The sequence below is a fragment of the Brienomyrus brachyistius genome, chromosome 16, assembly GCF_023856365.1.
Source record: "Brienomyrus brachyistius isolate T26 chromosome 16, BBRACH_0.4, whole genome shotgun sequence".
NCBI lineage: Eukaryota > Metazoa > Chordata > Actinopteri > Osteoglossiformes > Mormyridae > Brienomyrus > Brienomyrus brachyistius.
In genome coordinates this window covers 6,470,600-6,542,688 of record NC_064548.1, presented here as the reverse complement: position 1 = coordinate 6,542,688, position 72,089 = coordinate 6,470,600, and the positions used below count along the sequence as shown (strand labels likewise).

Here is a 72,089-nt window from a genome sequence, read left to right as displayed (position 1 = left end):
CAAATGTTTTATTTGAGAAAGCAGGGTCAGCCAGTTCCTGAAGCGACTGGGGGGTTAAGGGCTTTGCTCAGGGGCACAGTGATGTGACTGTCTAGTTTTTCAGGTTATTTTTTGGTAAACACTGGGGCTACCTGCAGGGTTGCTTTGAGCAAAGAAAGGGCAGAATAGAGAGCTACTAAGCTTATTCTGCCAACTCTGGGATTTGAACCATCCACCTTCTGGTCAGAGGTATAGCACTCTAATCCACTGAGCCACACACCACCCCTGGCAAAAGTCGAAACAACCCTTTGTCAACCCTTGTTAGAAGTGTGAGTAAATGGTGAAATTTAAATTTAGCATTAAAAGACTAAAAATGCTACAAATGCATGTACATGGTGTACAGTATGTGTGGTGCTGAGGTGCATCAAATAAAGAGAGTGAGGTGCAGTGTCAGATATTCCTGCAGTATCCCTCAGTGAGCACACAAGCAGCGCACTCATTCGTGATTCGTTATTAACGGACCGCTAACACGCAGCCAAAAATATTTTTTACACATAATTCATGATGCAAAAAAGACTGAAACTGATTTTAAAATGTAACCCTGAAGACATTAGGAGTTCCTGCTACTTGCTCAGTTGGCTGTTGCAGATTCACTCAACTGCATCTTGTAAGCAGTGGGTGTGAGAGTGAAATACTCTAACCTGTCACTGAAATTTCAATGCGCTCAGAAGCCGTTTATTCCACCCATTCAAGCCCTGCAGGCAGCCCTAGTATTTAATGGCCAGAAAAACTCGACAATCACATCATCATGTGGACTCCCATGCCGAGTTCTCTGAGAACTGGTGTACTATGCATCACACCTGCATAGTATATATGGGATATTTCATATGCATGGAGACCCCAAGTCATCATCAGTGAGTTCTCATTAACACACCTGCGAAGTGTGTTTTACTTGTGTGTTAATAACATGATGTAATGGACAGGATGAGGTTTAGTTTCATCGCGGTGACCTCGTATGACTTTTACAGTGTTGCATGTGGCTCATTTTCCTGCACAGATGTGCCCTCTTCTGGTGAAAGTTGGTCACAGCAGTTCTTTACTTATTCTGTACAGGGTAAATTGAAAATACTGATATACGGTGTAGGGGTGCAGTGGTTAGCACTGTTGCCTCACACCTCTGGGTCCCAGGTTCGAGTCTCTCCTTGGCTTACATGTGTGTGGAGTTTGCATGTTCTCCTCATGTCGTCGTGGGGTTTCCTCTGGGTACTCCGGTTTCCCCCCGGAGTCCAAAAACATGCTGAGGCTAATTGGAATTCTTAAATTGCCCATAAGGGTGCATGTGTGAGTGAATGGTGTGTGAGTGTGCCCTGCGATGGGCTGGCCCCCCATCCTGGGTTGTTCCCTGCCTTGTGCCCATTGCTTCCGGGATAGGCTCTGGACCCCCCGCGACCCAGTAGGATAAGTCTGGGAAATGGATGGATGGATGGATATATAATGTTAGAAAAAAAAACATCTTGACCAGCATATTTTTTTAGTTTTTGAGATCCATGCATGATGTGAAATATTTCAGTGTCCGGCAGATGTAAAACATCTTTGTAATCATTTAAACATGCACAGTGGTCCAAATGAAATTGCCTTTACATCCATCCATTTTGCAAACCGCTTATCCTACTGGGTTGTGGGGGGTCTGCAGCCGGAAGCAATGGGCACGAGGCAGGGAACAACCCAGGATGGGGGGCCAGCCCATCATTGCCTTTACATTGCTTTCTAAAATGATTGTACTGTAAATACCCACAAGTGAAACATGTAGATCAATCAATTATTAGGTCCAAGACAGTCGAGGACATGATGAGTATATAAGTCTGCTGATATGTATGTCAGTCCCACAGATAATTTAGAGCATTGGGTTTTGATTACTTTAGCTTTCATATTCAAAATTGTTAGTTTTCTAAGTTTAAATTATTCAGGATTTTTTTTCCATTCAGTTTTTAAAGGAAGCTTGCTTTCCATTTGATTTAAATCCATGTTAGTCATGTTCCACATGCATTTAATTAAATAAAAAAAATCTATAATACAGTAATATACTGCATTGCTTTAATAAGAAACTGTTTGACACATTTATTTATTTTTTACCAAATTCATCGTGCTGGACATTTCAAATAAGTCTAATTAATAAATGCATTCATTTTGAATGAGTTTTTCTTAGTGTTAATGAATTTTGAACATAAAATATCAGAAGAAAATGTTTCTTCATCCCTAAGTACTATACTGTTATTTAATTGAAAATCTAAGGTGTACTGGCTAAGTCATATGTAGCAAAATGTGGTCTGGTGAAGGTTAATCTTGTGAGTTTCTGAAACTTAATATCTCAGTCATTTTCATTTCAGGCCAGTGTGGACATGTTGTGTTTTTTTCCTGTCACTCTTTAAGTCAGTGTCTCGCCATCCAGCTGCAGAAGTTTCAGCAGAGACACCAAACACTGCGTCAGACAAAACAGAAGAAGAGGAATCAACAGAAATGACTGTAAATGCACCTAACAGTACTTTGAGCAACATTATTTCCCAATAGATAAGTAAATTAAAGGCTTTATTTCATTAGAAGCTTCTGGATTTGATTACTCTAGTTTCAGACGTCACATGTACATTTTCACAGAATCACACCAGTCCATAAAACCATAGTGTGTGATATTCTCACTCTGGGTCTGGAATATCTGCAGATTTAGGGCACCAAGCCCCCCCCCCCCTCCCACATACACCCATCAGTCATAACATTAAAACCACTGACAGGTGAAATGAGAAATACTGAATAGCTCGTTACAATGGACAGCCAGGTGTGTGAATGTTCTTTACAGGGGGAAGAGACTAGCATGCTTTATAGCAGTGGTTTTAAACTCCAGTCCTGGGGGGTCAGAGCCCTATACAGCTTAGTTCTGTATCTGTTCCACCACAAATGATTCAGCTGAAGAGCTGTGTGGTAATTAGCATAAGGAGTTGAATCAGGTGTGTTAAATGAGGGGAAACCCAAAAATGTGTAGGGCTCCGGCCCCCCAGGACTGGAGTTTGACACCCCTGCTCTACAGGAAGAAAGCAGGCTGGCAGAAGCAGTGAGATGCTCTGGGAAATATTCTGCCCAGAACATCCATTTTCTGAAACCGCTTCTCCTATTCAGGGTCATAGGTGGTCTGGAGCCTATTCCAGAGGTTATGGGTACAAGGTAGGAAGCAACCCAGGATGGGGCACCAACCCATGGCAGGGCACACTCACACCATTCACACTTACAGATAATTCAGTAACTCCAGTTAACCTCAGTATGTTTTGGACTGCAGGGTGAAACCAGAGTACCTGGAGATACCCTCACAATGACACGGGGAGAACATGCAAACTCCACACAAGGAGCCATGGCGAAGACTCAAACCCTAGTCCCAGAAGTGGGAAACAACGATGCTCACCACTGTGCCACTCCTTGAAACAGAACATGAAGATGAAAAAGATGTTCAACATGTTGACTCAATCTGATCGAGCATCTGTGGGATGTGCTGGACAAAAAAGTCTGATCCATGGAGGCCTCACCAGCACTTAAAGGATTCGCTGCTACCATCTTGGTGCCAGATACCACAGGACACCTTCAGAGGTCTTGTGGAGTCCATGCTTCAAGAAATCAGAGCTGTTTCGGTGGCATGAGGGGGATCTACACAATATTAGGCTGGTGGTTTTAATGATATTGCTAATCGGTGTATAACCTGTCTATATGTTTGGTGGTAACCAACGTTTGTATGAACAATCAGGGGTACAACTTCTTATTCTAGAAGGAAATAACTCTGAAGTGATGTCTATAGGGTGGTGGTGCAGTGGTTAACACTGTTGCCTCACACCTCTGGTACCCGGGTTCGAGTCTCCGCCTGGGTTACATGTGTGTGGAGTTTGCATGTTCTCCCCATGTCATCGTGGGGTTTCCTCCGGGTACTCTGGTTTCCCCCCACAGTCCAAAGACATGCTGAGGCTAATTGGAGTTGCTAAAATTGCCCGTAGGTGTGCATGTGTGAGTGAATGGTGTGTGAGTGTGCCCTGCGATGGGCTGGCCCCCCATCCTGGGTTGCTCCCTGCCTCGTGCCCATTGCTTCCGGGATAGGCTATGGACCCCCCGCGGCCCAGTAGGATAAGCAGTTTGGAAAACGGATGGATGGATGGATGGTGATGTCTATACAAGGGACACCATACCAATGTCTGTATGAAAACATTATCCCATTATAGTAAGTCATGTGCTTCTCTGCGATGGTTTCTCACAGTGTGGTTATTATAACACAGATCCCTCCCTTTTTCTGGAGTGCTCTTCCAGGGACTGTGTAGGTGGGACACAATCAGGTAAAAAGGGGGCACAGACATATGTACATCTAGAATAGAATAGAATAGAGTTTCAGGTTTCCGGGATGGGGGCTGTGCTGACTGTCAGAGTATTTTTACCCTTGCTGGGATGTTTTCCATGGAAACCACCACTGTTCTACCTGCTCCACAGAAGACAAGGACATAGGTACTGATGAGAAGATGTCCTTCCTGCTGGCCTGGCAGCCAGGCTGTGCAGAGCAGTGATGGAGGACCTTCTGCCACTTCAGGGTGTGCCACAAACACTAATCAGAGTAGGCGGGGGGCATGTTCCTTAAGGACAGCAGTGAAAGGGCCCTTGCAAGTGAAGAGTAATTGGCTCAGTTGTTTACCTATACTGAGGATAAATTAAAATTACGGTTAAAAGTATGACAAATATGACATATTGTTGTGATGTTTCATATTACAATACATTACAAAACATATTACAAGTATGCTATCATCGTTGTGAATCATCCTTTTTTCAGAGTAATTCCTGTCAAGGGACTGTCAGGGTGGGAGGGACATGTTCTATGCAGGGAGATGATGAAATTCTTCTACACTGATTTGTTTTTCCTGCTAACTATCAATTTCTATATATCACTGTATTTTGTCTACATTGATCCCGGTCCTGGGCCTGTAATTTCCGCTTATTAATTGCACTGTTCAGTGGAACATCCATCCCATATTTGTGAATTTCTTTTCCTGATCCTACCTAATGAACATGTAAACTCCCCAGTACACCAGTTCATCATGCATCTTTCCCACCCCATTTCCCCTCTCACACGTTCCCTTGACTCCCCCACAGGAATATATCTGTATGCCTCTGCCTTTTGTTTTAGAGCCCAGTGGCAGCATGGTGGCAGTGTTTCTCCATAACAAACAGGCTTCTCCTCGCCGCATCAAAAGGGCTGTTTGTAGCTTTCAGCTTTGGAATCACATCACAGCTGAAGTGTAAACTGGGACCATATACAGCCAATGACCCCTGCAAAATTTTTCTCTCATTTAAAAGCCATTACATGTTCTATACAATTTTGCCGCATTAACCATGAACACCTCATCTGTTTGCTGTATAAAGAATATATCTAATGCCAACCCTTAGTATTGGAGCTGCAGGCCAGTTTAACATAATTTCACTGGGCATAGTTCAACTTACAACACAGAAATTTAATTCACAGACAAACCATGGCCAGTCGCCTCCCTATCCCCCCACCCCACCAAAAAACGGGGAATTTTGTAAACCACAACGAAATGAATGGACTTCGTTTTTCATTTTGCATTGGACCTGTGGACCAGCTAGACCAGGAAGATCAGGGAGATTGACAACCTTGAGTATGATGTAAAGGGTTTATAACGATCCATCAAACTGAAAAGAGAAACGGACACAGTTAATGTCAGTCTTGTCATTAAGGATGAATTTTGTGCATCACTATGCACCAGAGCAGAGACCAACTTAAATGCCACGATCTGAAGCTAATGGTGAGACTAGTTATGTTCAGGGTAACGCCTGGAGATCATTATTATTGCCTTTTGTCACATTCCCTCTGACTGATGTGCTTCTCCATGAGGTGCTATTTTGAAAACTCACTGTTGATTGCTATCGTCTGTATTTGCAGCTATGCAGGGGGACACTGCTAGGCAGTCCCCTGCTGCATGACAATGGCTGTTTCATGCGTGTGTCACGTGTTTTCACCAGCGGAGGTGTGAATCAATTCTCCACTGACTTCACTGAATAATAATCCTCCAGGCTGATGCATGACAGTGTCCTGAAAACATAGCGCAGACTAACCTAAAAGGTTACTGGTGCCAAGGTTTTGGGATCCATCCGCGGGGGGGGGGGGGGGGGGGGAGGGGGGTCGGGGAGGTAGGGAACATATCAGAGGCTGAAATAAGCGGTTGGAGGCAGCCAAACGAACAAAAGTAACTTTCAGCTTTAACTTTAAAAGCAATAAAAGGCTAAAGGAAGTCATTTCATTATAAGAAGCGAATGCCTCCCACGGGCAAACCCAATGGCAGAACTGAGGACGTTTGTCATTTATAAAACAGAGGGTTTTGCTATATACAGAGTAGTTTTGCTTTTCTTATGTCAGCCAGCTTTTAAAACGAATATATATATATATATATATATATATATATATATATATATATATATATATATGTATATATATATATATATATATATATATATGTATATATATATATCCTGTTATAGTGGACTTGTATATAACGGAATTCCGCTTATAACGGACAGACAAGTTGGTTCCCAGGGCCGCTTTTAGCTGTAGTTTTGTTCACTATAATGGACAAGCAGGCTCCGCCTACAAGGCGTGTGACGTGCCGGTGATATCCAGCGCAGATACGTAGTCGGGATTATTAATAGTCACGCATCTGGTCAGGTCAAGTTGGATTACTTCATGTACAATAAAATAATGTATAGCACATATATATATATATATATATATATATATATATATATATATATATATATATATATATAATTTTTTTTTTTTCCCCCTCTCATACAGCCTTAAATAACCTATAAACTTCCTATCAAGCTAGTGTATTTCTCCAGTGGCAATTTCAGGAGAAATAATTTAACTAAGAGTGATACTTCAGTTAAGACTGATGTATCCAAACCCCAACCTGCTTGACAAGAGTGGCTTGCAGGCTATTAGATTTCTTATATTTCTTCTTATAGTTCAAATGAATGACTGTACTTGCACTGCATTGTCTATAACAGTTTAGTAGTTTACTGATATTAATGTTTGGTACAATCATCCATCATGTTAAATAACATTTTACAGTTTTTTAGTGCTTTATTACTTCTAACTGCCTTTACTCAAAAATGCTGGTAGGGTTCCCTGTGAAGTCATAGTTTTTGCATTGAAACCACAGTGTAAGAAACTCCTGGTCCCATCTTCCTTAGTCTCTATCCCGGTTGAAGGCTGAAATGTTGCAGAAGAATCCAGCCTTCACATGTGGTTAGATTTCGCATGTTATTATTCATTACTTACAGGTGGACACTATGCGATCTTTGCTATGGCTGCTCCTGTGTTCTCTTTTCTTATATAGAAGTCAATGATTCATCTTTTTATATCAAAGAAAATTATCTAGCAAGGTATGATCAAAGATAAAACACAACAAAGGGTCAATTCAGTCATTGTAAGGTCCTTCTGAACCTCTGATATTTCTGCTCCTATACTGAAATGGACCAACCTTTCTGAATATTAAATATTTTGTGTTGCATGTTGTCATTTTTTCTCAGTGGTGATCGTCTCCCACCTCATGGGTTATGGGAATTACAGTCTGCTACCACATATGAAACCAAATAGCTTCCATCTGAGAGTACTTAAAGGCAAAGGCAGTATTACCCTTTAAATGTAATGATACTTTAAGTGCCCCCATTTGAAGCCAACCAAGACCGTCCAATATATGTTCTATTAATGAACGGTACAGTAAAATCTTGGTTCCTTGGATATAACATAATTAAATTCCAAACTAGCGGGAAGCAGGAACCCACATGAAAGGACACTGGCTTCTAAGTAGTTATACATTCCTTCCACAAGGTGTCCTGCTGCTGTAATTTGTTTAACCCAAAGTGGTACAGTAAAACATCCAGCTGTTATAAATGATCCCAATTAGCAGAGGTTCCTTTCAGTAAAAATGTTTTCTAAGCAACTATATGGTTAGTTGGAGGATGGTGCTGGGAAAACTTGCATCTCTTTCATTAAAAAATCATTGTGTCATTTTCACAAAACCAGAGCAGAGTACTTACTGTAACCTTTCTCATATACAGTTCAGCAGGAGAAACTCCCCTGCTTTTAATTTTTTCACCTGGGGAAAACCATGCTGTTCTTTACATTTCAATGGAACTCCTCAAGCACTTGTACACATAAGAAGAGTTTGCTCTAGATTTGCTTTACTTACTGGATAAACTTCTACTCTTACAAAAATATGTTTATTTGTCTTTAGCACAGCATGAACCCAAACATTCCAGCAGCTAACAAAGACATATTCACCTTTATAACCCGCACCTACACAGATTCCCAGCACACTTAAACCACTAAAGATTTCTAGGTCACCACGTTAATGTCTCCTTATGCATACATAAGGTGATCAAAAGTGCAAATGTGAGAAGCGTGGATGAGAGTGCAAGACGCGCGGCGTGGATGAGAGTGCGAGGCGTGGATGAGAGTGCGAGACGCGCGGCGTGGATGAGAGTGCGAGGCGTGGATGAGAGTGCGAGGCGTGGATGAGAGTGCGAGGCGTGGATGAGAGTGCGAGACGCGCGGCGTGGATGAGAGTGCGAGACGCGGATGAGAGTGCGAGACGCGGATGAGAGTGCGAGACGCGGATGAGAGTGCGAGACGCGAGGCGTGGATGAGAGTGCGAGACGCGTGGCGTGGATGAGAGTGCGAGATGCGCGGCGTGGATGAGAGTGCGAGGCGCAGCATGGATGAGAGTGCGAGGCGTGGATGAGAGTGCGAGATGCGCGGCATGGATGAGAGTGCGAGATGCACGGCGTGGATGAGAGTGCGAGGCGCAGCATGGATGAGAGTGCGAGGCGTGGATGAGAGTGCAAGGCGTGGATTAGAGTGCGAGGCGCAGCATGGATGAGAGTGCGAGGCGTGGATGAGAGTGCGAGGCGTGGATGAGAGTGCGAGGCGTGGATGAGAGTACGAGATGCGTGGCGTGGATGAGTGTGCAAGGCGTGGATGAAAGTGCGAGGCGTGGATGAGAGTGCGAGATGCGTGGCGTGGATGAGAGTGCGAGGCGTGGATGAGAGTGCGAGGCGTGGATGAGAGTGCGAGGCGTGGATGAGAGTGCGAGATGCATGGCGTGGATGAGTGTGCAAGGCGTGGATGAGAGTGCGAGATGCATGGCGTGGATGAGTGTGCAAGGCGTGGATGAGAGTGCGAGGCGCAGCATGGATGAGAGTGCAAGATGCGCGGCGTGGATGAGAGTGCAAGATGCGCGGCGTGGATGAGAGTGCAAGATGCGCGGCGTGGATGAGAGTGCAAGGCGCAGCGTGGATGAGAGTGCAAGGCGCAGCGTGGATGAGAGTGCAAGGCGCAGCGTGGATGAGAGTGCAAGATGCGCGGCGTGGATGAGAGTGCAAGATGCGCGGCATGGATGAGAGTGCAAGATGCGCGGCGTGGATGAGAGTGCGAGATGCGTGGATGAGAGTGCGAGATGCGTGGCGTGGATGAGAGTGCGAGGCGTGGATGAGAGTGCGAGATGCGTGGATGAGAGTGCGAGATGCGTGGATGAGAGTGCGAGATGCGTGGCGTGGATGAGTGTGCAAGGCGTGGATGAGAGTGCGAGGTGCAGCATGGATGAGAGTGCAAGATGCGCGGCGTGGATGAGAGTGCAAGATGCGCGGCGTGGATGAGAGTGCGAGGCGCAGCGTGGATGAGAGTGCAAGATGCGCGGCGTGGATGAGAGTGCAAGATGCGCGGCGTGGATGAGAGTGCAAGATGCGCGGCGTGGATGAGAGTGCAAGATGCGCGGCGTGGATGAGAGTGCGAGGCGTGGATGAGAGTGCGAGATGCGTGGCGTGGATGAGTGTGCAAGGGGTGGATGAGAGTGCGAGGCGTGGATGAGAGTGCGAGATGCGTGGCGTGGATGAGTGTGCAAGGCGTGGATGAGAGTGCGAGGCGCAGCATGGATGAGAGTGCAAGATGCACGGCGTGGATGAGAGTGCGAGGCGTGGATGAGAGTGCGAGATGCGTGGCGTGGATGAGTGTGCAAGGCGTGGATGAGAGTGCGAGGCGTGGATGAGAGTGCGAGGCGCAGCATGGATGAGAGTGCAAGATGCGCGGCGTGGATGAGAGTGCGAGGCGCAGCATGGATGAGAGTGCGAGGCGCAGCATGGATGAGAGTGCGAGGCGCAGCATGGATTACAGTGCGAGGCGTGGATGACAGTGCGAGGCGTGGATGAGAGTGCAAGGTCACGGCGATAAAGTGCTATTTGCATTCTTCTGTTTATTGTCTTTCCTCCCGTGGTTCATGCCGCCTCGGTTGGCCCACAGATAAACCTGGAGTTTGCATTTTCATTCAGTGTGCTGTGTTCTCTTCTGCTCAGCAGTAAATAATTATTACCCAGGGGCAGGGAACAAATAACTGCTGTCATATGGCTGTGAGCAGCAACGAGCATAAACAAGGATTAAGAGCCGTAACAGTTCCTCGTCATGTCCTTGTGTCGTTTATGCGATATTGTGGAGATCAATATGAGGATAAACGACAATTTCCTGCTCAAATGTATGACTTTGCATAGGACATTGTCCAAATTACTAAAAATAAAAACATTTTTACAAGGGAGATAATGGTAACATGTTTTCTTTTTTTGGTTTGGTTTAGTTTATAGTTGTTTGAGTATGTATGCTTTGGTTTAATGGTTGATAATAATCATGACAATATGGAGGCAAAATGATCTCTGTCCTGAAAAATTGCCCCCGTTTCTAGTATTTTCATAATTAGAATCTACTGTAAAACTGTCCATCTGTTTGGGGTAATAGTAGAGAGCATGATGAATGTCTGGCTATTGCAATATGAACATTTCCACTATGCATCATCTGTGGAACACTGAGACGTTGCTTTCCATGTACCTAATTCTGGTAGCTGAAACTAGACAGAAATATGTGTACCTTCGCTCCTGATAAAGTTTACATATATTTTGGCTACAATTTACTAATTCATTCCCACAATATATTTAATCGTAGGCATATTCACTAATTAGTTCCCTCGATTTAGTTAAGTTATGGCCATATTTTACTCATTCGTTTTCTCATTTTAGCAAATGGTGGCAACGTTTTATAAATTTTATTAATTCTTTCTCACAATACATTTAAATATGGGCGTGTTTTACTACATGGCCTGCTTACGATAAAAATTATATATATCGTGGCCATGTTTTACTAATTCATTCCCACGATATATTAAATCATGGACTCATTACGTTCTTTTAGTTAAATTGTGGCCAAATTTTACTAATTTGTTGCCTTGTTTCAGTTAAATCTTGGCCAGGATTTATTCATTTGTTCCCATTATGTATGAAAACATGGCCAAGATATATATACTGTAATGTTTATTGTTATGTGGGGCTTAGTAGAAAAAAGCAAAAATCAAGAAACGAAAATAATGCTCTAATCTCTCTGTGGAGTCAGATAAACCTAGACAATTTTTTGCCGATCGCTGATATATGGACTTATCTACAGGTGAATAAATTTAAACATGGCATCTATATTTAAGTCATTTGGGCAATTATTATATTTGCATTATGTTTTTGATAGGGCAGGAATACAGACATTGCATTAGTTTCAGTAACAGGTGGCCTAGTGAGTGAGTAGTGAGGTTCTTACTCCTAGTACTTGAGAAAGGTTGGTGGAAGCCTTGTTCCTGTGTACTGAATCTGAGGTCTGTCAGATACTCTCACAATTCAGCAGTCAGATGAAGATGTATCCCAGTCCAAACTTTTCTGAGAGCTTTGCACAATTATACCAAAAAACAAATGTATCATCAATAACTGTCAAAATCCACACTATCTTCCAAAAGAAGCAATTCAGCTTCTTCTATCACACACACACACACACACACACACACACACGACAGTAAAACACTTCAAAAACAGTTGGAATAGGAGCATGTTTACCACTGTGTGGCATCACCTCTTCTGTTAATAACACTCTGTATACATTTGGGAACTGAAGAGAACATGAAATGTTGTCCCATTCTTGCCTGATATAGGATTTCAGGGTCTCCTTTGTTGTATTTTTCGTTTCATGATACATCCAATGTTTTCAGTGGGTGACAGGTCTGGACTGCAGGCAGGTCAGTCTAGCACCTGGACTCTTCTAAAATGGAGCCATGCTGCTGTAAAATAGACAGAATGCGGTTTGTCTCTAAAAAAGACATGGGGCTTTGTCAAGACGGCATCATATGTTGCTCCAAACCCTGTAGATATCATTCAGTTTTAATGGTAGTTTCCCAGAAGTGCAGGCTGCCCAAGCCATGGGTCCGAATGCACCCCCATACCATCACGGATGCTGGCTTTTCAACTGTCCACTGATAACAAGTTGGATGGTCCCTCTCCTTTTTAGCCCAGATGATACAGATTTCCAAAAACAACCAGAAATTTTGATTTGTCAGACCACAGGACACTTTCCCACTTTGCCTCTGGCTCTTGCCCAGAGAAGTCGGGGGCATTTCTGGATCATGTTTAGATATGATTTCTTGTATGCATGGTACAATTTCATCCTGCTTTTGTTGATCCAGTGACAAACTGCTTTTACAGACAATGGTTCTTGTAAGTGTTCCTGAGCCCACGCAGAAATTTCGACTATAGAATCGTGTCTGTTTTTAAAACAGTGCCGTCTGAGGCCCCAAAGATCATAGCTATCCAGTACTGGTTTTCATCCTTGTCCATGGCATACAGAGATTTCTCCATATTCTCTTATTCATTTAATGAAATTATGTACTATACATGATGAAATTCCCAAATTCTTTGCAATATTACATTGAGAAAAATTATTCTTAAATTGTTGAACTATTTGCCCACGCAATCTCTCACAAAGTGATGAACTCCCTATCCTCACTGCAGGGACTCCGCCTCTCTGGCAGGCTGTTTTTATACCCAATCCTCTTTTCTGACCTGTTGCCAATTAACCTAACTAGTTGAGAGATATTGAAACAGGTGTTTTGTTGTAGTATTATATAGCTTTTCCATTTTGAAATTCAAATTGATCATATATTTCTCATAAAACAATAACATTTTTCAGTCTCAACATTTGATATGTTGTCTTTGTTCTATTCTCAATTAAATACGAGTTTAAATGATTTGCAAATCATTGCATTCTGTTTTTATTTACTTTTTACAAAGCATGCCAACATTTTTGGAAATGGGGTTGCAGAACAGCGATTAGCTGAGCCTTCAGAATTTTACAAGTTATTTTATAATCACCATTGTTTTGGTCCTTTCGAAATACCCCAACATCCTCTTCTGGTCTCTCAAGTTTAGGACATAGATACTATCATGTATATCTAAAGATTCCTACAAAAATGATTACATGGAAAGACGCACACAGTCTGTTATGGTGACAGATCCAGTATCTAGCAACGTGGAGTAAATGGCAAGACTCTGTTCATCCCTGCACCTGTGCTTAACCAACCTCATCTGATTCTGCCATTTACTCCAGATGCATATGCTTCAGAAGTGGGGGTGAAGCCCCCTCAGCTCTTCCCCTATTATGGAATCATAGGCTAGTCATAAATCTCCGGATCTTAATTGAATGTGGGACTGAATGATAATAGCGCATGGCTACATTCTGTTGTAAAACTAGCCCATTGCTCAGTTCAGTGCATCCCTATATCTCTTACAGTCTATATTAAACTGCTGGAGCCCTTGGCTGGAGAATAGGAGGTCTGAGCTGGCCTGCTCAAGATTATTGCACTGCGACGCTCATCAGGATCAGCAGCGTGCTGTTAAATTAATTATACTAATGCCACTGGAACTAAATCAACTTAAATTATTTACTTTTTAATTGGACAAAAGCCGAATTGCATGCACAATAAAAGCTGTGTGATACGTCCCATTCAGGACCAATGAGAATTTAATGCTATCATGGGTTTTTGAAACCAGACAGAAATGCTAGAATTGTTTCTTCAGCTCTTCTTGGCTGATGAAACTGCTTTGCTCATGCTGAATTGCTGGCTTCCCAAGCTTTTACTCATTTCACTTCCCTTTCTGCTATCGTGCTTAAGGATTATGTTTCATATAGATTTTTAATTTTTATTTCAGATTTCAATTGAAATATTTTCTAAGATTGATGTTCTAAATGATCTAAATATATAACTGTATGAAATGTCATTCAAGGTATTGCCACTTTCCATTCCATTTGTTAATCCTAACTGACATGTACACAGTCATTTGCTAGACCTTGACTTTTGGGGCTGTTTTGCAATTTTCATGCTGGTTTTAATTTCATTCATTTAACTGTAGTCATAGAGCAGCATAAACTATAAAACATGTTACTAATAATAATAATACATTAATCTCTGAAATTGCTAATAAGGCAGAAAGATAGCACTGTTATCATAATCAGCAGAATAAACTGCTACAAATTTGCTAAACAAACACAAAGCCACAGGAGATGAAAATCCAAAACTCTCTTAATTATTAAGTGGGTAAAGATGCTAAAATTAAAGAAAATAACAGTGTTATATCTGGGGCCAGACAAGAGAGTTTTTAGAGAAAAAAAATCTGAAGGAAAATGCAAACTGCTACCTACAGGCTATCGTCAAGTCATCAGAGATGAGTACATTTGGGTATAATGATAGATGTTCACCAGGAAGAGCAAAGTCCTTAAGCCTGATTGCTCCAGGAACTGGCTGATCCTGCTTTACGCTGCTTTGGATGAAAGTGTCTTCGAAATAAACAACAATGCAACAAATGTTCTTCCTCCATTTCTGTTGTTGCTTTCCAATGGCTCTAAGACTATAGAAGATGCAGGTGAAGTCTGACTGCGGAGTGTGAGCCCTGCGATGGACGGACCGCTTTGTGTCAGGGGCTTCTGGATATAAACTATGTCACGCTGCATGGGATAAGTGGTTATGGAAAATAGATTGTAGGATAGATAACTGAGTCCTATGAATGTTCCGTTTAACTACATGGATTTATTTTTTTCTTTGTAATACATAAATTCTTTTTCAATACATCACACAGGCCATGCAAATTATCCATGGAATTAATGCAAATGTCATATTTCTCAATAATATTTTATCACCGTATCCAAAATTGCCCTTTGGGCTCCCTAGAACACCAATAACTTTGTGGTATTTATAAATCTTTCACAGTGAATTGAGGAGTACTTCACGGTTAAAATTTGGCAACTAAACGTAAATGCAATTTCTTCGCCAAAGAGTTCCCAGAATGATGGTTCTGTCGTTCAGAGGACAATAAGGAAGCTATAAGTACAGTAGGTGGCCTGGACTCTGACACTCCTGCTGAACATCTAGCCAGGCTTCAGAGCAGGGGCAATACAGTAAGGAATGAGGTTGACTATTTTGAATGACCCCACTCATTTTTGCCCAGTTTATGATCAGAAATACAGGTTGATTTGCATACAGTATAATTTAATGTCCAATTGCATACAGTATAACGTCTAGTGGAATTTACATTCTGAGGTTCCAGCAAAATATCCTTTTACATGCTGTAAACAGATTGACATATGGTACATGGCTACAAATTTATACATTGTGGTGCAGCGATTGAACCACTCAAGATCTGCTATTTTTCAGGTAAATTGCCATCATCTCCATAATGTTGTGTAACTGCTTGTCCTATTCAGGGTTGCAGGGGAGGCTGGAATCGCTCCCAGAGACTTTGGTTGCAAGGCAGGAAACAATCCAGGATGAGGCAGCAACCCCTCGCAAGGCACTTTGACACAAAATTCACTCACACCTGCACGCCTGTGGGGGAACTGATTATTCCAATTAACTTCAGCATGTTTTTGGACTGGGGGCGGAAACCCCATGATGATACAGGCAGAACATGCAAACTCCACACATGGAGCCATGCCAGAAACTCGAGCCCAGATCCCAGACGTGTGACGCAACAGTACTAACCATTGCACCATCATGCCACCCTCTATCTCCATAATATTAAATGTATGTTATAACTTTCTCTTTTAATCCTATAAAATTGTGTATACTCTCATAACAGTTTGGCATGGCGTAGGCAGGAAAAGGTGACGATCCACTGATGGCGGCTCACAAGACAACAGGGGTATATTAGGGAATGGAACACTGGGGGGAAAAAAAAAGTAAAGAACCACGAGGCGTCAAAAGCAAAAGGGGGGAAACCAAAAATTGAGTGAGAAACGGTAGGATAGCATCAATGGGGAGTAGAAGCAATCAAGGGAACACAACACACAGTAACTGACCACATACATTCATACACAATGACCAACTGGGGAAATTAACTAAGGAAAGAACTTAAATACACCAACCAAACTGCGCTAACGAGGATGCAGGAGAGAAGTATTAACCTAACCATTCAAAACAGAACACAATACAAGCGACAGGTGAAACTAATGAACAGGGAGAAATCACAGAATTAGGGAGGTTAAACTAGAAAACACTAATCAGACACTGGAAATACAAGACTGATAGAAAATACAAGTACAAAAAAAAAAAAAACAAATACTAACACAAAGAGTGAACCCTGGGAGAACTATGACAGAAAATTTTACACTAGGAAAACCAAAACACTGGAGGAAAAAAGTCAAACAAAATCCATGACTGTGGAGGGTGTGATGTACCAGCCTCAAACCCACAACCCCTAGGTTTACAGGCTGAACTGCAGGCTTAGCCCACTACACTGTGTGGGGAATGAAGGAAATGCATTAGGGAAGACTGGGAACAAAGGGTGGAGGAAAGGCAGCATGGTCAGCAGTGGCTGCTGGTCAAAGGGGAAAGGACACAGGAGGAAGGATCAGAGGGCAGCAACCCTGATGGTATACTACAAGTAACCATTACTGTTACGCAGAAATCATTTAGGTATATATGAAATACAATATACCAAGAGCAGCAGGTTTCATTTACTTTTCATGCATAATCACAAACAAAATTTCCACAAGAGTCATATAAGCATGGAAAGCAAATAACATCTGATCTAGTAATAGAGCATTGAATCTGAGGCCCTTGATCTGCCCGCCCTGCCTGCACACCAAGCTGAGGTCAGCAGCTCCCCGTCTCCACCATAAACAGTGTTGACTGCCCAACTCACACTGCACCCGACCCCTTTGGCCCCTCCTACAGGTGGTGAGCCCATTGGAGGGGGGACCCACGTGCCTTCTTCGAGCTGTGCCTGACCAGGCCCCATGGGTGCAGGCCTAGCTCCAGGGCAGGGCCCTGATGATCCGCATCCGGGCGAGGGAAAACGTGAATCCATGTTTTTACGCATGGTAAGGGATCTAATGAGCCGCACTTCATCTGGTTCCTCACCCAGGACCTGTTTGCCTTGGGTGACCCTACCAGGGGCATAAAGCCCCAGGCAACTTAGCTCCTGAGATCACTGAAACACGCAAACCCCTCCACCACGATAAGGTGTCAGCTCCAAGAGAGCCCACATATAGTGCTTCTCTGTTATTTAGATGGTGACTGAGACAAATACAGAAAACAACTCACAACTAAGAAGATATATCCTAATCAGTTAAGATTAATGTATCAGCTTTGTCATAAATTACGGCTGCCCAGCCCTCCTGCTGAAGATCTTCCACCCTGCAGAGCTTAGCTGCAGTGCTAATTTAACACACCTGATACAGATAATCAGGACCTTCATCTGAGTTTTAGAGGCAGCTTAGCTTCAGCATAGCTAGTTTTAAAGAGTGATTTATACTTCTGTATAAAATCTGCGCCATACAGTATGTATGGCGTAGCCATGTACCCTACGCTGTACCCTGAAACACACCACCTTAGAAAAGCATCTACAGGCATCAAGCTGCAGTTTAGGGTATGTGGCTACTGACGGTATTGATTCTATGCAGAAGTATTAATCAGCCTTTATTCTGAGATGCTACGGAAAGACCTGATTATCTGTGTCAGGTGTGTTAAATTAGGGCCGCACCTACAGCTCCTGTAAGCTCTGCCGGGGGGTAGATCTCCTGGAGCAGGGTTGGGCAGCCCTGGTATAAATGTGCTCAGTATTATAGAGATTCTTGCTTTCCCTTGCCGTTTTCTGATCTGTAATTATCTGCTCTGATCTGTAGTTACCAGAACAATTTGGGTGACCTGGGGAAGGCACATGTTATGGATATTAACCTTAATGGTTTAGCAACTGAATGATGGGACTTTAATATGTAATCACACAGTGATATGGATATAATAAATGTTAAATGTTTTGATACAAGGACAAATAAACAAAATGATGCATAGTTATGCAGTAAGACAACAAATGAAAATAACTACCAGCGTTTTTATGTTTTCTGCATTATAGCTTCATGTCTCCAGTAGAGGTTTATGTGGTCACAGTATTGTATACAGTACATACTGAAGATTAATGTAACAAATACCAAGATTATCACATATATTATGTTCAAATCTGTGTATATAGTCTTCATAGATGGGTTAATATACTCATGTCTACCTAGATACTTTGAATTAACATAACTGCAGGATCTGCAAGCTATATTTGTGAACAAATGAACAGCAGAGTTCCTGTATATTACCAGGAACACAGCATACCATCTGGATATTTGAGCCTGGGGGCAATGAAAGGCTTTCATCCACTGATTTCGAAGTCCAAGTGTAGGAACATGTGCAGGTTGAATAATAATAATACCACACATAAGACAGACAGGTTGTTTAAAACCTGATGAGTCGATGAATACTGGACAGTGGTGAAAAAATGAAATGCTTAAATATGGGAATCTCATCACTTTCTCGTGGTACACATTTCTCCAGAGCCTTACATATGGTGTCATATTCCAGTATCAATGGAATGTTTCCAATGACCATTTCTTTTACAGATATGGTCAGCTGTACTAGCAAATAATTTGAATTACTAGACCCATAGGTGCTAGTTTCCAAGGATCAAAAGGATGTTTTCAAGTCTAGCTGCCATGTGTTAACTGTTAGCCCTGACACATCGGCTAAGAAGATCTTGGGAGTTCTCATATGTCTCTGGCTAGATATGACATCGTTGACTATTCAAACTCAGTGCTATATTGAACAGGAGAATGGCTCCTTTTTGGGTCATCTCATGTACGCTGTGCTCACTCAACACCAGTGACATTATCACCAGGGAGTGTGAACACATAAACCCTGCTCATCGTTCCCTGCACTTGCTCCCTGTTAGGTTCACGACTGACGTCAAAGTTCCCCTACTATTTATAAGGAACTTGATGGTCTAGCACATACATCTAACAGAATTACTTCAAGTTTGCAAGCCGCATTGTCCACTTGGATCACAGAACACAGGTTTATTTATCATTCTTCATATTAATAAAGTGACACTTGGTGGTAAGGCATTCTGTTATAGAGCCCATATATCGTGGAATGGTTTGCCAGCCTGTGTTTGTGATGCCAAATTGGTCTCAATCTTATTCGCAATGGGCTGCTGTGTGTGCAGGTTTTCACTGCAATTCCCTAATTAGGTCACTAATTAGAGGACTGAATACTCCTCATACCTGGGTTTGAGCACCTGACCCAAAGGTTATCCCAAAAACCTGCACACACTCCGGCCCTTTGCGGATAAGATTGCTCACCCCTGCTTTAAATCGCCACTGAAGACCTATTTCTTGAGTTTTACCTGATCTGCAACTCAACACACCGTAACTTTGGCTGCTGAACATGATATATATTTTTTTATCTGTTATGCTTCTCCATTAATGTGTCTATGTATGTTCTGCCCACCCATGCTCTCTACCTTCCTTCCTGCATGTCTGGATGATGCCTAGGCTGGAGTCCTGGTTTAGTTCCATGGAAGGGTGACATCATGAATGTGATTTATGAACTGTAACACTGTGGGTACAGACTTCCATCTGCACCCTGCACCAGGTGCCGCAGAGAATCGACTCATTGATAGACATTTGCTTGACCTGATCACAGTCTACACCTTTTAGCAAAGCAAGCCCACTCTTTCTTTTTAAATAATGTCAGCATGCCTGGGAGGGTGGACAGTCAGTTGACCTTGGACCCCCCCAAGAGGTTTTGTTTCTCCCTATAAGGAACTGTTCAAGCAATTGGAGGATGGATGCATATTAATATAAAATCTTATTGGTAAGTAACTGATGTGTAAAATCAGTTCAAACATAAAGTAATTTGGTTTCTTCTGTGAAGGAACATGATTGTGTGACACTGACAGTGAAATAAGAAATATTTTTTTGTAAGGAACATGACTTAAATTTCCTTATGATGGCTCTATTCTATGGTTTATAGAGCATAATGATGACTTTGTTGATATTTCATTTGTTTTATGGATATTTTAATGGCCACTTAAACAAAAACAACTGAAACCTCTTAAAAATGGCAAGTGTTCTAATAATTTTGGCCGCCACTGTATATACACTGAGCCTTGAGGAACTCCGGGTGGATCTCATCCGCCACCGAGGAGCTTTTTAACCACCTCAGTGACGTCCACCTCAGAGATAGGGGAGTCCACTCCCAAGTCCCCAGACTCTGCTTCCTCATTGGAAGGCGTGTTAGTGGGACTGACGAGGTCTTTGCAGTATTCCTTCCACCAGCCCACAACGTCCCGACCTGAGTTCAGAAGCTCCCCATTCCCACCATAAAGTGTTGATGCTGGACTGCTTTCTTGCCCTGAGCTGCCGGATGGTGGACCAGAATCTCCTCAAAGCCGTCCAGAAGTTGTTCACCATAGCCTCGCCAAACTCCTCCCATACCTGAGTTTTTGCCTCAGCGGCCACTGAAGCTGCGTTCCGCTTGGCCCGCCGGTACTCATCAGCTGCCTCCGGAGTCCTCCTTCAGCTTGACGGCATCCCTCACCGCCGACAAGCACCGACCACCTTATGGCCACAGCTCCGGTCAGCCGCCTCCACCATGGAGGCACGGAACATGGTCCATTCAGACTCGATGTCCCCCACCTCCCCCGGGACATGGGCAAAGTTCTACCGGAGGTAAGAGTTGAAGCTCCTTCCGGCAGACGTTTCCAGCAGACCCTCACTATACGCTTGGGCTTCAGATACGTTGTTAAAGTTTTACCAGAAGGATATATGTTTTCTTTTGGTAACTTAACTCCAGTGTGAATAGTTGCAACAAGGTAAACCAAAGGGCTATCTATCGACATACAACGCAGAATGTTGACAGTAGAGCTTTGAGCATTACAGATTGATTTTCAGTTCAGCAGAAGAATTTATTTTACAAAAAACTGGCAAGTTTATTTCAGCTCATCAACTCAATTTCACACTACACAATTTCACTATTGAAATCATCTTGTGTGGTCACACTGTTACTAAACAAATGATTTTGTAACGCCGAGGTTTCTGGGTCGCAATTTAGTTCAGTTCACGCTGTCATTTATTGTTGTTTCTGTCTAATCTCAGTCTACCAAGGTAAATCACCCCAATATCTGATGATAAACAACCAAGATAACTTTACACTTCTACAAAGACTCGGGGAAATGAGCTACTGCAGAACTACTGCAACAGTGATTTAAGTACAAAACAAACAATAACTGACCTTCGCTTCATTATATTTGACCTGAATGCGTGTCTGTGTACAACAGGTCAGCAGCTGAAGAAGCAATGGACCACACAGGGAAGTCAAGGTATCTGTGCTGTTTGCAGGCCCTTCTTGTGTCCTCTCCACCTTCCCATTCGGGAGTTATATTAATAAACAGAATGGTAGTGTTGACAGGTCTGAGGAGAGACATTCACTGTGGTGTTTACACTCCCTGACATAGTGAGCTGAGACCTCCCTGCTGCTCGCTGGCCAGGGACAGGAACATCCTATGGAGGTATGTGTGTGTGCGTGAGTGTGTGTGTGTGTGTGTGCGCGTCTCCAGAGGGGAGGGTTAGGCTGCTTAGCAGGGCTGGTGATTGATTTCTCAGCTGCACTCAGGACCTACAGTCCATCTACAGGACCTTTTGTGTCCCTCATGTAGCAACCTACCAACATAGAAACAAAGAGAAGTAAACTTTGTAAATGGCAGAGCCACACATTCCAGCAAAGGTTTAGATTTGATTTGCCTTTATTTTATTTTATTAGTTGAAGTGAATTTGTCAAAGTGGACCCAGTGGAGGGTCACAGTGTGGCTTGTAAAATTTGCAGAAAAAGTTAATTTGTTTTATATACAGCATATTTACCTATATAAATGTACGCACGTCTAGCTGTAGCGTAATTCTTGACTTTGTTTTTTACCTATGTCACCTTAGTATTAAATAAATACTATGACTCAATATTAAGTTTAGAAACATCTCGCTACTGAGAAGCTGTATGTGAAGGAAACTCGCATAACCACAGGAAGAACATTCAATAAAAATTAAAATAATAAAAATTGTGTTCTGTTTTGGCTTCAGTAACCCTGACTGCTTTCGGATGCCACTACCTGTGTTGTCACTTGCAATTTTGACCCTCGCCTCCTTTATCTCTTACTGCATTTCATTTATTTTCTCAAACACTGAAACTGCTTCTCTTTACTTTGGTATTTCTATGTGTGCGGTTTTGAATCTGGTTTTGTCCATATTTATAACCCTCTACTTTAATAAACTGATTATCTGTCCATGTCGTGTTGATCTGTTCCACATCCTGACCGGGGGGTAATTACAGCAGCGACAAAATTAGTATTGACTATCATAAGTTGCTTCCAGTTTGTTATACAATTGCATAACGTAATACTGAATTTGAGAAAATCCCAGAAGTAAAGACCCCTGCAAAATAGATTATTTTTGCATTGATTCAACGCCAGTCAAATAATTTAACTTGGCAGAGTTGCCATTTTCTGTGGGAAAACAGTAAAAGTTGCCTCATCTAAGCAGCTGTGAGAAGGATTCACAAGGGTCTGGACTCCAGGGTGGGATTCTATTAAAGAGAGGTTAGGGGTCATGGGCTAAGAGTTCAGCAAGAGAGAGAATAGCTACCAGTTCGAATGAGAGGAGCCGCAAATGGAAAGAGCCTAGACTAATGCACGTCAATTCTAACCTGTGTCCCATATTTTCATTCTTGACTTTCTAGAGCTGTGATCATCCGGACTGCACTGCAGGGACATGTGATTTTTAGAAACAGCATGTGATGAACCATTTTGCCTTGTGAATAGTTTGTCTTGTGAACAGTTTGTCTTGTGATGGCTCAGACCAACTTCACCTCCTGATTTATGCTTAAATCATTACCATCATCAAGCCAATCAATCCATATTTTATAAGGATGCCATCGGTATGAAGATCCTAAATGAACCAGTTCATTTTGTGTATCTGGTCAAGCAGACTAAAATTATTCAAGACGTATCACCGTGTCTTTAGGGTACAGAAGATAAGTAACATAAAATTGTCAACGATGTGACCTACAGTATGCTAATGAATCACAGTTCATGCATGGAGGGAAAAAGATGACGAAAATACATCAGGACAGCACAACTTGTCAAGGAAATTGGATTGCCGCTTTAAAAGATTTATATCAATTTGATTTCTGGACCTGGCTTTTAATTAATGGCTATTGAGTTATATTAACTATTCCTCATGAACAATTTTGGGGAAAAAATCTGGAGGATTACGTAAGCCTTGTTATGGAATGTTCTCCTGGCAACTGTGATAAATTACAGCCGTAAACTCATTTTTCGACTGTTTCTCATCCCCTGCAACTTCAACTGATGGAGCACCTCCTCTGTGACCCACTGTGCATTAACACAAGGCATTCTCTTACTGTTCTTCCTGGTGCTACCAAAGTTTTGTTTGAATAACTGCACTTGGGAAGCTAAAGAAGTCTTTCAGTACTCTTAGAGTTTTGATGCCTCCCTTTTGTGAGTTCACAAAAAAAATGTTAAATAAAAGTCTTTACCAAATCCTTTTTATAAATTCAATGTGAAATTGGATGTGGGTCAGAACTGTCTGTAATGGGATATTCATCCAGAGGAAAAGTTCTTTGAGGGATAAAGAAGATGGAAATATACTTTACAGATATACTTCTGCACTCCAGAACCTTTCACAGATGTTCAAAGATGTTTTGATCTGGCGACTGGACAGGCAATGAAAGTCATTTGACTTCATTATGGTGCTTATATAACCACTCTTCAATCGCTATGAGAGAATTATTGTCTTTGAATATAGAAACAACACGAGGAAAGAGTATTTGCACAATATGATGCACTTCTCCCTGTAGAATGGCCTCATACACCTTGGCCATTGCATGCAAAGAGAGCATCAGGCTTAGTGATTCCCACAAGGTGACTCTGCATGCCAGTACGGATCACTATTTAACCCAAAAGTATTTTGGGTTAACGGGCATCCTTACACCAGATCATGCATCTGTTATGCATATTTGGCAATGGCTTTGGGTACAAAGTACCAGCAGCCTACATTTTGGTCTTTATGCTGGATTGATTAAAGGTCTTAGTTAACAATGGTACAAGGTATCTGGCCAACATGTTTGGAATCCTATGGCGGACATTCTGAACGTAATAGCAGTAATTATGAACTTCCTTGACTCTGTATGCTTACATTGCTTTGGCCTTCAGCGTTGTTGCACCTTACTGCAGCTTTTCTACCATTTTTTCTGAGAGTATTCTGGGAATACACATGTCTGGGCCCCACCACAGAGGCCTCAACAAGAAGGTCAAACACTCTAGTTCAACAGGAGTGATTCAGCTTAGCTAATGGGAAATCTTCCCTCATTCCAGATGTTTCTGAGGCTTGGAATAAGATAATATGACACTAATACTTCCCAGAACCTTTCAAAGTGTATTGTCTCCACCTCCTCCCTGTGAATACTGCTTATGCCCTTGCAGTAAAGTATACCACTAATATCTAGCACTGAGCAGGTATTAATAATCACACAAATTGCCTATATGAGTCAGAAATTGTTATACAATAAATAAATACTCTAATTCATGATATCCACAATGGTTTAAATTGGTTCAATATGGTCTGTGCTTTCAGTTAAATTGTTCAATGTCAGTGTCCTTAGTAGTAGAAATTTATCTTTTCATTAAAGTCTACTAAAATGTACTGAATAAACTTTGCATTACTTAAGTGGGAACTCTATTTACTTATCATCATTATCATCAATAGGATGCAGACATGGCCTTTGGACAGCTAATAGATAGTGCTTAATGGCTACCTAGTACTACAATTTATTATCTCCAGGTTCTGCTAACACAATGTTTGAACAAATCGAAACAGTACATGGCCATTCTCAGCTCTCTGATATCAACTTCCAGCTCATTTTAATGTCACTTATTGGAAACCTTCTGCTTGACTGCGAAAACTTACTCGACGTACAATGATTTATTCAGCAAGAAACACGAGACAATATAGTTGCAGTTGATCTATCTTGATTGAATTTCACGCACATCTAAACTCACCATTGAGAAGGATATTGGTGTTGTAGACATTATCTTGAGAGACACACATCAGCCACACTGAATCACCTGTCAATACAGTTTAGGATGCTTTACAATCAATTCAGCTATATTTATGCAGATGGTAACTTTTCAACCCCGATCATTTTTTGCAACTGTCTTCTGTAATTGTGTTTTTGTACTTGGCATCTCTAAATTGTAAATTGCAATTGGCATCTCTAAATTGCCTGTAGTGCATGATTGTGTGTGGTTAGGTGACCTGTGATGGGTTGGCATTCTGTCCCCAGCTTTGTCCACTGTGCAGCCTGGAATTGACTCCACGCTCCCCTTCAACCTGTTTCCGATGCTCTGGCCCTTCATAGATGTATCTGTGCAGAGGTCGTAATTTACGTTTTTGTTTTTTCCTGCCAAAACGAATTCCCGCTCCTGATGTCAGTTACGCTTCTCAGTGGTCCCATTTATCTATTTTAGTTTATTGGTGCTGTACTGTCTTCCTACAGCTCAGAGCAGCTGGCTTCCAAAGTAATCCTGGGGGGCTGCAGTGTGGAAATCATGCCGGCTCTGGGCTACGCGAAGATCACGCTTCTGCATCTGTACCTTTCAAGGTGCCTTAATGTGCTTATCGAAGCACAAAATCACAACACTATTAAATAAGCTCAGTTTTAAATGAATGCACCACTTCATAAGAAGCCAATTATAACATTCTTATCTGAACAGACATTTGCAAAATGAAGTTTATGTTATTTTTTACGTCTAATCAGTGATATTTTAATAGTGCAAAAATAGCGTGGAAATCTGGACTTTCGCCTAAATATTAAAGTTGTAAATTATGTATGTTCACAGTACAAGTAATCAATAGCTTGAACCAGAACTTCTTTTGTGCTGAGCTGTGCAATATTGCTTGCTTATCCATGGAGCATTAATCATGGGAAAATAAGGTAATGGCAGTTAAAATATGCCTGTGCGGAGTTCCTCAGTGTCCTGTACTGGAGGAAATATGAATCCCCAGGGCAGCTTGAGGCCTGGAAATTGCACCCATGTTACACTTTGCACTGGGGCTCCATCATCCTCTGACAGGGCAGCTCCACAGCAGCCCAGGATTACTGGTATGAGGCCGTATAACTTGTCTGAGATATTGACCTCATTCCATATGAGCTTCCCGTGGCTGGGCCAATGTATGCATCAGTACACCCACTTAGGCTTTAGTCAGCTGAGTGCAGGACAGAATAGGAGCAAACCACTTTTTGGCAGGTACAGGGAAAACAAATAAATAAACCAACAAACCCACGGTGATTAGTCCGTGCCATTGAGACGAATCCCAACAGAGAGATTTAGGAACATCATTACATGCAGATGGAAGCTCTGCTTGGGTGATTGAAAGTTCCACATGAGGTTTAAAACTGACAGTTCCATCTGTGTCTTCCAAGTCCCTATTTTATTAGGGGGTTTCCTGCAAAATCACAGTATTCTTTCAAACACTAATTCTTGTGGATTATTTTTATTCTCATTGAAACATTTTTGCAAACTCATTCGCTTCATGTTCCTGACCGACCATAAACCATCATTTAGACTCTCAGCTCAAATGTTCTAGAAACGTTCCAAAACTAAAGGACAGATGTGCATCTGTAGAAGAGAGAGAGGTACAGTGAGCAGCATGCACTGAGTACAGTGCGTTGCCACACCCACCACATGACAAACCACCTCAGGGATGAGAGCCTGAGTGCAGCCATGTGGCGGGAGATACCTCAGTACCTCACTGGTCTGAATGGACCAGTGTGAGGTTTTTTTTATGGTGGCTGGAGCACTGATCCTACCACCAACTCCCAAGTTATTCCCTGCAAGTTAGAGGACCTCCCTATAGGGCTGGATGTAGATTAACGTCATACCCAGGACAAAGCAATTGCAGGTTAAGGGCCTTGCTCAATGGCCCAATAGAGTAGAATCACTCATGGGACTTGAACCACCAACCTTCTAGTTGCGGGTACAGATCCCTAGCCTCAGGGCCACCGCTCCATGGATTGAAATGTCTCTCCTGTCTGCATGAATCTGCTCATGCACTAGTAATTGGTTTCATGTGGAGACACTCACTCAAACTGAAAATTCACCATATACAAGCTGCACATCACCCATTTATCAAATGGAGCTTTTAATCAGAATAAGCCTCCATGGCAATGCCATTAGTGAAAGCTACGTATGGTTCTCAGTGCTGTGCTTCACTCTCTGGATTTTATTACAGTAAGTCCTTTTCATTTCTTTCATTTTAGTGATACAACATTTTCAATGGTCTCCATTCACAATCCATTAATGACAGACAAAACTTAAATAAGCCCAATAATGAAAAATACATAGTGAGTACATACAATTTTATGCTTTATTAAAAACAATTAAAATATACAAAACATGACAGTTACTTTACAGTGGACTTCAAGATGATCTTGACTTACCTTAAACATATTTAAATGCAAATGTCTTCCAAAGACAAATAATTTAAAAACAGAAACAGTACAGTATGTTGAAGATAGGAATATTAAGTTGTTGTTTTATGTGCTAAGACCACCATAAAGTCATACATAAATTACTGTACAATGTCATTACTACTCGATTCTGTAAAACAAGAACTGTTTTTCATTGTCAGTTAACATTAATAAGGGACTGCTCAGCTCTGTACTTTATTACTTTGTGTTTATAAGGACATCTTCTGTTTTATGGCTGTTCATTAATTGTGAAAGTGAAAGTGGGGAAAACAGAACAGACTTTGTTACATGTCCTATGAATTATAAACAGTTTGCTAAACTGGATTCAAAATGAATGAACAGGTATAACTGTAAAACGGGGCACGCTGATCATTTCTACATTTAAAACTACTCTTTTTGAACTGTCCTAGATGGAGCATACAAATATAAGCAAATGATGGGGCTGATTTTTCTCCGAAAAATAATAAAACAACCAAAAATAAGGCAATCAATCAAAAAAAGAAAAATCTGAATACATAAATACAAAATGCCAATACATATTAGCCCGTAAGTCCACTGTTGGAAGAGATTTCTAAAATATTTAATATTATTCACAAAAATTCATAGAAAGTTTAATTTAATTAAATGCCATAATAAAGTTTTCGTAATTGACACTGAGTTATGTTTTAGGGCTGGTGATGGACACCTCAACAGCAGTTTTTATTTTAATCCCTGAAATACTCCAGATAAACAGCCAATTTTTTTCATGCGCCATCATATTGTCTTCCAAGAAAAAAAAAAAAACTAATTGCTTTCACTGGATTCAGCTTTTGGGTTAGTTCATAATGTACTATAATTCCATGTTTGTCTTCAAGACGACCTGCACGCCTGCAGTTTCTTGGGCACCTGAATAGGTCTGTTAATCAGAACACCTGCAAGTAGGTTGTTTTCGAGTCACTTCCCACTACATTTTTAGCGGTACATTTGTAGGAGCCCATGTCGCTCCTTGATGGGTTTTGAATGATCAGCGACCCCTGGGGGTGCAGGTACTTGTTCCCAAAAAGACGTGGATGGCTGCTGGCCATTATCTGCGTCTTATTGGGCAGCTCCCAGATCACGTCCGCCTTTGGGATTCCCATGGTCATGCAGTTCAGTTGAATTGCGACACCAAACCGGGCATAGGTAACCGGGCTGGGCCCGCTGGTGATGCGGGGTGGGTAGGAGACCACCATCACGGGTACTGACAACAATGAAGCACCATACTCGTTGCTTGACCTACAGGTGTAAGTTCCCCTGTCGTACACAGTGGCCTGCTGTACCATAAGGGTTCCGTTCTGCATAACCATGTAACGGCCCATCCTCTGTGGCCTGGTTAAAACCACACCACTAGGTAGGGTCCAGGACAGCTTAGGAGGTGGGTTACCATTGGAAAGGCAATGAAGCAGTATGTTCTCACCATAGACAGTGTTCACTATGGTGTTGTACTTGTTGCTGATTTCTGGATTTCTCACAAGTTCCAGGGTGATGGTTCGTTCACTGTATCCTGCTGGATTTCGACCCACACAACGATACGTCCCAGCCTCCGACACTGTGGGATTCTGGATGTGCAGAGATCCATCTGTTGAATGGAACAACCTGGAGAACTGGGTCCCACGCTGAAGTGGAGAACCGTTGGGGAGAATCCAGGTAATCTCTGGAGTTGGAGTACCCTCAAAAGTGCAGTTCAGACTCATGGCTTTCCCAATAATGAGCAACATGGTCTCAGCTCTAGGATTCTTGAGCTGTGGTTTCTGCAGCTCTACAACCTCTCTCACATCCAGATGGACCACTAACCTTGCCTCCCCTCCCTCATTACGGGCGATACAGATCAGCTCAACCGAGTCTGTTTTCCTGAGGAAACGGATCTCCAGAGTTCCATTACGATGGACTGTTATTCTGCTCCCGGAGTATGGAGAGGGGAGGACAACATTCTCCGGCAAAATCCACAAAACCCTCGGCATGGGCATCCCATCTGCATTGCAGTGCAACAGTGTAGACTGATCCTTAAAGGCCGTCTGGCGGACTATGTTCACCCCATTCTTCATGCCATTAATAGTAGGTGGAGAGACTTGCACTTCTACTCTGCTGACCTTTCGATCCTGCCCTGCAGTGTTGCGTGCCGTACAGGTATAGTTGCCATTGTCAGACCTCTGGGCTTTCTGGATCACCAATGTCCCGTCATTATGTACCTCATACTTTTCGGATACACGGGTGATAACACGGTTTGTGGGAGAAAACCACATAACAGTTGGAGTTGGTTCCCCTTTAGCACTGCAGCTTAGAGACACTGACTCGCCATACGGAACTCTTATGGTGTTGTAGGTTTTGTTTTTGATGACGGGAGCTGCTGTCACCACTTTAATGTGGACTTTCATCTCATCCTTCCCAATCTGATTCTCAGCGTAACATGTATAATCTCCCTCCTCCTTCATTCCGGCATCGTTAAAGTAGAGGGTCCCATTGTCAAAGACCACATACTTACTGGTGCGAATTCCACTGTCATCAGACTGCATGATGCTGTTTACCATGGTACCATCTGGCAGACTCCACTTGATCTCCGGGTTGGGAAGGCCGGATGTGATGCAGTCAACCTTTAAGGCTCCGCCATATGACACCTTCTGATTGGTCAGCTGTTTGTACTCAATCTTAGCCGGTTTCATCATTACACTAACCTTGAGAAGCACATAATCATGTCCCATTTTATTTCTGGCAACACACAAGTAGTCGCCCTCATCCTTTTCGGTTACTGCCTCGACTGTCAGCGTCCCGTTATTGAAGACTTTGATCCTAGGATCAAAACTAGAGATAAGCATAAAAAAGATTAGTATTAGTGTTTAAAATGCTTGCAGGCTTTTGATAATGCATTATCGTAGCAGTATCTTTGGTAGTTTATTATTGACAAAACTTAAAAAGTGAACATGAAAAATAATGAATATAAAAAACAGATTTAATAAAAAAGCAACCAAAGTAGTTCATTACTGGGTGTGAGAGGATAGGGCCACTTTAACATTTAGCATGGATTTTCTTTGCAGTGCCAACCTAACCCTTGTCACCCCCCAGCATATATATGAGTGTTTCCTTTCTCCCCCACTGGTAAACATTCCCAGACCATAATTCCTGACCTTACTCAACTGTAACCCTGTAGTGACCCAACCCCCACTGGTGTTGCTGGTGCTGAAATGGCTGCCTTCTCTTCATTTCATCCTGCTTCTTTCATTACACCCATCTCCAAAATCCCTTGTTCTTCCTCCCATCCCTCTCTGCTCACTCTCCTTCTTGGAGGGAGTCTCTCACAGCATGAATCTGACGCCCCTACCATTTCCTGTCCATGACATTACTGCTATTATATTTTCAGAAAATTAACATGACAAGCCTAAATTAATGATGAAAATGCTGGGCAAAGCTAGCAGTAGATTAATAATACGCCACAAACAAATGGAAATTTTCAGGAAGCAAAATGACTCAGAGTAAAATATCTATTTCAACCCCTAATGAACCCACTTGATGCGGAGAAAAATTCTAATTTCTGATGATGAATAAAATAATTGCATGAGAAAAAAAATTAAGCAGGGCTTCAGCAGATATAAAGCATACCTATAATGTTCATCAACTAGCTTCTTGGATGGGGTTCTCCATATGATCTTAGGTCCTGGATCTCCAGCAGCAGTACAGTCGAGGCGTAGCTTCCCTCCGTACGTGACGTCATTGTTCAGCGGAGACGCAGAGGTGATTTTGGCTGTGGAGGAGACCCTGGTCACTGTCAGGCCCACGTTCCTCCTAGACACGCCCACGACATTGCTGGCCATGCACTCGTAGCTGCCGGTGTGCCTGGGTGAGAGATTCTGGATGTACAGCGTGCCGTTCGGGAACACAAATAGGTTGCCGCTGAGAAACTGAGAGGGGCGGATCTGTGTGCCGTTGAACGTGAGCCAGCGAACGGTGGGCTGGGGGGCACCCTTTGCTGAGCAGTGGAGATAGGCTGCCCTGCCTTCAGTGAGCGTGACATTCTCACGACTTTGCTGCTGTATCATGGGAGGCAGGGCGACGACTTGCAGCCGCACGGAGAGAGAATCTGTGCCGGCCATGTTTCCCGCTGTGCATTTGTAAATCCCGCGATCCGTGAAGCTTGCAGATCTAATGTGAAGCGTGCCATTGCCCAGAAGCGTGCCCCTCTGATCTGCACCGCCAGCCGTGTGTAGGGTGGTCCTGTCGGGCATGATCCAGGAGATGTGGGGGGTGGGGAACCCGTGTGCCTGGCATGGTATTTTGATGCTGTCCCCGAGGTACACCGTCACGTCACGGTCATGTGGCTGCAGCATCTGGGGCTTCTGTGCCAGAACGATCAGCGTGACCATCATCTTATCCACTCCATACTGATTCTGCACTGTACATAGGTATTGACCACGGTCCTGCAGTTGTGTATTTCGGATGATGAGGCTCCCATTTGGATGCACCTCGAACCTCTGGATCCTGGTGTTCAGAGCAAGCATGGTCCCTGTATAAAAATCGATAACATACAGAACTTTTAAAAACTAAATAGCAGCAATATACTTTAATGTTTAATGTAAATTTTATACCACAATGATCTCTCAAAATCGGAAAGCTCTTAGTATTCAAATATTTTCATTTTGAATAAAATCAAACACATATCACAATAATAAAGTCAATGTGATGACTGTTATAACAATTTCCCCTATTACTTTATTCACTTTAAAGGATAATTTGAGCAATCAAACCTCTTTTTTCTTTTTACACAAAGACTACAATAGATTTAACTTAGACTAATACTCCTAATCATTCATTTGCAGAAATTCAACAAAGGAAACAAAACTTACTGCAGATTATAGGCACACATTATATATTTTCCCTTTTCTTATTCTTCCTTGTGTACATTTCAAGTGATATATAAATGTGTCATATTTCAAAGGGTCGACAGCGGTGAGTTATTTTTATTTAGTTAAAGGAGTCAGATGTGATCTACGGTAGCAGAGCTGCTCACTGACACACAGCACAGCCGAGACATGTAATGTACTGTATGTACTGTACTCTCTGCATGTGTTTGTCATAGGAAGCTTCTGTTTGGTTCACTCATTCATCTTAGAGTTTCAGCCCAGTGTTTTTTATCAACTCAATGTGGGACCACAGTCCTACAAATTCCACATCCAGGAGAAATTATGATTAATTCGTTTTCTAACATTATGACATTAATATCGTAATGATAAATGTGTACCCCCCCCCCCCCCCCCCCCGTAATTTGAATCAGCTTCAATTTATATGAATAATAAGAGGAACATGTTTTTCTCAACGTCATTTTTGTGACTTAGGAGTCTTTAAATGTGGTCCGGTTTATAAGAGATAAATGTTTCTCAGATACATCACATCAAATTCATAACACTGTGATTTACTTTAATTTCTTTTTGCATTAATGAAGTACACAAAATATTGCAAAAAGAGTAAGACTTTCTGTAATATTTAGGTTAAGTAATGATGTCAAGGGTAAAAATTGGGGGGGGGGGGGGGGGCAATACAACCCCCTCCCAAAAAAGCATACTGTCATGATTAATGGATTTCAACCCCCCAATGTTCAGTCCCTTGGGTAGTCCACTAAAGCAGTGTTTCTCAATCCGGTCTTCAGACAGTCCACATATTTGTTCCTGCTAAAAGGGAATTACCTCCAACCTACTGGGAGCAAAAATGTGCACCATCTGGGAGTCCCTGAGGACCGGGCTGAGAAACACGTCACTAAGATGCAACTGTTAACATACATACCTGTAGAGACTTTAGTCCAGGAGAGGAAAGGTTTTGGCTCCCCAGTGGTTTCACAGGGCAAAACTGCATCCACCTCAGCATTCACAGATATCATAGGGAGGTTAGTGGTGGTGATTCTTGGCTTTCCACGTTGGATTGGTCTTGAAGGTTGTTGATGTGGGTGTTGGGAGACACGCTGAGTGAGGTCAATAAACGGGAAAGATGGAGTGTTTGTATGTTTGGTGTCACCACCCAGACCAACATGCGGAGGAACTGTTATCCTTGATGGTAATGTTATTGTCCTGGAGGTACTTGTGGGAGCAGTCGCAATAGTCTTTCTGGTTGATCGTACAGTGGCAGAGGTTGCCACAATTCCTGATTTTGGAATGTTTAATCTGGAGTTACTAAGTAGTTGGGTCCTACCCTGTGTCCTGTTAAGATCAGGCATCCCTGAGAGATAATATGGGTATGGATTTGAGCTGAGTTTAGTTCCATAGTGTCTGTCAGAAACATACTTTACACCAGCATTCCCTGAGCTATTATGTAATCCATTATTCATTCTGTTAAAGTGGGAATCTGGTAGAAGCTTAGATTTAGAGTCTGTAAAGATGACTTCTTGTCGATGTGTCACTTTTGATATGGTAGTTGCCTCGGTGACACTTGATTCAGTCGCCTGGATTACTGATGTAAATGTTGTTGCCCTGTTAGATTCATTAGCTGTAGCAGTTGTTCTAGGTATGGTGTCTTTCTTGGGCAATAATTTATCCTTTTCTCTTGCTGGTGGGTTTGCTGGTGTAGGACCCTCACCATTTATTTTTGGTTTTGGTCTTGTGATAACTGACATGTTTTTAGTGAAGACAGAGCCTTCAGTGAGCCTTGACTGAGCTATTGTTTGGATTTTTGTTAATACTTGGTCATGGTTTTGTTGGTTTGGCCGAATTTCCTTCTGTGTTTGGTTTTCTTCAAAAATGTTTGAAATTGTGGGAATGTGGAGGCTTCGTGAATCTGAAGAGATAGCTGTGTCATACGTTTCCATAGTGCCTGTTGTGGGAGGGAATAATGTGGACACTGAAGCTGGTAGGAATGGCATCTTTTCAGTGTCTTTATTATTATTTGTCATTCCTTCAGAATTTGCGTATTTATGCTTATTGTTTGTTCTGATGAGGCCTTGTTTTGCTGGAGTTTCTGCTTGTACATGGGAGGTCTGTGTGGAATCACTCGGGCTTGGCATCAAATGTGCGTCTTCAGCTGGCTTTTTACTGTAAGTCTCTTCAAAAGCATTAAGTGCTGAAAGACTATTGCTCGTAAAATCTTCCTGACCTGCTGCCAATGTAAGGACTGTGGGACCTGCCAACGAGGTCGGAAATGCTTCAGAGGCCTCTTTGTTTTTACTCAGTTCATTAGGTCCGTTTACCAGACTCACAGAAGCTTTTTGAGTCACTGCTGTAATTGTGGAACTTCTGAAATTATACTGAGGCTCGGTGCTTGATTTACTAATGTCCTGGCTTTTGGATGACATATTGTGTTCTGAGGTTTTTGATACTGCGTCAGTTCTGTGATGATTTAAAGAGACTGTCTGTTCAGTCATTCTATTTGGTGACACTTGATGGCCAGTTATGGAAACCATGATTGGTGCTTTTAGTAATGTGGATTTGGTGTCTGGTGTTTCTGGTCTGGAAGTGGGAGTAATGGCCATAACTGTTGGAAAAGATACTGAGGTTAACCATACTCTGGCAGTGGGCAGCTGTGGAGATGGGTTAGACTTATTTGGCCTTGCTCTTAGTCTGTTGGGTCTTTTCCGACCACTAACCCTCTTTGAATTCAATGGGTTTCTTGTGCGCGATGGGACCAAGTTGGAATGAGACCTCTGCCTTGTATGTTTTTCATTTGGGGCAGCACTTTGTATTAGCAGTTGAAGAGAACTATTGTTTTTGTTGATCATATACTTTAATTTGGAATCAGGTTGAGCTGTTGTAAGGGATGTTAATAGAGTTGTGTTTACATTATTGTCTGTACTTGTTACGGCATTGGAATTATGTTTAGGTGATAATATCTCTACTTGTTTATCTTGGCCATGATACAGTTCATCACCATATTTTGAACTTTGTGTCATAGTAGGTTCATTACTTCCATCTGATTCAATATCGCTGCCAGATCTTACGAAATGTTTGGGAGCTGCGATAGATGAACTACTGGCCAGTGTGCTACTATGCATCTTCCATGTTGGGACAGGTTCTGTCACATGTAGAACATCTGTGTTGTATTTCCCTTCATTATAATTTTTTGTGACAATATCATTGGGTACTTGTGGATCAGATGTGGAATGTAAAATATAACTACTAGTGGTGACAGCATCTGAGTTAATATTTGTTTGTGGGGCAGATATTTGATATATATGGCTGCTCTGGTCTTCAGATATTGAGGTTTTTGTGATTAGGTTGTATTTTACATTTTCAGTTGGAGGCTGTATTGTGGAGACGACAAAATCTCTTTCTTCCTGTAAGTTTGTGTAACCAATGGAAGATCCTTCGGAGTCATTATTAGGTTCAGATACTTTGCTAATCTTCTCTGTCGTTGTTGGTAAACTGGTAGGAACAGACTTGAATTCCTCACTCCCCGGATTATTTCTGTCACGGATTTTTGCCAAAATGTTAGCCCATTGCTGTGGGTCTATTTTTTTATTTAATGCATTAATTCTTCTTCTTGGGTCTATTGTATTCTTTCCATTGTCTATGTGGGAACCTTTCTCATTTGGTTTCCTCCGTGGTATTGGTCTTCTCCAAGAATTTCTTGATGGATGTCCTTGAACATTGCTCTTCTGATTCCGCTTTTGATTTTGCAAATGTGAATGAACAGAAGATGCTCTTTCTGGAATACCATCCCCAGACAACTCCTCATTTTCTTCCACCAAAGCTTTTACTTTTGTTGATATACCTGAGGCAGGCTGGGGCCGCATGGGGATCCTCCTCAATGGCTGCATCCCTTGTCTTCGTATAATAGTTACATTTGTTGCCACAGAATCCATGCCATGCAAGTTTAATGCCACACATTTGTAATATCCGCTGTCAGTCAAACGACTCTGTGGTATGAGTAATGTTCCATTTGCATAAACAGAAGCCCTGGATGAGCTTCCCTTAAAGTTAATCACACTGCTGTCAGGAAGGATCCAGTTTAATTCTGCATTGGGGGTACCAGAAGCACTACAGGGCAGAGAGAGAGTCTCCCCACTTAATTTAGTCACTTTGGAGCTTTCTTCATTTCCTGGGGAAGGCCTTGAGGAGTCATCAACAGAAAGGCGAAATGGAAGAACATCAAGGTCGCCCCTCACCTGAGCAGTGCAGTAGTACACACCAGAATCTGAGTGGTCTACTGATTTAATAATCAGTCTTCCTGTACTGGAGACAGAAACCCTATTGTTAGCACTAGTATAAGGTGCAACCACTTTTGAGCCATCTGGAAGAATCCAAGTAATATCTGGATGACCAGAACTGAGTACATTGCAATCCATTTCACTTGTACCTCCAACAACAGCACTGAGCATAGTTCTGGTGTCATTTTTGGATTCTATCATAACCCATGTCCTTTCTTCCCTTCTGATCATTTCGGTATCAACCACTTGTGAAAAACGAGTGCCGAAGATTAACTTGACACTTTTTCCAGTCGAATGAGGTCTATTCAGCTGTAGGCTGACAGATGACTGCATCAGCCATGAGGGCTGGGCCATAATGGCAGCTCTCACCCCTGTGTAGTAATAGGCATCTTTTTCCATATCCTGTCTGTATCTATAACTTAAATTTGGCTCTTTGGTGAGCATGATTTCTCTCTGTAGATGTACAGGAACTTCACTGTAGTATGCGATGAGCTTCCACAATTTCTCATAGTTTGCCCGATCTATTGGGCATTCAAAATCCACAAAGATGCTCATGTTTGCTGTAATCTGTTGGCTGTTTGTATGGTTCCAACTGATTTTTGTAGACCCCTGAGTTTCATTAATAATGCAGTCAAGATCGACTTTGTTTCCATGCTCATCAGACAGATTGAGTGTGACATTTCCGAACGTTTCTTTAAAATGCTCCAAAGAGAGAATTTCACTCTCCATCTCTTGGGGAACAGTACTGACTCGATGTGAGTTAATGACTGGACCTGTGCAAGTGAATTCTTCTTGTTCCATGATACCTTTACTTCTCAAATGCTTCGGTGAAAAACACGCTGGACACAGCTCACCATTTGGATAAGCTTTATCTTTCCTGCACTTCAGCACATCTGCGAAAAAAGGCACAATATCTAGTGTAAAATAATCTATTGTTCAATGAGTCAGTATAAACTGGCATTTTGTTATTATCCTATTTTAACAGATGTTTCACCCAAATGTGACTTACATAAATCACAATTTAATATTTAGGAAATTCCAGTTAAGTACTTCCTTACAACTGGAGGGTTCTTGCTGTGACCTACTTTATTAAATATTATAGTATTGTGTCCCATATTTAAAGACCATATAAAAGTACACTAAACCCAAACTGCCAGAATATGAAAATCAAAAACATATGCACATTTTTCTTGAATAGTTTTTTGTTTCTCTTTTAAGTCATTCTGGATATTAGCGTTAAAGGGATTATTGCAAATTATTTATTATATCTGTATTTTTACCTGAAGAAAGTGTGCTCCAGTCAATGAACCATTTTAACCTGCAGTCACAGGCCCACGGATTCCCATGTAGGAACAGGCTCTCCAGCTGTGGGATCTTCTCCAGCATCTGCCTGGGCAAAGTGGCAAGGCTGTTGTTTGAAAGGTGTAGGTGCTTCAAGGTGGAGATATGGAAGTGCTCTAGGAGGGAGAATGTCGCAAAGGTGGCAGGGTGGAGCCGCTGTAGGTGGTTCCCTTCCAGATTGACCAGGCGAAGAGCCGTCAGACCTTGGAAGGCATCAGGGTGGATGAATTCAATTTTGTTGTGATCCAAGTGTATTCGAATCAAGCTCGATAACCCTAGAAAAGTGCTTCTTTTGATCACTCTCAGTTTGTTGAAGCTCATCTTCAGGACCTAGAACATAATGGGCAGGAACAGAATGGCAGTGTTTCAGTCATTTTTTCCTTCACAGTTAAGTGCTCCATGCTTGTTCTGGACCATCAGCTCTTTTACTTAAAGTAAAAAAAAAAAACTCAGAACTGCTGAAACTGACTTCCCCTCTTGTAAAGCCATCAAAGAACTTAAGTGCTCAGCATGTACTTCATCCATGTAAAATTTGCAAAAAAAAGTGTTATGGAAAGAAGCTTTTCCAGTGCAAATAAACAATACTCTTCTACTCATAACCACCAGTTAATGGATTTTGCCAACTTGCGACTCTTTCTTTTCCTCCGTCCAACAACAACCCCTTATGGCACCCTGGCCTGCAGCATTAAGGGTAACGAGGGGCTGGGGAGACTGGAGCCTATCGTAGGCAACAAGCATAGGGCACAAAGCAGGAGTGGACACGGAACAGAATGTCCATGCAGGACACAAAGTCTACGGAGTGTTTAGATATACAAATTAACTTAAAACTTCATGCCATGAGAGATGAGGTGGGATTGGAACCCTTAACCCTTCAGATACAAAGCAACAGCACCACCCACTGAGCCCCTGTGTGGCCTGGGCAGCCTTACATGTAAATGCAAATGTGGTGACTGGCAGCATATAAGAGACAGTAATGTCATTTTGCTGAATATAATTTGCATAGAAATAGGCTGTCTACATTCATTTATATTTATTTTGTCATCAAATTATTTTCTCTTCATTTAAAGTCTAATATTTACTTTGGTTAAATTTAAAAACATGACATCATAAAATTACTCACAGGGATCACAGAAAAACATGTCATATAGTATTTGTTATTATACATAAAACTGTATTTAACAGATCAGCAAATCTAGTTCGTATAACTACCACAGTGGAAGAGAAGCCCAGTTTAAGGACTGCGGCTTTAAGACTGTCCCCAAAAGGGCTTTGGTGTTATACTCTTGATATAAAATGTAACAACTACAGCCAGTAGCTGAGTTAAGACCGTCCGACTTATGGACAACTTGTACCTAGGAACGGACTGCCAAAAAGCATACTATATAAAAAAAATTCAGGTTAAATACAATGGCTCGTAATAACGAATGCATGCACTTCTTAGTGACACTTGTGAAACAGGGACTCCCTGTATGGGGGCTGTCTCTATGGGTACTGCATGTATGGGGACTGCCTGTATGTGCACTGCCTGTATGGGGACTGCTTGAATAGGGACTACCTGTATGGGGACTGCATGTATGTAGACTGCCTGTATGGGGACTGCCTGAATGGGGACTGCTTGTATGGAGATTACCTGTATGGGGACTGCATGCATGTGGAGTGCATGTATGAGGACTGTATGTATGTGGACTGCCTGTATGGTTCTGCCTGAATGGGAACTGCTTGTATGGAGACTACCTGAATGGGCACTGCATGTATGGGTACTGCATGTATGGGGACTGCCTGTATGGGGACTGCCTGAATGGGGACTGCTTGTATGGAGACTACCTGAATGGGCACTGCATGTATGGGTACTGCATGTATGGGGACTGCCTGTATGGGGACTGCCTGTATGAAGACTGCATGTATGGGGACTGTTTGTATGGAGACTGCATGTATGGGGACTGCCTGAATGGGGACTGCTTGTATGGAGATTACCTGTATGGGGACTGCATGTACAGTATGGGGACTGCCTGTATGGAGACTGCCTGAATGGGGACTGCTTGTATGGAGACTACCTGAATGGGCACTGCATGTATGGGTACTGCATGTATGGGGACTGCCTGTATGGGGACTGCCTGTATGAAGACTGCATGTATGGGGACTGTTTGTATGGAGACTGCATGTATGGGGACTGCCTGAATGGGGACTGCTTGTATGGAGATTACCTGTATGGGGACTGCATGTACAGTATGGGGACTGCCTGTATGGAGACTGCCTGAATGGGGACTGCATGCATGTGGACTGCCTGTATGGGGACTGCCTGAATGGGGACTGCTTGTATGGAGACTACCTGAATGGGCACTGCATGTATGGGTACTGCATGTATGGGGACTGCATGTATGGGGACTGCCTGTATGGGGACTGCCTGTATGGAGACTGCATGTATGGGGACTGTTTGTATGGAGACTGCATGTATGGATACTTCCTGAATGGCGACTGCTTGTATGGAGATTACCTGTATGGGGACTGCATGTACAGTATGGGGACTGCCTGTATGGAGACTGCCTGAATGGGGACTGCATGTATGGAGACTGCATGTATGGGTACGGCATGTACAGTATGGGGACTGCCTGTATGGAGACTGCCTGTATGGGGACTGCCTGAATGGGGACTGCATGTATGGAGACTGCCTGCATGGGGACTGCCTGAATGGGGACTGCATGTATGGAGACTGCCTGTATGGGGACTGCCTGAATGCGGACTGCATGTATGGGTACTGCATGTATGGGGACTGCCTGAATGCGGACTGCATGTATGGATACTGCATGTACAGTATGAGGACTGCCTGTATGGAGACTGCCTGTATGGGTACTGCATGTATGGGGACTGCCTGAATGCGGACTGCATGTATGGGTACTGCATGTATGGGGACTGCCTGAATGCGGACTGCATGTATGGATACTGCATGTACAGTATGAGGACTGCCTGTATGGAGACTGCCTGTATGGGGACTGCCTGTATGGGTACTGCATGTATGGGGACTGCCTGAATGCGGACTGCATGTATGGGTACTGCATGTATGGGGACTGCCTGAATGCAGACTGCATGTATGGGTACTGCATGTATGGGGACTGCCTGAATGCGGACTGCATGTATGGGTACTGCATGTATGGGGACTGGCTGAATGTGGACTGCATGTATGGGTACTGCATGTACAGTATGAGGACTGCCTGTATGGAGACTGCCTGTATGGGGACTACCTGAATGGGGACTGCATGTATGGAGACTGCCTGTATGGGGACTGCATGTATGGAGACTGCCTGTATGGGGACTGCCTATATGCAGACTGCCTGTATGGAGACTGCCTGTATGGGGACTGCCTATATGGTGACTGCCTGTATGGAGACTGCCCGTATGCATAATGACGTTACCTCCAATGACACCAGGTCTCTGAAGACCGCATCTGGGATATTGTGTAGGTCATTTCCATGCATCAGAAGAACTTGCAGCTTTCTTAACGCTGTGAAAGAACTAGTTGTGATCCTGTTTATGGCATTAAACCTGTAACAAGAAAGCCAGAAGTCAGCTGCTGCCCACTCATTGAAGTTTACTGCAACAGAACTGTGAATTACACCAGTCAGAGCTCCGAGAAGCTAAGAAAAACTGAAAAAGGACACTTCACAGAGTCCTTGGAAGCAGATACTTAACATTTTTTTGAATGTCTGTCAAATGTTTGATATCACACATTCACAGGTGCAATATTATCTACTTCACACAGTAACACACGTCTGCTCAGCAGATTTCAGACAGTGGGGTAAGTTCACATCCTACATGCTGAGTGGCGTCCCCAAATGGGGCGTTCCCCTGCTGCTTACCCCAGATTTACACGCTCCACTTGTTTGGGAATGCCTGCTGGGACAGTGAGCAGGGAGCGGAAGGTGCAGTGCACCTCCGTAGGCTGGTAGCAGGCACACGGGCGTGGACACGGGCGAGCTTGGGGCAGCAAAGCCAGCAGCACAATCACTGACAGTAAGGTGGCACCTGCATGTGCCATTTTCCACACGTCTTGCCAGGGAAATCTCTCACAGCTATCTGACACCAAAAACACAGAAATTCTCTCCTGTATGAGACACTTTTATACTTTTTTTTTATTTTATGACGTTCACATACATCAACTCCTTAATAAATGCCGTTAAACTTCTTCTCTACTTCAAAATGCCAAATGCATTCAGCAGGGCAATAAACAAATGTAGCTCAGTAGTCATTAATAACCCCTTATTATTCTGATATTTGTAAATGCTTATTTACAAACATACAATTCTGACTGACAACTAGGGCTCTGTCGTTTTTTCACATAGACTTTTAGGTGACGGGGATGGAAGAATGCTTTGTAATTTTTATGAATAAAACGCTCCTCGGCTTCATTTTCCTCAAAGATACTATTACCGCACCCTAGTAACATATTTAAAGTGAGAACAAAAGCACATTATCTGCCATTAAGATATAGTAGGTTAAGTTTATTTATACTGCACAAAACACAGCGCCAGGCCAAATCTTAAGTACCCTACGAGGGGACTAAAAAGACTTTTTTAGTAATATAATAACATAATAGTTATTTACTGGCACCTCCAATTTATCCCCAAACCCATTAAAAATCGACACAGATCTTTAAAATCTACAGGCAAATGAATGCTATTTCATTTTTGTCGTTAGAAAAACGTATATTCCCAGATGAAACAAACAAACTTCCGCCTTAAAAGTAAATGGTAAATTAATAATTAGAAGTAATTACTCACACTTTACCTATGAATAGCAAAGCGGTTCAGGGGAAATAATACGAAGGTTGACCATGATCTCGTTTTTAACTCCTCCTTTTAATCCGAGGCGAAGTCCATCTCTAATAGCAGCTATTTCAGTCCTTCATTCAAGGTTGTGCAGCTCTTCCTGATATCCACACGGTTTACACTTTTTAGTAAAGTTGCTCAAATTTAACTCGGGATGCACATCCGGTAAAAGCCTCCGATTCTTGACAAAACACTGTTAAAAATAAATCATTAATAAAGGCAATGGGTGATGGAAACAGTTTAATTTCAATGAAAAGTCGTTGAAATTTGTTTTTCAGTTTATTCTTGCATGCATTTATATATCCACCAAAAGCATGCTGGACTTTAGCGGTGTGAATGATCACAGCGGAGCCTTTAGGGATGCCTTTGCTGTGCAAAAGTGAGATTCGCCACATAAAGACGAGCCGAGAAGAGAGTGATGACTTTTTACTCAGAGGGGAGGAGCTCTGAACGGGGCATCGTGCGATGTCTCGCTCAGAAACAGTGCCAAAGTAAATAAACTTCTGTCACCGAGTTTGTCAGTACCAGACCAACAAAAATAAATCCACTTTCTGTTACCGTAACATAGCTTTTACGGTAATATTTACCCAAACATAACGTGCTGTTTAAGCACAAAGTGGAAATCTGACTGAAATACGTTCATTCGTTCATGCTTTCCATTCATCAATGTTGCCCCCACTATTAATTGTTACATATACATTGTCAACCCCAAAACTACTATTATGGCCACTACTGTGCCTATTATATTATATTATATTATATTATATTATATTATATTATATTATATTATATTATATTATATTATATTATCATCCAAATTGATGTCATGTAAGGACAGGGTGTACCTCTACCTTGTGGTTTGAAGGTGGATGAAAAATGCTATAAAATAAATAAAAACATAATCAATTACCTTTACCTTGCTGCAATGATGTGACATCACCTTAAAAGAGAGGGGGAGAGGGGAAAATAAGCCTTGTGGTCATTTAAGTAAAATGTGTGGTCAGTTTGCATGTTTTAGCAGGGCTGTTTAAAATGGAAGTGACTTAATGTAACCTGCAGTTTTTCAAGGGCAGTCTCCATTATCTTGGTTCATCTCATTCAATTGCTTTACACCCTTTTACAACAGTATTAGTTTCATGCAAATGGTACAGGATACATTCAGTACTTCCCATTGACAAGTTGGAGTGAAAAGGTACCAATATATTTTCATTAAAAAAAAAAGACGTGAGTAGTGTTCATTTATTCTGGTCGACATTCTGTTGATTGTTGACATGTAGTGTGAAGACTGCACTCACCTGTTCTTTAGTGTAATTATAGCCTCAGCACTATTCTGCCCTTTTTGGCTGGGTAGTCTTGGAGTTTGGAGTGTTGTGTGCATTCGAGGTGGAAATACTGTAGGAAGCACTGCTTCACTTACAGTATAAGACATCACAGGGAGGAAGCACTGCTTCACTTATAAGACATCACAGGGAGGAAGCGCTGCTTCACTTATAAGACATCACAGGGAGGAAGCACTGCTTCACTTACAGGATAAGACATCACAGGGAGGAAGCACTGCCTCACTTACAGTATAAGACATCACAGGGAGGAAGCACTACTTCACTTACAGTATAAGACATCACAGGGAGGAAGCACTGCTTCACTTATAAGACATCACAGGGAGGAAGCACTGCCTCACTTATAAGACATCACAGGGCTTCAGGGTTGCTAATTATGCCTCTGATGTAAGCAGGTGCTGCTCAGCACGTCAGCAGGCAGTGTATGGAATGCGTAAATGGAGGGTGCAGTTTCAAAGCCCGGAGTTCTAAACCCACTTGTGATAAACAGTGTAAAGGTATTTAGTTTGACCCTAATATGTTGTGTGTTCAGGATGTGTGTTGGGTCATTCAGAATCTTCTGTGCCTCCCTTAGCACAGATTTTTCATATAAAGATTGAGGATAGTGCTGTTCCTTTTTCTCTATAATCTTCATGGCTGTTTGAAGGAGACGTTTGAACTTTAACCCTGCTAACAGATTACCAGACCATACATGTATGCCATATCAAATTACACCCTCTAAAATCATTTGATAAAACTGTCAGACATTTATACCAAGGCGCCTGATTTATGGGTATATTTTGAATTAGTATTGGACTGTGATAACCAGTTGACTTTGGATCGAATATCATCTGTTCGGTTTTCTTCACATTCACAACAAGGAGGTGAGCATCACACGAAATTCATGCATTAAGAGAGAGGTTTTCATCATTTACTTACATAACTATACCATTTATTTTTTAACTTAACATCAATCTGTTTACAGAATTATTTTTAACCTTTTCTGTGAAAAATAAACCGTCAAATGATACGATTGACAAGTAGCTACTGGAAATAAGTTTTTTATATGTTTCATTGATAGTTTAATTTAAATGATATGCTTATTGGGCCATTTTCTTATTGGACTCATCACGTTTTCCTGTGAATCATCAAGAATAACACTATTTTCCATTTAGTGTCCTTATCCTTAACTTGAAGATACTTTTTCTTCATGACTGGCACATCCGCTAAGGTATTATATTTAACATTTTACTGCTTTACTTTGTATGTGTGCATTTTTATTTGTTTAAAATTAATTAAAGGCAGTTGTCTTTGTCTGTATTTCAAAAAACAATGACCCTATTAAAAATAAAGCTCTCCTTAAATTAGTACTATTACACTGGGGCTGAAAGAATGACGATCCTGTGAGCAATTTTCAAAGAACAAGGGGAATTTTATTATGAAATGCATTCAAAAGACAGCAGAAAAGAGAGTCTATGAGAGATCAAAGCAAAGGCAGGCAGGTGGAACAAGGACCATCCAAGGCTAGAACTGACACAGAGGAAACACTGAGGCAACACTAGCAAAAACACTTAACACATGCAACTCCTACAGCACAAACAATGACCGACTGAAGAATTGGGGAAGGGCAGGTTCTTATATACACTGATGATGAAGCTAGACAAAAGACAGGTGTATATCATTACTAATCATCCAAGCACTAACTTGCACAACTAGATACGAATATGGATAAGTTAGAGACAACAAACCAGAACTAATACAGAAACACGTGAAGAAACTAAACATGGGGAAACTACTAACTAAAATGTAAAATGTAGTTGATTCTGGCCTCTGGCCAGCAATTAACCCATGACAGCAGGGAAGTACAAATAACTAGCCACATACTTGATCCTGCTAGCCACAGGGCAGCCTGGGGAAATGGGGAAAACACTAGGGATAATGAAAGGTGCTAAACACAGAGATAAGAATGGGATGGCCAGCCACACCGCAGCGGACAAAAAGGGACAAGGCAGGGACCAGTACTGATACTATGTATCTTCATTTCAACATGATTCGAAGGTTGTGATTTGCCTTTATACTTGTCATTGTAACATGCTGTGTGCATTGGAGTTAACCTTTGAGTTTAACAGCTGGGATTTTAGCTAGAGTGTGATGCATTGTGGGAGCACAGTTATACTTATTACCACAATTTGTTAAGGAGTGTTTGTAAAAAAAAACAGCTAATGGCGAATGTGAAAACCAAATAAATAAAATATGTTTTACTAACACAAAAGTTGAAAGGTTTATGCATTTTCTTGGTAGACATCATGTCCACCGGCTAACAAGCACCATAAAACGTACCACCATGTTAAGAGAGTAATTGAAAAATCATTTGCTTTTGGCATATCAGTCTTCTCTTTTTATTATCCCCTTTGTTTGTTGTTTTGAGCCTAAATGGTCTGTGAGCAATAAAGATCTATTAATATGTGCCGTATAAAGTATTTACACAATGTATTTTCATAGATGTCTTTATTAAATTAAGCCTGTTTAAATAGTTGTTGCAGTGTATAGAATGTGCAGCTTCAGAAGAAAAAAAAGTTGCTCTAAGTGAACTTATTTCTTTGATAGAATTGCTACACCTCATCGCTGGCTGAATTGGTGGAAGGAAAAGAACTAGGCCACTAATTAACCACATTACTCAGCTAACGTATTATTGAGCAAGAATTTCCAATTATCAAGAAGAAATTGAAACGTTTTTAGTAATTATAGTGTTCAAAAGCTAAGTGCCAATTTTGACAGTCTGTTACTTGAGAAAATAAAACTTTATATGAATAAAGTTCAGTAAATGCCTATAATGACTAACTGCATGTTGAAACATGTGAAACTTCCTAAAAACTGCAACATTAACCACAGTGCATTTATAAAACCATTCTGATTGCTTGACATTCTGCACTGATTAGGCTGTTAAATCAAATGAATGCGTTAGGCGAGCCATGATATCATGGCCTCAGTGCAAGAATATAGGGGAATTTACTTCCCAAACACAAAATTTGATTTGTTAAAGATGGCCAAACGGAGCACTTTTATGCATGCATACTGTATAACACTATAACTGAGGGATCGATGTTGAGCCTTAAGCGTGTCAGACAGTTTGAAATATTGGCATGTAGGAGAACATTACTATGAATAATACCATACAATAAGGCATTCTTTATATTAATAAAGTAACAAATTGCAAAGATGGACTTCTTTACTAAAATGACTTTAATGACATTTAATGTGTTAATATAAAATATTTTGTAAGGTCTTCAGCTTGTTATGAAATACAATTTGTCTCTGAGCTTCTACAGTGGATACTGTATATATATATATATATATATATATATATATATATATATATATATATATATATATATATATATAATCAGCTGTGTTTGTTGATGTTGTCAGCATTTATATCTTAATTGTTTTGAATTTTAACAACAGTAAATAATATCTATTATTGTTCATTTTGTATTTATGTGTTTGTTTGTTTGTTTGTTTATAATTATGAATGAACTGGTCTAGAAAAACCATGAATTGGTATTATAGAGTGGAGCCTTTGTACAGATCCTCAGATAATCCTCCATAATGTGCCTGGGGTTTTTGAAGGCGTATGTTTCTCCATATTTACATGTTTTTTTTCTGATTGAAATGATTGGATTATGGATGGCAAAATCCCCAAAAGAATGAGCAGTCAGAACCATTCTTTCATTAGAAGAAATGAGGGGCAAACTTTTCAGAGTTTGCTATCTAATGACAGCAGAGCTTCCGTAATGGAATATTGGCACATAGACTTTAATAGCCGACAGGCTTAACAGCTTAAGATGGGTTGCACAGCAACATACTAATGAGGAGAAACAAAATAGGAATGAAAAATCATATGAAAGTTGAAAAGGGTAAAATCTTAACTACAGCATAGCTATGAAAATTGTTTATAGTGTATATAATTAGAGAAGCCAAAACCTAAATTCCTGGCACATGAATATTTATAAATATATCATATTGTAATAGTTTACAGTATATCCTGCTTTATTCTTAATCTCCAATAGGTCATTATAATTGCAAAAAAAAACAACAACAACATGCATCATCTCAGAACTATATAACTGAATAGTCCTGTGAATAGTTTTGGTAATATTCACTTAATGTTCACCTGTTTAAGACCGAGGCCCCTGTGCTGTGCATTATAAATTGTCATTTACCTCTGTCTGTGGGCATTTTTAAAACATCGTGTAAACAGAGATCGCGAGAAAGATCATCATTAAAAAAAAGGCAGATCAATAAAAATGGAAAAGTAAGCGAACTACCATATTCCTCAATGTAAAATAATAGCTTTTGAAAATATTCACATTTTAGTCTATTTAACTAGTTTGTTTATCCTCTTTTTGGGAGAAGTTTACGAAACGTGATCAGCAGACTCAAAAACGGTGAGCAGGGAGCTTTCATGCCAATACTGTAAGTAAAGCTTGTTATCCCTTCAGGAACATAAGTTGTCTCTGTTCTGATCGTTTCTCTCCAGCCGGTTCCAGGTGTACCTTATTTTTATGCCTTACATCTCTAAGTTTTTCTTGGTTACCTTTTTTTCCTCTGGCCTTCAAATCCATCTCCAGCATCTGTTAATAATCTATTTTTCTGCAGCGACCTGAATTGTTTTCTGCCAAAAATCATCGTTGACTGATGGTATTGATCCAGTGGATATGAAGGATCCTCCTTCACTAGGCACTGATGGAGTTCTTCACTTAATAAATGTCACCGTTGTCCTTCATGACTCTGCTTAATGAAGTAGGACTGACTTTGCTCTATGGGGCAGGACTGACATCGGAGTTTTGAGTGTGCAGGGCTACTTTCTTGGAGTTCCATACAGTATGTTGCATAACGGCTGAAATGCTGTTTTTTCTTTATCGATGTTTTCCCCTTCAATTGCGGTCTGTGCCAGCTGGCCACGCTGCCGATGTAGGATTACCTCTTCCATAGTATTGACTGACAATCTGACAAGGTATGTACTGGTTGTTTTAGGCTTAAAGATCTTGGTCTGTCTTCTGTTAGTCACCATCCTCATCATCATCATCACCATAATCATTTTCCTACTCCTCTGCCTGATGTTCCTAGTGGCAGCATGCCGAGCAGGTTAGACCAGATGTTTTGTTTTTTCTCCTTGGCCACATACTCTAGCTTGCTTAGGGGGATTTCTAGATGTCCCCAAGCCATCTGGGAAATATAATATCTCCAGCACGTCCTGGGTCTTTCCTGGGGCCTCCTGGAATGTAACTGGAGCAGCTTAGCTTTCTTGGGATCCATCCAGGTAGCACCCTTATAAGATGTCTGAACCATATTTCACCTTTAGTTTGGTGAGACTCCAAGGTGGATCCACATAGCTAAACCTGACGAGGTTACATGGAGGGTTTGGCCAGCAGCGTCTCGTTGGCCAACATCACTCAATGCCTCAGGCATTGATCCTGGTAACCATCCTCTAAGTAACTTATACTTGTTCTTTTTTGGTTCTTTATGTTAAGGGTATTTCTTGGCTCATAGCTTTTCTAGCCTCTTCCTACAGACCTGTTTGCTAAGGGAGGCCCTATTAGGACCTCAAGCTGCGGCTTCCTGGAACTTTAAGGCATGAAAACCCTCCACTGTTATGTTCTGTTCTGCTGTATGAGATGTCTTATAGGTCCATTCATCTGTTCCAGCTCTCCCGTCGCTGCAGTCCGGACAGACCACTCCATTTCGCATCTTTCCTTCACATACCTGCTTCCGGTTTTTCCCTTCCGTCCAATGAAAAGTCACAGTACTTGCAGGAAGACAGCTTTGCCCGAATTCACTGAATTTAATGAACTAATAATTGGTTGTATTTGGATTATGTTATGGTGATCTGACCATAGATTGTGTACTGGTTCACCCGTTTCGCTTTAGCCTTTCGGATTTGTTGGTTGGTTCTTTCTTTTCTTGTTTGATCGCTCAGTTTCGTTTTCACCTGCACCCCCACCAACCCTGGTGTGTGTCGGAATTGGCTGCCATTTCCTTTGGGTGGTTGGCTTGGTGTTGTGGATAGTCAGGGAGGTAGGGAAGTATTTGTCTTTTATTTCTTTTGCTTTGGTTTGGGAAGCTAGATGAGATTCGGTCACAGTTAGTCAGGATTTTCGTTAGTTATTTTGGCCATGGGTTACTTCCGAAGTCAGCACCTATTGCCATGTCCTCTTGGTACATTGCCCCATTTTTTACTTGCTGTTATGGCTCTTCCCCCTATACAGGGTCGTAACACCACCATGGTCATAATCCACTAAAAGGGCTACTGTTGATGAGTTTGGAACAAAAATTACCAGGTTTTATGCAATGCCAGGGTTGTTAAGCTGTGTTCAAGACATTACCTGGGTTCAATTCCTCTTCTGCACCGAGGATGACTTCATAATCCTGTCACACACAAACAAGAAGATAAAACAGGAAAGTTGGCACACTTATCTGAATCTGAGTGCTGTCAGGTGCCACTGCCTTGCTGTTACTCAGCTGCTTGATAGATTCCCAAATTTTCTTCCTGGCCGGTTTGCTGCAGTCTATGGGCAGGTCCATCTCAGCTAGCAGGATATCAGGTGAGTCTGATAATTTGGGTCTGTGAAAAAGTTCCTCAAAATGTTCTACCCATCAAAGCATTTAATGTACATTTCTCATGAATGCGTAAGGTCTTTCTGTCTCACCGTATTTCCCTGACAGTTACTTGGTAGTGTCATACCAGTCTTTCATACGTACATATCTCCCTCATTGTTCAGCTTCTGCTGGCAGGTTGTTAATGTAGCTTTTCTTCTCAGCTCTGATATTTTTCTTTGCATTCCTCTTGTCTTCTTTTTCTTTTCTTACGGTTGACTGCTGCTTTCTTCTCCATCCTCTCTTTGATCAGGTGTAAGGTATTTAGCAATATCCACCCATCATTGTTACTCCTGGTTTTAAGTACTTCCTGGCATGTTACAACCCCTTGAATTTGTTTCACGTGCTGTTAATTATTTCTTGATCTTCCACCAGTTCCTTTATAGCTTAAGCCTCTGGGCATCATTCTGAACATAGGTGTTGCACTTCTGACACTGATATTTTACTTCCATCCAGTTCTACTTTAGCTCCAGGTACACTTAGACCACTTCAACATATTGATCAGAAACTGCATCTCCGCCATTCTTCACTCTGAAATCCTCTAGTGATCTGAACATACTGGCAATGCAGATGTGCATTATCTGCTTTTCTGTGTGGCAATCTAGTGCCTTGGGAATTCTCTTATAGGGGAAGATAATGCCACAAGCAATCAATTTTTTTAAGGCACACAGGCATGCCAATCATTCTCTATTTTCATTCATATCTCCAAGTCTGTGTCGCTCCATTACTTCTTTATGAACAGAACAAATGCTATTAAATGATGGATATCCACTGAAAAGCTGTTGAGATTCTCATTAGTAAGTGCCATCAAACAGAATCTATGCAGAGCAGACGGTCCTTTAAAACCGAATACCTGTAGCTGGTCAGAGGAGACTCAGAAGGTCTGCAGGGCTAAGATGGAGGAAGCTGCCAAATGTCAATAATATCTCAAATACTCCATAAATCCAGTGTGGGGGTGTTCTGAAAAAAAAAAGCTCAAGTGAAATCCAGAGTGTGTGTTGAAGACTTTTGACATATGTCACAAAGACCGTCATCAGAAATCTGAAGTACTATGTCAGCACAAGTTACGTAAATTGAGCGTCTGCCAAGTATTCTTCTTCTTGCTGTGGAGTCTGGATGTGCCAGTGTCATGTTATGGGAAGGTATTTCCAAAGGACTAGGGAACCTGTCAGCGAAGAAGGGAAAAAAAAACAAGTGTAACTAAATACATTTGAAACCGTGACGAAATTCTGCTTCTGTCTGCAAAAAACTGAGGCAGACAAATGGCCCAAAAACATTCCAAAAAAAATGATACTTAAGTGATTTAAAATCAAGAAACCAAATTTCCCAGAGTGACTCAGGCTTTGGACTATTATGAAACTGTCTGTTATGCTCTTTATGCCTAATCCGACCTAAATTTAGACCGAACTTGGTCAAAGCTGTAAGTCTATTGTAGCAGGTATTTCGTCAGTGTGAATACCAATTTAATGAAGATAAAATACAAATTGATACCTTTAAAAAAAACAATGATGGTGCGCAGGAGGCTAAATCCAGAAATCGAGACAAGGGTTATGAACTAGAGAATTTGAAATTCAAACACTCAGACCGTAACTCAAGAAGGAAAGACAAGATTTTGCAAAATGGTGGAAGTCCCAAGGGTTTAAGCGTGCATCCCGTAATGCAGCACTACAGGACCCCGAATAGTCCGTTTTGATTTCAGTTAAGAGGGAATCACAGAACATAGATTTATGTTTTTATATGTATTACATGTGTCACAACCAACATTAATTCACCAATATTTCATAGAAAGAATAATTAGTCCAGTAGAAAATAAAAAGTCCTAATTGTATATTCTGAAGTAATTCTGAGTAACCTGAAACTGGGGCGTAATGTTATTGGTTATCATTAACAACAGAGGGTTGTGATAAAGCTTAAGTTTCACACGAGCAAGCAGCCAACATACCTTATTCTCACACGCAGTAGGAATAGATTCCATCAGCATGGCCAGATGATACTTTCCAATGCTTCTCACTGCTACTGTGACTGGACTTTTCTTGGGACGAAACTGGCTCACTGTATCTGATCAGCCACCATGACCCTTTGGAAAATAAACATTGTGTGCAAACCTGCCAGCACCCAGATGGTTTGCATATGTGTGCTCCATTTAAAAAAATCCAAACAGGATTTTAATATTCTTAGTGCCATATTCTGAGACGCAATATTCTGAATGCTTATTGCTCTCTTGGTAGGTTTGTGTGAAAGATTATTATTTCGAATTACTATGTGTCAGAGTTGCAGAGGCATGTAGGGCGATACAGTAACTTTGAGAATCTGTCTTTTCCTCTCTTTAGAGGGAAATTTGTGTATTTAACTTACTGATCAAATATGAACCTGCCATCAAAGGTCACATGCTCAAAATTCCCCCACAAACCACAGAATAAGAGATTTATTTTTAAACATATAATAATTAGTATGAATGGGGTCGTGATGATGATCCCTGTCACCCCCCAATACCAGGACCTGGATGAATAAACATGCGTGTCAGACCTGTCCCAGCACTTGCACTGCTCCTCTGATGTGTTCCACTGAGATATAAGATGCATTTGCCCGTAGGTGTGCATGTGTGAGTGGATGGTGTGTGAATGTGTATGTGAGTGGGCCCTGCGATGGGCTGGCCCCCCATCCTGGGTTGTTCCCTGCCTCGTGCCCATTGCTTCCAGGATAGGCTCTGGACCCCCCATGACCCAGTAGGATAAGCAGTTTGGAAAATGGATGGATGGATGGATTTACAATATGTTTCTGAATCCTGGCAGGTGTAACTCAATATCTTGATAGAACATTTTTGGACAGTGATACAGTAATTTGTTTGAGTTATAAAAAAAGTTTTGGAATGGCTGGATTTTTCTGAGCCAATTCTTTAATAGTGTAAACAAATGTTTTTGGTGTTGCCTGCTCATTAGACTATGGCATAAAGGTAAATCACCGATTAAACAGAAAACGTTTTCTAAAAAACATCCTACCTTAGACAGGTCATTCAGATCTACCCTGAAAAAGAAGACTTGGTCTCACAGGCTTGCCATTATAAGAGATGTAAAACAACTGCTGGCCTTTATAATGATTTGTTACTACAGTAGCTTTTCAAAACTACAATTCTGTTTACAGAGAATTGTTTTTTACATAAAATAGTTTATTTTCATAATGTTAAAGACTTCAGTAATAACAGGTCTGTGCTTTAGACATAATTTGGTGCTTTAGACACTATTTGTAGAAGATTCATTACAATTTGCATATAACATTAAGTGAATAAACTGAACATGTCAAATATACAAACAATTCTAAAAAGAGTAACCAGTAGTTTTATTAACTGATAGTTACTAATTAAAATGCACAGTAAACTTACTTCTAGATATCGAGGCGTAAATTGTATTATATGGTATTTGATTATTCGACAGCATATTAGCTTCTGAATTAGGCTACTCAAGAAAAAGGTTTACATTGAAAAATGTCTGCTAGTCTCCATTTATTTACTGAATATACATTGTTGCTAAAGACATTTGCATTACTATTAATTCCTTTAATATCTGTCTGCATGTTTTGTTACAGAACATATACCTTTGGAGGAATCAAATGACAGAATGGATTCATAACAAGATACACCTTCAAAAATACATTTATAATTCCAGCTGAGAGACTACGGTGGCATGTACTGAGCCCCAGGCAAAACGAATTCCAAAATCTGAACTTCCCCAGGGTCATGAGGGATTTTAGACGTGTGAACATCAACTTCAGTATAATGCTCCAACCTAATGAAATCCAGAATGTCAATCAAAATCCAACATGTTATTAATTGAAAACAGATTTATATTCAAAAACTATAATAGACATGCTGCTGTGGGGATATTAAGAGCCTTGATTTTTAATGCCAATGTTAACTGGCGTATGTGCAGATATTATTATGCAGTTAGTTACTACTGATTATTTATTTTAATTTGACCCGATAGAGAACATACTGTCATGCCCGGCTCGTCCGCTCCTCCTGTGTGCCACGCCCCCTGCCTACCCACGTGTGTTTCCCGGATTGTACCCAGCTGTGTCTGATTATTTTCAATCAGTCCTGTGTATTTCAGTCCGTGTCTTACCCGAGTCCTGTGTCCGTCATTGATGTTCATGGATGTTTGTTCGCGCGAGATCCCGTATTCCCGATTAAACCCCGTTCGTCCCGTATCCTGCCTGCCTGCTTCCTCCTTCCGCTCCTTCGCCGCTCTCCGCCGCGCTCGCGCACCACGTCCCGTGACACATACAGTAGCTCTCTATCCACTTCAATTAAGTTAAAGAAAATGAAGGACAGTCTCCAAAGCAGCAGGAACATATTTTCTGATGCTTTAGGGGAAATCAAATTACGTAAGAATTCATTTTTAATAACATAAAAATAACAATTTTCCAAACCATCCTCCATGAACATTGACATATATGTTCCTTGTTCTTCTGATTCTATTTAAGTTCATTTTACTCATCAGCAGATGACTGGCGTTTAAATTTCAGGGAATGACCAACGTCCCACATTCTATGTAAAGATCTTACTGGAAGCAAGGACTTGTGGATCTAAAGCCTGGTTGTGGTCGTGAAACGTGATTCCAGCTGGAATCCCAGAAAACGTCAGCCATTGTGAAATCACACTCGCTGTAGTTAAACCAAACGTATTAATCAAAGAATACTTGTATTGCATTATAGGATAAACAAGTTATTAATGTTTTCGCGATTTTAATGAAGAATAATAAACATGTCTTATTTAAAATTAATCTTAGTATTGACTACATTATAAAAATGATAAATTGACTTTTCACAAATAAAGTCAGAAAATCTTGATTGCAAAATAATTAGTAACAGGTTTCCTAAATGAATAAATATTTCATTTAACTCATTGATTTCAGCAGATTTAACTGAAACCACTTCAGAAAAGATGCTTGTGTTTTGAGTAACCAAATTCATTCAATCACCAGCTAAGCAAATGAGGCTTTATGAAGTCAGAACAAAAGCTAGCAAGTAGGGTACACTGCCGGAATCAAGGATGAGACGCATTCATTCAGAAGGGGAAGTGCTTACTCGCGATAAAAAACATACAAACAAAACGTATCTGTAACCATAGGTCAGGAAACCGAAATTTGAATGCTAAATTTATCACAATAATTTTATACACACATATGCGTGTGTGTGTCTATAAACACACTCACTCACACACACACGCATAATGTTTAAAGCTGTTTATCTGGCTAGCAAGTGTACTTTGGCTTAGAACAATAAACACAATTTAACATTAGAACATGTGCAAATTAAGAGTAACACAATAAAAACTAGTAATAATTTCTTCTGTTTTCTAAAAAGTTACTGATATCTAGTTGGATGGCTAGATGAACACCGCTTCAGTTCCCAAAAATCTCCTCAGGGGCACCTCAGCCGTTCCACGATTTTGTTAAATTTCACCAACAGCTGAATTAAATAATTAAATATATTGGTTTAAAAAGTCAGTGACAGATTGACTAGCTGTATGAGGTGTGCTAGTGGCCAAGTCAAAAAATACATGGCTGCACTGGATGGTCACTGCAAATACTAGGATGATTTTGGCAGAGGTTCTGAAATGGCGAAGCTGACACACTTTGACAGGCAAAATATCATAGTTTTACACCAACACGAGGATAATCTAAACATTATTTTCTTTGCCTGCCTAAGACTTTTGCACAGTACTGTATATATATATATATATATATATATATATATATATATATATATAGACACACATTGATAATTACAGTCAATAAATCCATAATTAAAAATGTTTTTAATTATGTACATAAAAGAAAAAAAATCAATACCTAGAAAGATGTTTTCATATTTTTAAAGTTGTATTTTATTTGTTAAAAACTCAAAAAACTGTAACATCTACATTAGTTTAACTTCATGTCATAAATATCTTTATTTTGTCATGGGGTGCATTAAACTTTGCTTTGTTGGAACACATAAGTGAAGAATTGGTTTGAATTTGGTTGAACTTTATCTTTTTGTAGGACATAGAAAAATGGATAAGTCAAACGGGCCACAATTTCCTTGATTGCTGTCTTTACCAAAGACCTGTCCTGTTTTCACTGCATATCATCAGCATTGTGCATTAATCTTCCATTGACAGTTACACAGGAATTGTGAAACTGTACAAAAATAAACACAAACCATCATTATTAACAAATTGTTAGCACATGCTATTGCATTAAATTAGAGAATGCAGGCCTCTATACTTTCTGGTTTTTATTTTCTTAATGACAGAACAGCCAACCAGACTATTGCATAGTTCATCTGCATGATGCAAACCAGTCAGAGGAATTATTTCAACACTTCAACACGCACGCAGACACACACACACACACACACACACACACACACGTAGGGTATACCTATCCTTATGGGGCCTGTTCATTCACTTCTATGGGAAAAATGCTAACTCTAAGTATGACAACCTTAACCCCCACCCAGCCCTAACCATAACCATAAGTAACCAAGCAAAATACAAGAGTTTTTGCATTTTTAGTTTTTTCATTGCAGTCACAGATTTTTATAAAATAGAGTTTTCCCTTATGCGGGGACCAGAGACTGGTCCCCGTAAAGTAAAAAAAAAAAGGGTATTCATCACCTTGTGAGGACATTTGGTCCCTACAAGGTAAAGTATACCTGGACCACACACACACATGCACGCACACACGCACATACAGTATAGAGCACAAACATTATGGCAGTGTCTAATGAGCAAACACATAAAAACGTAAATTATTCATACACTGCAAGTAGAAAAAAAGGTATGACCTTCTGAGGCTGACTGTACTGCTTGTTGTATACAGTGTTAAAGCCTGTGGCTGCTTAAGTTAGCCCTTCTGTCGTTAGACTCCTTTTATTGGCCACCACATGTGATTACTTCATATCGGAGAAGTCCGTGCATAAACAACCTCATTTCTGCGAAACAGCTGTGCAGGTTTCCAGTCTAGACAGCAGTGGAAAAAAGGAACACAGTCTGCCAGGTTTGTGTCTCAAAAAATGTGCTAGTTCAGAATGAATACATCTTTATAACTGCTGAATAAAAAGAAGTATTTCCTATCCAGGTGGATATGTGCACTGCAGATACGTTTACAGTGGCTTGACATTGGACTATCAGTTCAAAAACAGTGTTTCATACTTCCAGAAATGTCTTCCACGTTGTCTGCCTATGAGTCACAAAGCCAGGAAGGTCAATGGTCTGAATTTATTTATTTATTAAAAAGCCACTGCAAGGTGGGTAAGAAATTTCAGTTTCACCTTTGTGCTTATGTTTGTGTTTATTGCTCCAATTTGCTGTATATAGACCTGCTGTAATTCCCTACGCAGTTTAAAAGTCATTCAGCCAACAATCGATGAAGGCTAATTAAGAGCTCGGCAGGAAAATCACCATCCCTTCCAGCTTGAGAGGCCTGTCGTCTCCAAACCCTTTTCGACACTCATTTTAGCCAGGCCTGAAATGCAGAATCCTTAGACAGGCCTATATACACATTAACAGCTCTTTTTCTGCCCAGCTTTAATTGTTAAAATCCTGTTTTCTTCCACACAATGAAGTCAAGTTTACAGTCTCTAATATCACTACACTGCTTCCCACACCAGATATCTTTTCTTCATTGTTGAAATTTTCATGAAGCTCTCAGTGATGGTATCAAGAAAATGGTATGTTTGATTTAACAACAGATAATATGAAATACTGTATGTCTCCTAAACAGCTAACCTGCCCTTCTTATGGTCACCTACCTGCCACCCCCCCAAACACAGTGCGACTGTCACATTGTTGATTGTTCACAGTGGTGCACTAGCGGATTGAGAGCTCATGCTCTTATGAAACTTCAGGGACTAATGAGAAGGTCAGTACTGCAGTGTTTCAGAAGACAGAAGACATTCCTGTTAGTTTTTTAATTGTGTTCCCATTAATTAGCATAAGTTCTAATGTTAAATTGTGTTTTTTTTGAGTAGATATACGCTTACTATCTATATGAATAGCTTTAAATGTTTTCTTTTACTATCTAAGACTTTTACATAGTACTGTATTTCACCATAAATTTGCCTTTTATGAGTAGAAATAAACTAATAAAAAGGCACGTGTATATTCCTAACTGGCCTCAGACCATCCATTTTAATCATGTTTATTTTTGTAAAAAGTAGGCCCAACGTCAGACACTCACACTCGCACATAAACTTCATGGATTTTCCAAAGAATAATAAATGATATCCATCAATTGGTCTTCCATTACGCATCCTGGATCCAATCCTAGGAAGCATAAGGCATGAGGCAGGGGATTCCAGTATAATAAATGACACAATTTTCTCAAATAAGGTATTTGAGTTATATATTTTAGAAAATCGTTACTCTACAAACTTTTTCCTCTTAAATGCAAGTTGTGCAATATGTCTGTTGTTGAAGTCAACATCATTTTTCAGACCTAATTAATCGATCAGATCAATACTTGGAACCCGGAAAAATCAAAACCATATCAGAAGGCCATCTGTGCCTTTTTCAAAGCCTTAAGCATTTTATAAAATTCCTTTGAGTATCAGCACTGTTTCATGGAGTTAAAGGGAAGGACGTATAAGTAAAGAGGCATTCCTCATAGAAAAAAAACCTGACAAAAATATGCTTTTAATAATCAAACAACACAGCTGGTCCTGCGATCCCAGTAAACAATAACTGAAAGATGGAGAGCTATAATTCTCAGAATTTCCTGAATAATTTTTATAACAAGCCACGTTATTCAAATATTTTCAAAATTTGTTACAATTGGACATTCAGTCTCTGTCTGGAGCTTGTCTTTCTAAAGATTTAAATAAATGTCTTTTTTTTTCTTTACCTATCATCAAAGTCCTCACATGAACAAAAAAGAAATTAATACCTTTGAATTTTTCTATCTTGTTTTCCCTTGTAGCAAACAGGGCAGCAATCTGTCCTCATCAATGCACAGTAACAGTAAATTGAATCAACCCACGATGGAAACCGGCCACAGACAGACCAAGCTGTAACTGTAGCCAAACCTACTGCTTCTGCAATGCAAGTCAACAAAACTACCTGCTCAGTCACTTTTCTGTCCAGTGAGAAAATGTTGGAAGACTATTAAATAATACTGAAAATAACTGAAATAGATAACAGATTGTACATACAAATCAATGCTGCAGCGGTGTTTGGGGTCTTATGTTGGGCCATGATGACCTATATGTGTTTATAATACGGATTTGGTAAATACTGTTTTCTTATTGGTGTCACATGGGTGCTGATTATTTTTGTGTAACTGCACGGGTAATTCTAGCAGCCTATTAAAAGTTCTATATTTTATTAAACATGATAACATAAAAACCCGTGTGACTGTGTGAATAAGCAGTCATTTACAGTCATTTAGTTTCTATGGTAACCTAACATATTTGCAACTTCCTGTGAGTGTCCTGACCGGATATTTTATCCTTACAGGGACTATATTTTTAAGAGAAATTGGAACATTATTAAATGGTAATTGTTAATTCTTTAAAAAAAATAAGCATGAATAGTTTATTTTATTTTTTTTCTCAGCCATGGCACAAGCAGGATTAACCAGTTGGAGGTGTGCGATTATACGAAAATAAACTGCAGCCATCCACTCTGCATCAGGCCACATTACTGCAACTTTTTGTTAATTTGCTACCTTTCATTTTCATTCAGCCACACACCTCCTTCTGGTTTATCCCTTATATATTCAATAGCTGTATTGTCTTAGAGCGATATCTGCAGGAGTCTGGTGTCAGAAACAGCCAACCTTTCTTCCAGAAAGAAACCAGCTGAGCCCATAAGAATGTTAGACCTTTTCTTTAGGATTATAAGGAAACTTTACCGCTTTAAGTAAATAAACAGACATGCTCTCCAACATAAGGTTTCTTATGAGTCAGTATCTTAGCTATGTTACCCTACCAACATCCTACAATTACAGAGGTTTTATGTCAGTGGTTTGGAATTTAGAAGATGCAGCGTGTTACAGCATCTACTTTCAACACAAGCAAGCTGATTAATTTACTTTAAGTTCCCTCTTACTTTAAGTTGTACTTTGTAGTCCTTTTGGGCTATCAACTGTCTGGTAGGTGCCATATATCAAGCTAGAAAGACTCAAATTTCTCCTTTGCGTCCTCAAAGGGCACAGAGAACAATGTTGGAAATCAGAGTTGCCCAGTCTTATCTCGTGTGACCTTAGTCTTTAGTTGTGAAAGGGTCATATATGTATATATATATATATATATATATATATATATATATATACACACTAGCTGGTTAATGATATATATATATATACACACACACATACAGTGGTGCCTGCGGTTCACGAACGCTGTGGTCTACAAACAATTCGGTTCACAACTAAAAACTTCGTGAAAATAATGCATTGGCTAGTGTACAAAATTTGGTTGGCGAACAGATTCCTCGACCAGATTCCTTTTTTATGCTAGTGTAACACTGGTGGGGCGCATGTCCCAGCATGTGCCAGCCTGCCACATGTGAAATTATAATTACAAGGAACACAACAGGCAACTAACGAGGATAAAACCCAAATACACAGACGGGCAACAAAAGGTTGTCAGACGCCGAATTGCAAGATGCACACGGTGGAAGATTTACACACGCTAAATATACGTAAAGATACACGAGGTACACACAAGATATGGGCAAACACATGCGGCAATAGGGAAATGCAACCATTAACGTTAACAAGAAAAAGATACAAGAGTTAAAGACTCTTAATAAAGAGCGTGATTTCCCCGACAAGCAAGTCTCCATGTCTTTCTGCTCCCGCGATGCCTCGGTCCGCTTTTCGCCACACTGTATTGTGTTTTTCTTTAAAGCTTTTATTATAAAACTAGAAAATTAATTAATAAAAAATATTATTTGGTAGGCTTGTGAACGAATTAATTGAATTTCAATGCTAGTGGCAAGCCCAGATCTCTACAGTCTAGGACCAAATTCTATCCTCTAAGATGACAATGCTCACTCCCACAGAGTGGGGTTTATCAGAGACTACCTCCAGAATTTTGGAGTGGAGAGGATGGAATGGCCTGCCTGCAGTCCTGACCTCAACACTTGTGAGATCAACTGGGGCGTGCTGTTCATGCCAGAGTGACAAACCCAGCCACATTGACTGACTTGCAACAAATGCTGGTTGAAGAATGCGATGCCACAAGCAGCGTGTGACCGAGCTGCTGCCCAGTATGAGGTGGGGGCGTCAGGCTGTTATGGCTGTGCTTGGTTCTTCCACACGCTACCGAGGCTCCTGTTTGTTAACTGAATAAATTGTTAAAATGCTTCTTCAAACCTCAATCATCCAATCCAGTAAACGACACGAAACAAAAGTCAATAGCAGAATCAGCTGTGGAGAAGGTTTGGCAAGTTTTTCATGGGCACAGCCCACATACTCAACTCTGCTGCTCAGCCCAAGAATGCATTTTCCTTACAAAAGTGGCACCATTTTAAAGGGAAGTAAACAGGCTTTCCAACGGTATAAGATTTATTGCAAAGAAGCATTGTCATGACAAAGAAATAATCGACCAAACACAAATTTCCTTAAGTTTATATATATGTAATATTTACTTTATTTTTATATACAGTATGATTACTTCATAAGTTACTTTCCATATATAAATGACTTTATTTATATATGTAGATATATGTATGTGTGTGTGTATATATATATATATATACACACACACACACATACACACACATTTGTGAAGTTATTAAGTGAGAATAAAAAATATACAATAAAAAGCAAGTTCTTTCCAGGTGGGTACCATCTGGATCAGGTGGTGAATATCTGACATATGGTTTGGTTTACATTAAATTTAAGTATTCATTTTGCCACAGTTAAATGCTAGACACATGTTAAGTTGTGGCCTTGTGATGTCAGGCTCACTTGCTTTAAAAGAGTAGAATAAAGTATTTTCAGTGTAGTGTATGGCTGCTAAGAGCTGTGCAATATAATGTAACATATTGTAGTTCAGGATTGGTCACCTGGAATGCTCCGTACACAAATAATAGCAAACTTAAGACTGAATGTCTTTTAAGGAACTAAATAGATGGTAGTTTGATAGGTTAAGATGTTCCAGACTGAGTGTTTCTTAAGGAACTGAAAAGACAGTAGATTTATAGGTTAAAATCTTTCAGACTGAATGTTGAGGAAAATCTCTGTTGTTTTTACTAAGATTCTGCAGATGAGAAGATGATTAGAAGCGAACATCTCCACCTCCTCCACCTCCTGCTGATCTTAAACCTCACAGAAATGGACTCTTGCCAATGTCAAGTGCTGCTCACACATTCATCTGGTCTCTTCGCTGCCTCCCAGTTCCTGCTCGGGAAAAGAGTAGCCCCACAAAATTTTCACTATTTAGAAATGAGCCGTTAAGATTCCTCCGAATTTCTGGTTCCAAATATGGAAAATGGCTTCAAATGAAATCATTTCAACATTTACTAAGAAGCGATGTTTTATCTTCAAATCACATTTAAGGGATATCTAATGATGATGAATGCTCAAATTCACATTTTACCCTAAAAGATGTAAGACTTTTATTACACATATATTTTAAATATGACATTATTTATACGTACTACATAAATTACACATATAACACAGACATTCCTTCGAGAGATAAATAAAAAGGAAAAGGAAAAAGTAACATTTGTTCTGAAAATAAGTTAAGAGAAACGAGAACATTGAACAATGCAGCTTGATTGTAAAAGATTTTGGAAAAATGTAATTAAAATGAGCAGAACAGATTAAAGGACTCTGTAGTGATGGCTGCTTTACAAAACTGCACTTTTCCCCCAAGATCACATTTTAGCAAATTGACTTTCAGATATTCAAGCACTAATGCATACTTTGTTAAAAACTGCAAAACAAAAAAAAATTGTGCAAATAAAATACTCCAGGCTTTACAGCCTTTTCTTGAAAAGACTGTCCATTGTCTCTTCCAGTTTCTCTGCGGTTTCAAGATTCACCTCATCTGTTTTCCTCACAATGAAAGACGGACAGGGATACCGGGTTAACAGGCCAAGGACCCGACATTGCCTTCCAGTAAATGTAAAGCCAGGGCTGCGGGGGTATTCATGACTGCATTGGGGGGGGGGGGGGGGGGCTATGGGAGAAGCACAGCGTTGAGACCAAGAGTGGGAAGCACAGGGTCAGTCAGAGGGCAGTACCTGTTATCTGAATCAGATTCTATCACTGCCAACACGCTTTTACAAATGTTTCCAGGGCGTGTCTGAAGCCTCAAGACTGCAGTGTAGTTAGGGCCGTTTTCCAATCTCGTGTTAATAAGAGTTAGGCACAACAAAATGAACAAGTCTGGGTCCGTGTTTTGTTCATTACAAAGTATTATATTATTGTCACATGGAATCCAAAGCACCATCACATACAAAAACAACCTTCACATGCACCTGTTCATGTAGTCTTACTAGCTTATTGAAAGGTCTGCCTCAAGTGAAAACTGGGTTTTTTTTTTATTTACTGGCTTATAGAGCTACATTTAAAGAATCGATTAAGAGCTGCTGACAGCAAATACAATTCGTTTGGAAGATTGCAGAAGATTCTACAGAATCTTTAAAGAATGGATTAAGAACTGCAGACTGCAAACACAATTCATTCTGGAAGATTCTATAAGATTCGTCTTGCACTTTAAAGAATAGATTAGGAACTGCTGGCTGTAAATACAATTCATTTAGAAGACTGTAGAAGATTCAACATGGACTTTAAAGAACAGATTAAGAGCTGCAGGTTGAAAATACATTTCATTTTGGAAGATTCTAGAGCAATGGCCAGTCGATCGGAATCATCAGAACGATCTTTAGGAAATTTCTAGTCTATTGCGATGCCCACCATTCTGGATCAGTAGCTACCCTGGAATATTTTCTTGATGTAGTGTTTAAACTATTAGTATTAGTGTTAAACTATTAAAAATAACTGGAGACCACTGTTCCAAAAGATTCCATTTGCACTTCAAAGAATAAATTAAGAGCTGCAGCCTGAAAAAAAGTTCATTTCGGATGATTCTAGAACATTCCACTTGCATCAGGATGGAAGCATGTCATCACAGAAGATCAGAGATTATTCATAGTGGCTTTATATTCACTACCTTTCCTGTAAGAGTGGAAACAGCAGCCTTCTGGCTTGTGGTCATTTTGCAGTGTGTGACTTATCTAACCATGAGCCCCGTATTGCCTGTTTTCTTGGTACTCCTTGATTCAAACAAATACATCTGCTGGTAATAGGGTAATAAGGTGTTTATGTGGTGTATCTCAGCAATGTTTACAGTCAACGGAGTCAGGTTTCCTGGTGCAGTTTCCTTTAAATCTCAAAAGAATTTGCTTTCACAGCATTTCAACATGACCTCAAGCATGTTGGTCCATTAACTGCTCAAGCAGTTCATAAAGCACACATTTTAAGCAGTTACTTGTGGGTCCAAATCTATTCATGGCCTGTTACCTAAACAAAGGATGCACAGAATGGAAAGATTGACCCAGGCACAGCAAAATAAATGTGGATTTCAAAATGATATAACGTGCTAATTGATTTCATTGAAGTAAATTATAGATAAATTATTATTAGTCATTGTTTTGTGCCTTTGTCACATTCTCCTTTATGCTAGTGAGCTAATAAATTCCAGAAACCTTCTGATAGTAAGAATTCTAATCTGAAGGAATTACTGTTCCTAAAGTTGTTTAATATTATTGAGAAGTGTCTTCTCAGCTGGTAGTCAGTGAAGGCTTTTGAAAGGCTTGTTTTGTGTGTATAGTCAGCCCTCCATATCTGCTGGGGACTGATTCCGGGAATCCCTGCAGATACCAAAATCCCCAGATCGTCAGGGTCAGCTCCTATTCCACTCTGTCTCCCTTCGCTGTCTTATGTTCCAATCCCGCCTCCTCTCTTTTTGTAGTTCTGTAGATTTTGTTCCCTTAGTGGTTCATTGTTTTGTATGTTCGATTGTTGGAATACTGTGAAATTACATGCTAGATGTATGTCCTGCTTACCTGCCCCGTTTTTGGTAATTAGTCTTTGTTTATCTCCATTTACTTTTGACCCCTCGTGGTCTTTTTATTTTATAGTGTTTTCTTGTGTTTTTCTGTTTGTTTAATAAATCCCTGTTTGTCCCGTGAGCCGCCAGTGGGTCGTCCGTTTAAGAACATAAGAAATTTACAGACGAGAGGAGGCCATTCGGCCCATCAAGCTCGTTTGGGGAGAACTTAACTAAAAGCTCAGAGTTGTTAAAATCTTATCTAGCTCTGATTTAAAAGAACCCAGGGTTTTAGCTTGTGCTACACTAGCAGGAAGACTATTCCATACTCTACATGTTCTGTAAGGAAGTGCTTCCTCAGATTCATTTTAAAATGTTCTCCTGCTAATTTACACTTATGGCCACGAGTTCTAGTATTTAAACTAATATTGAAATAGCCATTAGGCTGATCAACATCCAGACCTTATTTCTGTTCCCCGCCTGCATGATGCCTCGTCTTCTCACCATACCCGCCCCGATTTCGTGATAGAATAAACCACTCACAAGGACGATCCCCAGGCTCCGGGACACCGCCCCCCCCGAAGTTCGGGTCATTCCAGGCCCACATAGAGGAGCTCCACACTCTTCAGGCCGTCTGGAAACGGCTATCCCTGACCCCAACCGTCCTCTGGTCACCATGGTTGCGCCAAGCCCTGACGGAAGCTGACAACCAACTTCTCCAGCTCTCTCCTGCATCTCCGGAGGAGGAGGTACATGGAGTGGAGAGGGTTTTTTGGCACCTGGTGGACCTGGCAGAGTCGCCTGAAGTACCTGACCCAGTCCGAGCCCTGCCCACACACACACACACACACACACACACACACACACACACACATGCACATATATATCTATCATTTGATCATTTGACTGCTTATCCTGGACAGGGCTGGGGGGGGAATGGCTGACGTGCCCCTGAGTAGAGGTCTTGGAACCAAAGCAGTGTTTTTCTAGTCATCCGACAAGATATCACTGACTTTTTAAACAACAGAAGAAATTATCGCATTTTTTTGTTGGGTTACTTTTATTTCGCAAATTTTATGATGTTAAATTGTGCATTCACTACCCAGACAAATGGGTTTAAATTGACAGGACCAAGGATCAGTAGCTAGACAGGCAAGGCTAATTATTTGGATTTTGACATCTAGCCAAAACCCATAGATGAAGTTGGCATAAAAAGTAATTAGAACCAGATCAGAACCAAAGTGGATTTTTTTCTAACTGGTATAAGTGGACAGAGAGCCCTTTGTTGACATCTGCATTTAATTGTGTGTGCCTTTAAAATAAAGAGATAATGCTGGCTTCCACATATATTTAACAAGATAATTAATGATCAAAGAACTGAAAATATATGGTATCATGGATGTTTTTTCATGAGTATGCGGGACAGCTGGTTTCATGCATTTGAATACATTCAATTAGAAATTTTCCTTTACTATTTAATATCTAGAAGTACTTTTTAACAAGAAAAGTGAAGCATGACAATGTCTGCTCCTGAATCAATTTTTTTCCCCGTAATTTTGATACAGATTGTTTTTTGGAAACCAGTAATTTTGTGAAGGAAGATTGATTATTTAATTGCCAGGTACTTTTGTGTCAATATACACCAATTATTATTAATATTATTATTATTATTATTATTATTATTATTATTATTATTATTTTAGCAGACCGGATCAGGCAGTGTCTCCTGGAGAAATTTGGGGTTAAGGGTCCTGCTCAAGGACCCTACAGTGAGATCATTCCATCAGCCACAGGATTCAAACTGGCAACCTTCCAGTGACAGGCACAGACTCTTCAAACATCAAACATAATGTTTAGGTGAGTGTCCCTGCTTAACACAACAATCAAAGAAGTATCATGTCAATATGGCTGGGTTTGTCCTTTGTAGACACATTATCGATAAGCAAGTTTTTGAGGCACATTTCTTCCATGATCAAAATAAATTCCTGAAGCATTCTGATGGACAGAAAGTTTTGATATTAATTCCCACTTTCTAAACCGTTACAAAGACATTTTTTATGTTTGGTGCTTCACAAAATGGTATTTAATCCCTTTTTTGTTTTGAAGCATGTGGTCCTGAGCTCCAGTATCGCTATCGCCTTTGATATCGGTGACTCCCCTTCTCTCCCCATCTTCCAATCTCGTCTTAAAACCACCTTCTTCTCCCAAGCATACTGCTTCCCTCCACCCGGTTTACTCCACGTTGATCCCTCTGTGTCCTCCTCACATCTTCCTTCATCCATGTCCCACTGAATGTATTCTGCTTTACTGCACTGCTCATCACTGCTTGCATCTTGCAGCCATTTTTGTCTTTGTCTGTTACTTTCTTGCTGTGTTCTGCATTATTGTATATTGTTAGTGTCCTTGGGTTTTGTAAAGCACTGAATGTGTTATTATTACTTTTATTCACCACGAACGTTAGGCAGTAATGCATTTTTCCTGGTAGCAGTGTTACATTTTGGAACTTATATACATATGGGGCACATAAATATGATGAATAGGGATGTATTAGGGTATGAAATAAAAAGGAGGTGAGCTTGAGAGAGAATGTAGAAACTTCCTGAGTAAGTGTGACATGTAAGTAAGTAGTGTGGTATTAAGGTGAAGGTAAGCAGATAGATACATTGGGGTAATGCAGTGTCTGGATGAAACACCAATCAACACTGAGATGGCATTGAGTTTTTGGCACCTTGACAGAAAAAGGTGATCGATGGCGTGGAAGGAGTCAAGGATGATACTTTCAGCTTTTCTGCTCTAAATTAGTGCAAATCCGAAGGGAAGCGGCACACAATGACCTTCACTGTAGACCGAAATACTCATAGAATCTTGGAGTGTGTTGATGACGACGGTGTAGGACTGCAATGGATATTGTGATCATGGACCCTGAGCGTGATTAAAACACTGAACTGAACCTGGGAGAGGCTGATCTTCCTCAGTTGTTTGAGAAAGGAGATGCACTGTTATGTCTTATCAAAGTTTGTAAGATTGTGTAAGACGGTGGTCCCCAGGCGTATGGAACATGGCTGACTTCTGTCCTGTAGGCTGAGTCATCATCACTGAACATGAGGCTGACCGGGAGGTTCAGATCTCAGTGTATTAAGCAGGGGCTCCAAAACTGTGGGGTGTGAACTTTGGGCGTTGCTAAAGAATTAGGAGGGGATTCAGAGATGATTCTGGATAAACAAAAAATAATTAAAATATTTGTTTTTACATTGAAATTTAAGATGCCGTAATTTAGGTGATTAGGTATTAGCAATTCTGGGGATTAAGTTTTTTCTTTTTAAGTTGAGTGATATGGCTGTGTAGTCATTCAGAAAGGAGGCGTTTTGTGGTTTTAAAGCCCGGAATGCTGATGTATGCTAAGGCAGGTAGGGGTGGTTAAAGGTGTTTTTGAGTGCCTGCGTATGGTGCTGGCGAGTAGCTCAGGCCTAGTAGCTTTCTTAACATATTGTTTTGGTGATAATGGGGTAATTAGAGTTAGGAGCTGAGAATGGGCTGGTCAGGCTGCTAGCTGTAGTCCGCTGCACTTCACACCTTGCATTTAACTTGTTTGATAGCAGAGATTCTGTAACTATTTTGAGATTCCAGTCGTTATTCTTTTTATAGCACGTGGTTGTTTGAGCAGCCTTCTGTGGAGACTCAAAAGACAAGGAGACTATACAAATGGGAGTCTGCCATCCAGAAGTATTCCTTCCCGTGTGGGAAGATGGCAGTTTCTAAGATGGCCGTATTCCACTATCCACCTGCAGAAGCTCACAGAGCTGGCTTTCCTTTTCCTTCCTCGCTTGGTTCCTTCCCAGCTCAGGCTTTAAGCTTTGCAAAGGGAAGACTTCTCCCGCCTGGTTGAGGCAATCGCTAGTTGTCAGCTGTGACCCACTGGCTCTTCTCAAGGCCAATGGTGAGGAAACCATGGCAACCTCTGGCCTGCGTGGTGCTGATCACCCCCTGCTGGTGGACGGTGGATTCTCAACAAACTGTTGCGTCCAAAGACAATCTATGGTGGAGAGTGGCTGGTCATGTTTTTCGGTAATCTTTTACCGTGAACTCCACCAGCTTTCACGGTTTACCACTGGGAGGCGCATAAATAAATATTTTCCAATGACACATGCATTTTCTTGCATTATGTTTTCAATCACTTTATTCTTTAACTTTCAAATAAATAAGGGGGAATTTGAGAATAAAGTCAAAGCAGATGTTGAGTCACGTTGTTATTATGAATATTGAATACACTGAAATGCGAACTCAGCAGAGCACATGTTAAAGTGGTACCAGTTCTTCTTTGTAGTGGCAGTAGGCAGATTCGATTTCTTTGTCACGTTTGTGTTTGACCTTGTTGTACTTCTCCCAGTCACCACTCTTCCAAGCTCAGCAGTGAACCAGGGCTTGTCTTGTTGTATTTATGCTTCTTATACAGTTGGCTTCAAAAAACTAAATTAAATAATCCAATGAGGAAGTTTTGCAAAATTTTCCCGAAAATGTATCCTATGGACCAAGTGAGTCTTGGAAATTTGCTTTTCAATTGTTACTAAGCAGAACCTGTAATATATGTAGAATTGCTACTAAATGTTGCTTAAGCTGTCTTTTTTTTTAAACTGGCTTATGAATGCCCTTCATTAAACAAACCACGAGTATCAATGTCTCGTGAAATTAATTCAGTTGGCTTCAGTTTTCGTTGAGCATATGATAACTTCAGTGTTTACAAACATCGAGACACACGGGAGAAGATGTTCCTTGTTTCTGACTTAAAATCTTTAAATCATCAACACATCTGCAAAAGCACAATGCAAGATTATGTTAATTAACACTGTTATTGCACCGCCATCAATTATGACTGCAGTTGCACATTATGTCTATTTCTGTATGGAATCAAATGGCCAAGCAGGGACAGTAAGGGACCTGCCTTAGTGCTGTTTACCCTGCCTGGCTTTAAGAAGCAAGCAAGTACAACCTGTCCAAACAGAAAGACATTACACCTCTAATTAAAGTCATTTGCTTTGTTTCCATGCCTCTAATTTAAGTCATTAGATGGTGATCATAAAGCCAGTTAATTACGTCATAGTCACACTAGTTCCACCCAAATAACTTCAGGTCTTTTTACATTTAGTGCATAAAAATACATAACAAAACGAAACAACTCCTATAATAAAATGTACAGAACTATAAAGTACTTCAAAAACCTTTTAATTGTTTCCAGAAAACAAAGACTTGTGAAACAAATAGAAATGTACAAACTCCCAGCTGACAAATGCAGCCTCTTAAGGTCACAGGTGTCGATATCATTTTCGAACACAATACAAACCATTTCGGAGATTACCATACTTAATACTTAATTCTATGGATTTAATACTAATAAATATTTGAAAAGCACATGCATCCCTACAAATGTATAAATTAAATTTCTTAGAACAAGAACACTGATAAAAAGACCCAGGTGCCACTTTTAAAATGTTGCTCTTCCTGCATTTAGGGTGAGTGCTCCTGTTCTTTAATTGCTGCAGACCGTGAGGTGTCTGTCCCCCCCCCCCTCGCCTTTTAGGCTTCGCTGCTGCACCCCTGGCTATGAGGTTCAGTCTGGAGAATGCTGAAGTGCGGTGCGTTTCAAGGCGTCGCCCTGTCTGCTGTTTAGCAGCTGCATGAACTCAAAGGCGAGGATCACCTTGGAGGTCTGCTTCCCCTTTACTCCTTTCCCATACCCTGTCCCAACATCGACTCCCATGGGAGCTGGAGTGTGAAGGTTGTATCAGGACCTCATGGATGCACAATATGAGGTCAAACCCTCTGACACGCAGCCCTGCCTCCGCAAGAATGTGGCGCGAAGCAGAAGCTCTGGAGACATCTGTTAAGGTCATTATGGGGACTCGGATACAACTGTTCCCCCAAGTCAAAC

General features: G+C 40.8%; 1 protein-coding gene across 2 annotated transcripts; it reads right to left on the bottom strand.

Moving 5' to 3' along the window:
- Window positions 1–27,722: 27,722 nt before the first annotated feature.
- mxra5a (matrix-remodelling associated 5a) lies at window positions 27,723–43,521 on the bottom strand. 2 transcript variants are annotated; one of them, XM_048977944.1, is made up of 7 exons: window positions 43,099–43,521; window positions 42,171–42,387; window positions 41,727–41,856; window positions 38,256–38,646; window positions 33,627–37,868; window positions 31,452–32,352; window positions 27,723–30,656 (listed from the first exon to the last, which is right to left on the bottom strand). In XM_048977944.1, the coding sequence occupies exons 2-7, from the start codon at window positions 42,347–42,349 to the stop codon at window positions 28,742–28,744; spliced, it is 7,758 nt and encodes a 2,585-aa protein (XP_048833901.1). In that variant the 5' UTR covers window positions 42,350–42,387; window positions 43,099–43,521; the 3' UTR covers window positions 27,723–28,741. The 2 variants fall into 2 exon arrangements, with proteins under 2 accessions (XP_048833901.1, XP_048833902.1); XM_048977945.1 differs by having other exon boundaries at window positions 42,171–42,383.
- Window positions 43,522–72,089: the final 28,568 nt, after the last annotated feature.

Excerpts from the sequence above, each read along its gene's own strand:
- mxra5a (XM_048977944.1), bottom strand. The coding sequence starts at position 42,349 with ATGGCACATGCAGGTGCCACCTTACTGTCAGTGATTGTGCTGCTGGCT. Across the intron at positions 41,857-42,170 it reads GTGGAGCGTGTAAATCTGGG|GTTTAATGCCATAAACAGGA; the intron begins GTAAGCAGCAGG and ends TTCTTGTTACAG. Across the intron at positions 37,869-38,255 it reads CTGGAGCACACTTTCTTCAG|ATGTGCTGAAGTGCAGGAAA; the intron begins GTAAAAATACAG and ends CTTTTTTCGCAG.